The 64,078-nt window shown below is 48.3% G+C and overlaps 1 protein-coding gene and 1 pseudogene across 2 annotated transcripts; both read right to left on the bottom strand.

Moving 5' to 3' along the window:
• Window positions 1-4,453: 4,453 nt before the first annotated feature.
• ABCA3 (ATP binding cassette subfamily A member 3) lies at window positions 4,454-51,350 on the bottom strand. 2 transcript variants are annotated; one of them, XM_087815706.1, is made up of 32 exons: window positions 51,173-51,350; window positions 43,546-43,733; window positions 42,301-42,380; window positions 41,853-42,117; window positions 40,356-40,483; window positions 39,462-39,627; window positions 36,532-36,791; window positions 34,671-34,787; window positions 34,267-34,387; window positions 31,365-31,538; window positions 28,698-28,879; window positions 26,733-26,876; window positions 26,085-26,214; window positions 25,755-25,909; window positions 25,319-25,474; window positions 24,822-25,032; window positions 23,468-23,618; window positions 20,152-20,250; window positions 19,048-19,234; window positions 17,953-18,256; window positions 16,171-16,444; window positions 13,067-13,271; window positions 12,472-12,691; window positions 11,959-12,117; window positions 10,595-10,767; window positions 9,869-9,997; window positions 9,572-9,766; window positions 7,643-7,830; window positions 7,048-7,218; window positions 6,599-6,789; window positions 6,370-6,443; window positions 4,454-5,889 (listed from the first exon to the last, which is right to left on the bottom strand). In XM_087815706.1, the coding sequence occupies exons 3-32, from the start codon at window positions 42,352-42,354 to the stop codon at window positions 5,758-5,760; spliced, it is 5,115 nt and encodes a 1,704-aa protein (XP_087671832.1). In that variant the 5' UTR covers window positions 42,355-42,380; window positions 43,546-43,733; window positions 51,173-51,350; the 3' UTR covers window positions 4,454-5,757. The 2 variants fall into 2 exon arrangements, with proteins under 2 accessions (XP_087671832.1, XP_087671833.1); XM_087815707.1 differs by lacking the exons at window positions 43,546-43,733; window positions 51,173-51,350 and having other exon boundaries at window positions 42,301-43,337.
• A 5,877-nt stretch (window positions 51,351-57,227) lies between these two features.
• Window positions 57,228-57,832, bottom strand: LOC107533351 (rRNA-processing protein FCF1 homolog pseudogene; annotated as a pseudogene).
• Window positions 57,833-64,078: the final 6,246 nt, after the last annotated feature.

Genomic DNA, 64,078 nt, shown 5'->3' with positions numbered 1-64,078 from the left:
ATACATTTTATATAAAATCTAAAAGCATGATTTATTAACATGAATTTAATCAAATTTGTTTCTAAATATTACTGATTTTTGTTTCATCTGGTGAACTTTTAATATTTAAGCAACTTGGCTTTTGCAGTTTTGGGGGTCAGCAGAATGTTTGGAAAAACATGAGAAAATAAAACTCTGGAGGCTCCTGGCCTTCGCCCCTCCCAGTCCCCAGTGCCAACCTATTGAGGTTGGCTGAGGTGGCTGAGGGCTGGGAGCAGGGGCCTTTGGAGGCTTTAGGAGGTCTTTGGTCCAGATTTGATAGAGAGGGTGGGGCAGGGCTCCTGTGGATAGGGCATTTGGCAGCAAGCCACAGGTATCCTGCAGGCTCTGGCCAGGGTCCTGAGTCCCCCTCCCTTTCCTCCCAGTGCTGAGGGCCACCTGTTGGTGATGTGGGGATGCTCTCAACTTTGAGAGCGTACTCACATCAAAGTAGAATATTCCCTCTGCCTTCATCCTCTGTGGGCCTGATAACCTCTGCAGTGCCTGTCATTGGAGGCTGATGATCCTGGATAATGAGAAGGTCAGAGATAGCTAGGGTTGTGCTGGAGGTCATGGTGGGCCACCCAGGAGCTTCGAGCAGGCATTGTGACCCCTTGTAAGCCATGTCAGAAAGCACTTCTACCCATTGCTAGCAGATGTTGCCAAGGGCAGATGTTGCCCAGCCAGGTGGAAGAGGGCTTGGGTGGGGTCAGGGAGGTTGTGATGGCTCAGTGACCTTTGGGGAGGCCTGGCTCCTCTCTGTGGGGATGGGTACCTGCAGCCCATGAAGGAGCCCAGTTGGTGCTGGCTGGTCCTTTTGGGTGGCCAGGCTGGGTCTGAAAGGGCCATCCAGCGAATGAGGGTCTGGAGTTGTGGTGAGGCCATTCCAGTTAGTGTCTCCAAGGTGTGGGGCATCAGGTCCTGAGCACCCCCCAAACCTGCCCCCCCCCCCCCCCCCCCCCCGCAGGCACTCTCCCAGGCGGTGCTGCAGGCTGCCCTCTGGAGGGACTGCAGGCCCCTGTGCTGCAGGGAACCTGTGCTGGTTTTAATGCCCAAAGCCCCATGTTTGTTTCTGCCCCAAGGAAGTCAAAGATAGTAACACCTGAGCTGCACACCCTGGGGAGGTCACAGGGAACAGAATGGGGCCTGGCCAGAGCTGGATGCAGAGCAGGTGATAGTGTGCTGCAGCACTGGGTAAGCCTCAGGTCACACAGTGGTGACTGTTGTTGCCTGGCTCCCAGCCCTCTCCCTTTCCCTTGTGCCTTATACAGGTAGTCAACTTGGAGCTTCTCTGACCTCGGAGGCATATGAAGCCAGCACCTGTGGGGTGTGGGCCAGGCCTGACCCCACAGCTTCAGCCCCTCCCTCTGCCTGCTTGAAGCCCAGATCACATGAGCCCATCAGGTGGGGATGGGACTCTAGGGCCTACCACTGTCCTGCCTCCTGGCTGTCTCTCCTGGGGGGCCTGGGTCTCCACCTTGTTTCCCCTTCTCTGTCAGCCTCCAGGTCTACCTGCCCTGAGCCTCCCCTCATACAGGGTCCCCAGAGTGCCCTCTGTCAAGGAAAGGAGCCTTGTGTCTGGAGGGTGGGATATTGTACACTTGGCCTGCTGGCCTCAGCTGTAGGGTGGGGTAAGCAGCCTAACCCTAACTTTGGTGTTGGGAGTACCTCTCAGAATCTTTGGATCATCTCTGTAATGCAGGAGTGGATGGAGCTTAGCCCCTCTGGGTCCACATGGGGCCCAGGTGATCTACCCAGGCACCTCAGCCCCTTTGTAGGTGAAGCTTTGTCCCTCAGCGCAGCGGGCAGGCTCTGGATGAATGTAGGCTGCACTCACCTTCACACTGACCCATCTGTGTGGGAGTGGGGGTCCCAGAGGGCCTGGCCAGCTTATGCCAGAGGTGAGCTGGGGAGTAGCTGGCACGGGGTGTCATGCGGATGGAGTAGCAGGAATCAGCTGCCCTGGTTGGCGGTCTAGCCTTTTGGAACCTTCTTCTACTCCTCCCAAGACAACTTGTGCCCACCCTTGGACCTGCCTTCCAGCCTCCCCCCCGCCTCCAGGTGCTGGTCTTGGCTCCTTGGTCTTGTCTGCTGCTTTGAGAGACCAGGCCAGGGGTCCCTGGGACTTGGGTGACCTTGGCTTCCTGGACTAGAGATCTGGGATTGGAATTTGGTTAGCAAGAAACTTGTCCAGTTTGTTTGCTTTTCTGAGTACCTGCAACCAAAGGGCCAGGGCGCTTGGTGGGGGATGAGAATGGAGGTCAGGCCTTAGGGTATGGTCACTTCTGCTGGTCTGTGGGAGGTCTCTGGGGCTTCCTGAATGAGGTGAGGTCTCACCAGCTTGGACAACAAGGGGATCACCTTGAGGACACCAGCTTGCCTGCTACAATTGTGGCAAAAACTGCAGTTGTCTGGGTTTTATCTGCATGTCCCAGCTCCTTGTACCTGGTGTAGCCATGTGCCTACATTCTGGGCAGTGACGTGGCCCAAGTGTCTGACAGCCCCCAGGAGCTCTGCTCTCTTGTTCCGTTTTCTGATAATGCCATCTGGAAGCCTCAGCAGCCCTTGAACCCTGAGAGGTAACCTTGAGGAGGGAGGCCTACACCTGGATGGAGCAGGCAGATAGAATCTGACTCCCTATGACCTTGATGGTGACAGAATGCCTAGACTGCCATCTCTGGACTTTGTTGGCAGAGAAATAAACTCCTGTCTTTTTTAAACCACTGTAGTCTTGGGTTTTCTGATGTGCTCAGCAAGCCTGCAGGAGCTGTTCTTGTGGTCTGGGGGGTGGTGTCCCCTTGACTTGTGACCTACTGCCTGGCAGCTCTTCCCCACAGTGAAGGCAGTGGAGAGGCTTGGCCTCAGCCCTGCCCCTCAGTAGGGTCTCCTCACCTTCCCCACACGGCTGCCCTCCTTCCTTGTCGGAGCCCTCTCTGGGTGCAGCTGTCAGGCTGAAGGTCAGTCCCTAGGTCCACTGTGTCAGTTGAGCACATCATTGGACTAGGTAGGACTTTTCTGGGCCTTGCTCTCAGCCCTGACATGGGTGCCTGTCCCTCAGGAGCCATGGGACGGCATGACCTTGTCTCCTGGGTCTCTCTACTGCTGGGGGCAGGGCAGGGGTAGAGTCCCCCCACTGGAGGGCTATGCCTGCCAGATGTGACAGCTGTTTGGGGCCAGGATCTCTAGGGACTGTCTGGGCCTGAAGGTCTAGAGGAGAGTGAGATAGGAATGGTAGGATGGATGACACAGGCCAGCTCTTCTGCTGGGGGCAGGGGCCTGGTCTCTGGCTCCTTTCCACACCCATCCCCTAGGCTTAGAGCTGCCACAACTCAAATCAACCAGGGCAGGGTGTGTGTTTAGTTTCTTAGGCCCTACTCCACTCCTGCTCCTTGAGGACACTCAGCTTCACACCAGATTTCCAGCAGCTTTGTAGATAACTCGGGGACACACTGGACCCTAACAGTGGTGTCTCTTCCTGCTGCTCCTGGGGTCTCTTCAGCTGTCCCTCCTGCAGTTGCCCAAGCTCCATGCTTGGGTGCAACCATGGGCTCCTTTCACAGACATAGTCTTCTGGGCTCTCCCTAACTGTGCTGTGTGCCTGCCCCTCTGGTCCCCACTGCTGCAGCTTCGGCTGTGCCAGCATCAACCTTTCCACAGCTGCCAGGTCATCTTCCTAAGGAGGATCTCCTCTGATCATGACTGTCCCCATTTTCATCCTGCCAGTCTCCTTTGCACTGGTCTCTCCACCTCATCTATCAGTGAATCCACTTCTTGAACTGTTGCAGTCTTGATTTCACATATGTGCCTCACATACGTATGAATTGTTCCTTCAGTCCTAAACACCTTTCCTCATACCCTTTCTTGTGGCATCAAAGGAGATAAATGGCAAATTTCTAACAGGTGGGCTGAAAAACAGCCCAGGAGCCCTAGACGGTGTGGCTCAGTTGGTTGAGCATCATCTGTGCACCAAGAGGTCACTGGTTTGATTCCTGGTCAGGGCACATGCTCGGGTTGGGGGCTCAATCCCCAGTAGGGGCATGCAGGAGGCAGCCAATAGATGTTTCTCTTTCTCATCAATGTTTCTCCCCCTCTCCCTTTCTAAAAGTCAATAAAAACATCACACACATACACACACACACACACACACACCCCCCACACACACACAGCCCAGGAAGCCCTGCAGTAGGTTTGTCAAGTATGGACATGTGGCCAAGCTGTGCTGGCTTCTGCCCTCCTCCCATGACCCAGCAAACCCAACATGGGTGCAGCAACCACAGCTTTTGCCAACAAATCTGAGGCCCATCTCTCAGATGTTTTCTGTTGGGCAATGTTTAGGACCACAGCCACCCCTAAGTTTATTTTTTATAACATGGAACTAAATGATGATAATTTGAAGAATTTTAAAGGGAATAAAAGAGCTACTGGAAACTAGTGTTTCCAAACTTTGAGAGACTGATAAAAATGCAAATTTGAAACTGATCCAAATGAACCAGTGATGGAAACAAGCCTTTTCTAAAACTACTAAGGAAATGCAAAAAGGCACAGAGATTCAAATCACGGAAATTTAGAAACCTAAGACATAAATAGTACATAAATAAAAAGGGAGCTAATGCTGAAGAAGAACCTTCTGGAAGACAGCTAAAAGCCCATGAGTGGCCCTGGAGCTAGAGGCCTCCTGTCCACCCAGGTCTGCACCCTCCTACATCAACCCTATACCTGTCTTTCCTCACTATAGACAAATATCTGTCAGCTGGCTGTTTAGATAACCTGCTTTTGCACTTGTGTTGGCTTAATGCCTTCACCTCATGACTGAGTTCTGTAAGGTTACTACATACTGGGGAAAAATGAGCTCTTGCTTTTGTTTGTCTGAAGTTGACGCAGAAGGCTTGTTTTAGGACTAGAGGTGAGTTACTGGGCCCGCGACCCCCATCTTGTGTGTGGCTCACAGACTATGGTCATGTTCCCTTCCAGCCTTTATTTTCTGGACACTGAGTCACCATGTGTTCGATGCACCCTCCATAGATGGCTGCTCAGTCCCTGGCTGGTCTCCTGGCTGGTGTCTTCTCAGAAGGCCAGGGTCTGGAATGGAGGATTGCCTTCCCTCCCTGCATTGGCTGACTCTGGAAGATGCTGGTGGGATGGTGCCAAAGGGTCAGCTCTGCCCAGCGTAGTATCCACACTCTCAGGAACATGGACTCTCAAGATGCCCCTGGCTATACTGGATGCCAAGATCTCAGTGCCTAATCACAGCTGGCATCTCCCTCATGGATAGTGACAGACGACCTTTCTGTCCATTCTGGGCAGCCTGGCGAGCCCTGCTGCCAACTGTCCAGTCGGTTTCCCATTTCACACCCAGAGAAGCTCTGTGCCATGTGTGAACATGGAGATGTCACTGAGTGCTCTCCTGAGCTCATAGGGAAATTCACCCCCAGGGTCAGCTGTGGCCCCTTCCTGACAAGCTCTCTCCAAAGGCCCTGCAGCTTGCCTACACAAACTGCTGGACCCGCTCTTGGCTGGGATCTTGACTTCTGGGAGTGGGGTTCGGCAACCACCTTAGATGCGGATGTTCGCATGCTGATTCCTGGCGTGAAGGCACCGATACACCCAGTCCATATTGTGCCTTGATTTTCATGTCCATCATAGAAAACAGTGATTAGAAATAAAGGTGCAGGATAAGATGAACTCGGAGGGAGAGGATGTCCACCTGTGCTCCCCCTCATCCCACCTCTACCAGGCTCCTCATGGCCCCTCATCGTCGGCGGGTGGCTGCAGGTGGGCAAAGCTCAGGAAGACTTGCTCCAGTGAGATCTGGCTCACAGAGTAGTCGTCCACTCCATACTTCTCCTTGGCCTTCTCCAGGATACCAAAGACCTTTGGGAAGCAGAAGCTGCTGTTAACAAGCCCAGGGCCTGGCTTTTTGTCTGGTCTGGGAGTCCTTGGCCGTAAGGGTGGTATGGCCCAGAAGATCCTACACCTGCCCAGTCCAGTCCCTAGAGCACCCATAAGGAGTTGGCCTTATAGGGTGAGCTGAGATCCCAGAGGGAAGACATGGGTTGTGCTCAGTGAGCAGGCCTGGGGACCAGGTTTCCTCCTGACTCTTAGCTCAGAGTCGGGCAAGGGTAGGCAAGCTTTGTTCCCTCTCTGAGCCAGTTTCCTTTTTTGAACCAATTTCTTTTCCAACTCAAATATTTCAGGCATAAACCCCCAAACCTAGTAGATATTAGGATGAGTGTTAGAAAAGAAACTACAAGTGATTCCTCCTTAGGAAGAGCCTGGAATCACCACAGAAGGGGTGACTGCTGGAGGGAACTTCCCCAGCCCCAGATGAGGCCCTGTGGGGCCCATGCTCACCTTTGCCCAACTGAGGTCATTGCCAGGCAGGTGGTAATGGACCATCCCTTGGTGCTCATCTTCCAGGACACTGCCTGCACAAAGGAGAGACTGTGTCCCCATGACGGCTGGGCTGGAGGGTCAGGGGAAGGTGGCCTGGGCCCACAGATTCTTAGGTCTCATCCCAGGGGTCAGGGATGTGGAACTTGGTAGGGGCAAGGCTCAGATGCCCTCTGTGAAGCTCACACACCTGGGAAGGTCAGGTCCACAAATGCCTTGAACTCCTGCAGCGCCTCCTGCTGCCCGTCGCTCCTGACCTTGGCCCGCAGGGAGTAGCCGCTGCCAAACTTGCTCTTGAGGTGCTGTGGGCTGCCCAGGCACTTAAACTGACCCTGCACCATGATGGCCAGCCGGGTGCACAAGGCCTCACATTCCTCCATGCTAGAGAGAGGGGATGGAGGCCTGACACAGGGCTGGGGTATGCTGACACCCACCCTCGATGTGCAGATGGGAAGGTGTCAACACCCAGATCAGGCTCTTCCTGATTCCCATGCTCAGAGTGTGGCCCACATGCTAGAGCCTGGGGATTCTCCTCACAGATTCTTTACCAACAGATGTCAGGTTTCTCTCCACCCAGCCCCTCCCTCCCACAACCCCCATCACAGCTGATCCATTGGCCCACAGAGACCCTGGCTCTACCTATGGGAGGTGATGACAATGGCCTTGCCAGATTCACGTGCTCTCGCCACAGTGTCCCAGAGCAGGCGCCGGGCCACGGGGTCCATGCCAGTGGATGGTTCATCCAGGAAGATGACCACAGGCTCTCCAAGGAGGGCAATGCCAGTGCTCAGTTTCCGCTTGTTGCCACCGCTGGGGGCAGAGGGGATGCACAAGGGGGCAAGGCTGATTATTAGCATAGCATCCCCAGGTCCCAACAGATGACAGGGCCCAATGACCGCAAAGTGCCCCAGGTGAAGAGGAATGAGGGAGTGTGCCTGGAAAGCTTCTACCTAAGGGTGCTAGAGGCCCCAGAGAAAGCTGTGCCCAGGGGATCAGCCCCCACCCCTACATGGAGCAGTACACCATCTATCTGCACCTAAGGGGGGTCCTGACCTCACCTGAGATTGGCTTTACCTCTAGGAGATGGGAACCAATAGGGCAGCCCCTCTCACTTGGGAAGTCCAGCTCCTGACCTGCGTGGCTGTCTATGTTAAGGGAGACCCTAACTCCATCCTGGGAAGACCCATGGGTCATGGAGTCATGGGGCGGGGGAGGGGTTGAGGCACAGGTGCACCTGTAAGTCCTGACCAGCTTGTTGGCATGCGGTTCCAGGAGCAGGCCCCGAAGTGTGTTCTCCACACAGGCACTGATGTGACGCTCGGGGATGCCCCGAAGCCGGGCGTACATGACCAGCGTCTCCCGACCTGTCATGTGGTCCAGCAGGGCATCAAACTGGGGGCAGTAGCCAATCCGCTGTCGCACCTTGGGTTGGAACACAGCCGGGGAGGTAACAGGTCAGAGGGAGTCTCCTCCAGGTTTCTCTCAGCCAATCTGTCCAGAGTGGTCCATCAGCCAGTGCACAGACCCTGGCCTTGGCCACAGCCAAAGTTTGCCAAGCAGCACTTTAGTGGGGACATGGGAGGGGCTTGGCCGGCTCAAGGAGGCCATGAGCAGCCACACTGCCCCATAACAAGTAGTCAGAGGGGGGCTAACAAGTAGGTAGTGTGGGGGCTGGTTGGTACAAGAATATTGATTATACAAAGTGATCACATGCAAATATCTGCTGGTGTATCATCTGCTCATTCCTTCATCAGATGTTTAACAAATATCTAATGTGTGCTAGGACTTTTCTTTCTTCTTCTAATGAAAGAGAGGTTTGGTGGCAACACCTTTGGGGTGGGGCATCCCCTGGTCAGACGGCCACCTTCATCAGAGCCAAGGTACCCCACAGCTGCTGCCATCTCCCCCTACCTTCAGCAGCTGGCTGGGGACAGGTGAGCCTGAAGTCTGTGGATTCCAAAGCTGGGGTTTCTTTTCTTTACCCTCCCTGGGGTTCCTATGCTTCCAGCATTTGTGTTTAATTGGTCTGGGAAAATTCTTAGCTAATTCCTTGTCAGTGATTATCTTTCCCTTACTTTCTTCTTTCCTGCTGCAACTCAGATTAAATGTATTTAGGACTTCTTACCCTTTCCTCCACTTCCTAGAAAACATCTATAGTTTTCTCTTTCCTATATTTTCAGTCTCGTTTATTTCTTTAAACACAGTAAACACAGCTGTTTTATAATCTGGGTCTGGCGATTGCAAATCTAAAATGGTGGGTTTCTCCTGGAGGACCCTGGTATCTGCAGGTTTCAGTAACAGGGACTGTCTTCTTTGGCCGTTTAGTTGTGCACTGCTCATAGGCCTTGAAATACTACTTGGAGTGTTCTTCATTGCCTAAGACAAAGGCCTTCCTCCAGAGAAGGTGTATATTGCGGTCTGGCCCCTGCTGCAAGTTCAGGTGATCAGGTCACTCCCGGACACAGGCTCTTCATTCCTTTTCTTGCTCTACTCAGCACACAGGTAATCTTCTAGGCAATCCCCAGGGGCAGGGGAGCAGGAGGTGGGCCTGGTTCATCCTCACCCTCAGGGGCAGCCTTTGTGGTTCAGCCCCACATGGGGAAAGTCTCCTAATACACCCCTACCATGGAGGCCCTGGGCCTTTGTTTCTGCCCTCTTCACTCAGCAAGGCCCCTAAACCCACGCCCATTGCCTAGAACACAGTGGCCCTCTGTGCCTCTCAGGGCTCCTGGATTTTGGTCTGAGTTCCTCACCATGCTATGTGCTCTTCCATGTTCTTACCAATATGGTTTGTCATTGATGTTTTATCTGGCTTTTGGTGCTTGGTGGGATGGCTGGTCTGAACAGCCCAGGGACCATTATTGTAAATCTATGTGCACAGATTGAAGAGAGCCTGTTTTTTTGAGCAGGGCAGTATGTCGTAAGCACCATGCCACACCAGGTCCAGAGAAACGGCTTCTTTGGGAGGGGCCCAGTCTTTACCTCCCCAGCCAGGCCTGGGCTTTTCCAGTCAAGGGGGCCCTTGTCTTCCTGTCCTTTTTCTCTACCCCATCACTGGCTTAGCTCTGCCCACCGTCACTGCCTCATCCTGCTATCCACTTCCTGAGCCAGAGACGAGCTGCATCTCTGCCTCCAGGGTGCCCCCTCTTCCCGCAGCACCCACCTTCCTGATGTCTGAACTGATGCTGTAGCCCCCAACAAAGGCGTCCCCAGAAGTGATGGTCTCCTCCCCAGTCAGCATTTTGAAAGTGGTGGTTTTCCCAGCTCCGTTGAAACCCAGCAGCCCAAAGCACTCCCCTTTCTGGACGGCAAGGGAGATCTTGTCCACGGCAAAGAGGGGAGTCCGCTGCTCATATACCTGTGAGGTTCCGGGGAGAAATCAAAATGAGGCAGGAAGCCAGCTTCTGGGCAGCCAGGCATTGGGGACAGACCTGGGGCCTGTGGGGTGTAGCCGGCTTACCTTGCAGAGCTCCTTGATGACCAGAGGTGTGTCCAGTGGGGAGTCCAGGCTGGGGGCCAGGATTCGGTTTCTCTCATCTGCCACATCCTGGTCCTCAGGAAGTGCTGATGGCCGGGTATACACTTCCATCTAATTGTTCCGGAAAAAGACCACAAGGGGTGAGCTCCATCCCGAGGCGTCCTTTTCTATAGAAGGGCTGAGGTCTCTGAGACAGCTCACCCAGTCCAGCCCACATGTGCAGACTCAGGCCTTTCAGAGGGAGAGCTGAGAGGGCCGTAAGGGCGGAAAGTAACATGGAGCAGACACAAACTGCCTGAGGAACAAGGACAGTGCAAGACTCACGGAGAGTACCAGGAAGGAAACTCCACTGAACGGTGTGAGACCTTAATACGTGGATCGAAACTCCTCTTCTCAGAGAAGTCCTAATATTTTAGAGAAGCCAATTTGCCCTGGGTTAATCTGTGCATCCGATGTGGTCTCAGTAGATTTTCTTAATGGGATGGAGGTACGTGACAAACATAACAGTGCCTGACAGCACTGCCTCTGCTGAGACCAAGAAACACCAAGGCCCCAGGAGGACTGTGACCCCTCTCCCAGGCTGCAAGCCCTGTGGTGCACGTACACCCTGGCCCTTGCTGGGTGCTGAGGCCCTCCCTGTGTGCTGGCCAGAGGAAGCCTGGCCTCGGTGGGAGACCTGCTGGATGCAGAGCTGCAGGAGCCACTCACCAGCTCCCGCCTCCTCCGGAAGGCACAGATGCAGGTTTTCAGCCTCCACAGCAGGTCGGTCTCAATGAGGAAGAGCAGGGTGAGGTAGGCAAACCCTGAGGCAGCCATGGAGGTCACGAACCTGCCGACCCCCGGGGCACTCCATGCATAGAAGTTCTCCTGGTACTGGATGTCTGTGTGGGCAAGGGAGAGGGTGCTGCACCCGCGTCCCCTATTGCCCTCACTTCTCCACAGGAGTGCCAGCCAGCGTCCTTCTCTGTAGGCCCACCAGGCATGTGCACCCCAGCCTTCTACATGGAGGCTGTGAAGGACATGGTCCATTCATCTTCCGAGGGTGCATACCATGTTTGTCACTGCCACACAAGAGCCCCCAACACTTCCTGCATTTTGGGCAGTTTCACCTTGCAAGGGGCACTTATGACAAGTGGCCAAGTCATGCCCTCACTCACTCACACATACATTCACTTCCTTGCCTGGGGACTGCTCTGAGACATAAGGACAGGTAAGATGTGCCTCCCTTCCGCCAAGTTGGTCTGTGAAGTAAGAAAGTGGTAGGAACAGAGCAGAAAATGAGCCTGCCAGGGGGATGCACGGGGCTCTGCAAATGTGACAACTACGCTGCCTGCTAAACTGTTCCAGGCACAGAAAGGGTACATGGTGGGATGAATCATGGCCCCCAGAAAGACATCCACGTCTTAATCCCCCTAACCTGTGAATATTCTTACTTAGAAATAGGGTTTTTACAGGTGTAATTAGTTAAGGGTCTCAAGGTAAGATCCTGGATTTAGGGTGGTCCCTAAATCCAACAACAAATGTCTTTACAAAACGAAGAAGAGGGAGGTTTGAGATACAAAGACACAAGAAGACCATGTAAAGACAGAGATGGAGAGTGGAGTGACTGCTCCATGAGCCAAGGAATGCCCAGGAGCTAGTGAAAGCTGGAAGGGTGGTGGGAATGGGTGGGATCAGGTGGGAGCTGGTCAAGGAAGCAGAGGAGTGCCATGTGTGTCTGAGTGCTGCAGAAGCAATGAAGGGTGCCCACCCCCAGTGATGGTGGGGCTGGGAGAGTCCCCCCAGGAGCAGGACCCACCTAAGCTGATCATACAGAGATTTAGGGGTCAGCCAGGCAGGAAGGAGGAAGCGCACATCACTAGGGGTGGGGGTGAGCGCATGTCTTCTGAAGACCCTTTTCATGCTTATACCTGGGGTGTCTCAGTCCTGGGACCAGGAACCTCCCCTGACATACCATGGCCTGAGCCTCCCCGGAGAAGCCCCTTCACAGGAACAAGGCTCCTGGGGATGTCCTGGCTGGTCTTGAGGAGAGAGCTGGGTAAAGGGCCTGCTGGTAGGAGCCTGACACTCACTGTATTTCCTGCAGTAGTGGGCGGCCATCTCCGAGGAGGTACAGTACCTCCTGGTCTCATAGTTCTCATAGAAGCTGCTGACCGCCATCCCCAGACAGTGATTGGGCAGCACCAGGAATATGCGGTCCAGAGTTCTAGAAAGTTCTTCTAATTTTACCGCTGTGGGGAGAAGGCACAGACCAGTGAACGCAGGAGGACACACCATACTTGCCCCCAAGGACAGATCGTATCAGGGAAAGCAGGTTCCTGACGTTCCCTGTGAAGTGTGCATAAGCCAGGGCATCCAGCTAGGTGTCCTCCACAGACCATGCCCAGGCCTTCCTGGGACACCACCTCCCAGGGCATGGCCCCACCGGTTCTGCTACAAATGCAAGGAGAGGTGCTGCCGGCGTCTGGTCTGGCCCAGAGTCTGCACTGGTAGCACCCCGTACCCCCCCGCACCTCCACACTGGGGCCGAGAGGTTCCATGGGTATCCAGGTTGTGGGGAGTAGGGGCAGTTTCCAGGCTCCCACCTGGGATGCGCATGATGGTGACCATGAGGAAGGTGGCGATGCCTGACAGGATGTTGAATATGGTCAGCCTTGTGTAGGCAGTGGCTGCCCCCGAGAAAAAGAAGTTCATCAGATACATGAGGGGTATGATCGCCCAGCCGTAGAGCATGAGCAGCAGCAGGGTGTCGGCCACATGGCCGTCCCGTGTGAAGGCATGCACGTCAAAGGCTCTGAACACCACCTGCAGCAGCACAGAGAGGGTGGCTTGGTATGCCTGCAGAGCAACGCAGGTGCCCAGGCCCAGGACCCACAGGCTGAGTCATCTCCTGTGGTGGTTTTCAGCCCTGGGATCTGCCCTGATGAGGTTCCCCCTCCTCCCCTTTGCTGACAGAACTGTCACCAGGGCACCTGGCTCTAGGGCCCTGCCTACCAAAGGGGGGCAGAAGCTGAGGGCATGGAGACCAACGAGGGGGCTCCCTGGCATTCCCAACTGTCCTCCTGGAATCAGAGCTGACTGTCAGGACGGACCCTGGGCTAGTTCTGGTCTGCACAGGGGCCCCAGGGCAAGCTCCCTGGACATGCAGGGAAGGGTCCCAGTACCAGCTGTGGCCCTTACCAGCAGCAGCAGAGTGGGGATGAGGAAGGAGATGAGGTCCCACAGCAGAGCTGAGAGCCAGAAAGTGGCCACGTGGACTCCACTCACAAACTGGACATGCTTGGCCTGGACAGCCCTCTCACTGACTGCCAGGATGGAAAACGTGCTGGCCAAGAATGCCATGGCGAAGAGTAAGTTGAGGGCGATATGAAATCCCTTCCGGCCCCTGCAGGGGTTGGGGGGGACAGGGCAGGTCAGGGATAGAACACAGCACTTCTGGGTAGCTGGGGGATTGGGTCCTTGGTCACTACCATTCAAAGCATGCGATGCAGGACCCAGCCACTAAAGGGGGTTAAGAGAAAATGCCAGAGTTGCGGGAGGGTCTCAGTACTCAGGAACATACCCTTCACCCCCACCAAGAACAGCTCCTCCTCTGCATTTCCTGTCTCCAATAATGGTAGTTCCACTTTCCCAGTCACCTTCAATATGTCCTCTGTGCCACCCACTCCCCATAGACACTCAGGTGTCGCTCTGCCTTTCCCACATCTGAGAACCCTCTGCCTGGTTCTCTCTGTCCTGCCTTCGTTAGACACCGCTTACTGAGTGCCTATATTGCTGCAGCAGCTCATCTCCCCCCACCCTGTCAAGTGCATTCTACATTCTACACTCAGGTGCCAACAACACCTTCTACAAACTGGCTTTGATGGCATTATTCTGTTGCTTAAACACATCCTGACCATTTCAATACATGGTAATGGGACAAATGGATACTAATTGGCCTCAAAAAGGAGTACTGACACATGCTACAACATAAATGAACCTTGAAAGTGAAAGAAACCAGTCACAAAAGGCTACATATTACATGATTCCATTTACATGAAATGTCTAAAACAGGCAAATCCATGGAAACAGAAAGTAGACTAGTAGCTGCTAGGAGATGGAGAGAGGAATGGAGAATGACTGCCAGTGGTCACAGGGTGTCTTTTTGGGATGATGAATCGTTACATGAAATTATATTGTGGTCCGACAGGCACACGAAAAGATGCTCAACATCCCTAATCATCAGGGAAATGCAAATCAAAGCCACAATGAGATATAACCTAACACCTGTTAGAATGCCTGTTATAAAAAAGACAAATAACAAGTATTGGTGAGAATGTGGGTTAAAGGGAACCCCTTGTGCACCATTGATGGGAATGTAACTTGGTACAGCCACTATGGAAAACAGTGTGACATTTCCTTGGAAAATTAAAAATAGAACTGCCATATGATCCAGCAATTCCTCTGGGTATTTACATGAAGGACATAAAAATACTAACTTGAAAAGACAGCTGCATCCCCATGTTCACAGCAGCATTATTCACAATAGCCAAGCCATGGAAACAACATGTGTCCATCAATGGATGAACAGCTAAGGGAAATGTAATATGCATCTCAACATTATACGACCATAAGAAAGAAAGAAATCCTGCCATTTGTGACAACATGAATAGACCTTGAGGAATTATGCTAAGTGAAACATGTCATACAGAGAAAGACAAACACTGTATGATCTCACATGTGGAATCTGAAAAAAAACACAAAAAATCAAAAAACCAAAACCAACCCCCCCCCCCCCCAAATTTAACAAAACTCATAGATACAGAGAACAGCTTGGTGATTACCAGACGTGGGGCATGGGCAAAATAGGCGAAGGGGGTCAAAAGGTATAAACTTCCAGTTATTAAATATATGTAATGGGAATGTAATGTACAGCATGGTGACCACAGTTAATAATATTGTATTACATATTTTAAAGCTGTAAGACAATAAATCTTAAAAGTTCTTATCACAAGAAAAAATATTTGTAACTATGTATGGTGATGGGTGTTAACTAGACTTATTGTACATGTATCAAACCATGATGTTGTATACCTGAAACTAACAATGTTATATGTCAATTATCTTAAAAAATTACATTGTGATGATGGCTCCATGACTCTGTGAATATACTAATAACCATATAATTGTATAACAAACAGGGATACTGTATGATAGGTGAATTATGTCTCCTAAGCTGTTAAAACAAAAATTCCTGCTACCTGGTCCACTCTTAACATACTACACTTGAATCTGCTCAGCCTCGCCTCTGGGTCTCCTAGTTTGGCGCCTATCAGGAGGCAGCTGCCACCTCTAGATGCCCCCATCACAGCCCCTGCCTGTAGCTGCTGATGACCCTGCCCAGGTCTGAAGGCTCCCCAGCTTCCTGATGTCTCAATTAAGAGGAAGCCCCTTCCCAGCATTTTATGAATCATTTCAAAGCCCTGCCATCTGCTCTATCACGAATATTTATCTTTGGCTTCTCTGTTTCCGATATAACAGGGAGAGCAAATGACTGCCACTGGGTCTCTTCTTTTGGGGTAGAAATGGGAGCAGCAGAGGGAGAAGATGATGTGGTGAGGCTCAGGGCAGTCTAGAATGGGGGGTGGAGATGAACCAACCTCCCCCATTAATAAGCTGCCCTGAAATGGAGTGATTGTTCTGAAATTAACTGGTATTCTTGGCTTCCTCTGGATGGTCCCAGAGTTTTGGGGGCTCCGTGACAGGGATGAGGTCGAGAGTCTGACACACATGATGCCATGACAAGGCCTGAGAGAAATGCCTCCTGGGCTCCCTGACTCGAGGCCATCAAGAAGCAAGAGCACTTGATATTGCTGTGTTCTGCTGTCCTCGCTCACACACACACACAGCCAGGCACTGCCGTGAGCATGAGTGTGTGCTGGGGACAGTGGCTCGCAGGAGCGGGGCGCAGATTTGGGAAGAGGACATGGCCACCCTCTAAATCTTCAGGAGCTCCCTGCAGGGACCTCAGGGTATGTGGGATGGAGTCTCAATAGCTTATTTGCTATCCAACACAAGGGCGAAAACGGAGGACTGAGAGAGACGGGTGAGGATTCCCCAGCCAAGAACTGGAAGTTTCCTGAGGACAGAAACCATGCTCTATCCACCTCCATGGCCCTTGGTGGCCCCTGGCAGTGCCAAGGTGGTCAGTTCTGATGACCTGTCCTGAAAGGAGGGGGCAGGGGTCTGATCTAATGGGGATGGAGTCCTGCTGGGGGACAGGGATGGGGGGGCAGTGCACATACTCATTGAACTGGTCCTTGGCGGCCTGCAGAGCGCTCCGGGGCTGGGGGTAGTTGGAGACTGTAATGGAGGCCCGAGGGCCACACAGCAGCTTGAACAGGAGGTTGTCCACAATGGCTAGCGCAGTGGCTGGGGAGTGGTATGCCTGGTTGTTGAAAAGGGCGGTGATGACTGTCTGCTCGCCGACATCTCTGAAGGATGCTGCGACCAGGCACCGCTCATTGAAGCCTCCTCCCTCCACTGAGGCCCTGAAAATCAGGAACTCCTCCAGGTCACCTGGGGGGCAATGGCAGAGTCAGCAATGTGGATGACTAGCCCCCAAGGCCCACACTCAGGGGAGCTCTGAAGGCCTGGAGGAACCATGGGAAGGACACACAACCTTCCATGCTCACAGAAACTGTCCACGGGCCGTTACACCCCGCACACAGGCTCACTACTCTAGCCTTGCCTCTCACTCAGCTGTAAAATGGAACAGCAATGACACCCACACTGTAGGACCCAAGGGTCAGGGAGGAGATAGGGACAGATCAGTGAATCCTAGTACTGATATTTACACTGGCTTCCATCAAGGCCTGTTGCCATTACCTAAGTATAGGGTAATAAAACCATGCAGTGTGGTGGTCAGAAACAAAAGGCCCCACACTTGACAAGTGAACAGGTAATTCAACCTTCCAGATGGACTCAGGCTGGGGCATCTATGGCAGAGTCCTGAATCCCCCAGAGCCACTGTGCACCACGAGAGCCCCACAATCTTTGGGTCAGGCTAGGTGACAGCCAGAAAACAGGCAGGGGGGCACATGGGGGACAAAGAGGGGCATCCATATTGTTTCAATAGGGCTAGTCAGGGTCACAATCACTAGCAGGGCCACATGGGGACTCTGGGCTGCAGGAGCTCCTGCCTAGTGCAGTGCCCATCACAGTGCCAGCCCATTCTAGGCTGCCTGTAAGTTCAGTTAAAGAAGAACCTGCCCGGCCGGGTATGGCTCAGTGGTTGAGCGTCGACCTAGGATCAAGGAGATTGGAGTTCGATTCCCATGGGCACATGTCCGGGTTTTGGGCTCAGTCCCCAGTCGGGGGCATGCAGGAGGCAGCCGATCAATGACTCTCTCATCATGGATGTTTCTAGCTCTCTCTCTCCCTCTCCTTTCCTCTCTCTGAAATCAATAAAGATAGATTTAAAATAATAATAATAATAATAAAGAAGAACTTAATTCCTGCCAAGATTTTGTGACCACTCAGTATGCTGAATCTCAAAGTAGCTGGCCAAGAAGTGAGAAGGGAGCAGTAAAAGAAGAAAACCTTCAAGCACAGTCCATGTAACTAGAGTAATGCTGGCTCTAAACCCAGGGCAGTGTCCAACTCCCACCACTAGGGACATGGGATAGTGCTGGTTTTAGGATGATGGAAACAGACGCTGTGTCCCAATAACGCATACCTGTGACCAGCCTAGCAAACAAAGAAAAGGCAACATAAAGATCATCGAAGTTTCACATTTCCTCTGAATGCTCCTAAATATAAAACTTTAGGAAATGAGCACTTGGACAAAGTTTGGACTTGAGATGCTGTCTTGTGTCTTCTGACTCAACAATTTTCTCCCCCGAGGAGACCTGGCAATGTCTGGAGGCATTTTTGGTTGTCATGATGGTGTGGGGGTAGGGGAGCAGGAGTCCTACAGTGCACAGGGCAGTGAAGATCTAACTACCCCAAATATCTACAGTGCCCTGGTTGGAAAAACAGCCTCTAACAACACAGCTCAGGTCCTGAACCCCAGGGAAGCCCCTTACCCAACACTTCACGAGGCTCCTGGCCATCAGCCTGCAGCATGTCCTTCAAATGCTCAGACAGCTGCTGGTCCAGCTGAGAGGTCCCAGGAACTGAGAAGGGCACAACGGTTCTGCCATAATCGGCCAAGGTCAGCTTCAAGATGGGGTCGTCAAAGATCTCGGAGGAGTAGTTGATGGACAGGAGGGCCAGGGTAATGCACATCACAGGGACCAGGACCTGGGCCGCTACCATCTTCCATTCCCGCCAGCTGTACGCGGCCTTCTTCAGGAACATGGCCCAAAACTGCTGGCAGTAGAGGGTGAGCTGCAGTAGAGAGGATGAGGTGACATGGCTGCCACTCAGGAGCCAGCATCTGACCAGCAGCAGGTGTGGTTCCCATGTGAGCCTGGGGTTGGCTGACATTTGTGCCCTGGGGCCCCTGAACTTCTCGCAGGGCTCAGTCAATGACATGCAGAACACATGTGTACACGTCCCAGCAGGTCCCTATGTGAGCGTCAGGGGGTCTTGCAACAGCAACGGAGGCAGGGCAGGCACTGTTTCCTTGTGATAGGACATCAGGAGACTGGCTATGATCCCACAGCTCTCCTGCTGAGGCCTCTGCCTCCCCTTGCCCCTCGTATGAGGACCTCGGCTGCGTGTGCAGACAAAAAATGTCCCTCAGCTGCCCATATTCCCTAACTTCGCCCCTTCACTGTCTTCTTAAGTGTGGAGAGAGGCACAAGGATCAATCCCCAGGTCTGCCACATGCTGGCCATGTGACCTTGGCTCAGACCTCAGTTTCCTGTCTATAAAATGGGATTAGTGCTGTCTCTACCTCATCAAATGCTGGCACAAGCCAAGATCTTGGTGAAGGGAGCGCTGTTATAAGCAAAGATTTGCCCTTATTCGTTAGTGGCCAAGTTAGAACATTAAGAAATTACAACTGCTCAATAAAAATGCTCCGAGTTTTCCTTCTTCCTACCAACCCATGGGAGCACAAGCTGTAATCTACCCTCTTCCTCCCAAAGTCCACATTTGCCCTCATGAAGCCTTAACATGTGGGGCTTAGGGTTCTCTCAATCCTGCGCTGCCCCGCTCTGGACCCCAGCACTCACCCCTGTGTTGAGTTTGATGGCAGTGCACTCTTCCTCAATCAGGGCACCGATGCCATCAGTTGGGTCCATCACCCCGCACAGGTTGCCGTCCACTGCCCAGTCGCTTGCCCGCCTCTCATGCTGGTACTGCAGGGCAGGCAGCTGGATGGCCTGGATGTCCATGCTGGTGTCTACCAGCTTACCAACCCTGCACCAAAACACACGCGGCCTGGTCATAACTAGACTCTTCAGGGGGGGAGAAGCTATTGTTCCATAGAGAAGGGAGGCAGAGGGGGAAAGGGTGACTGTCAGAGACACTAAAGTAGAATGCCATCAGCTTCATTGGCTAGTTTGTTCATTCATTCATTCATCAGTAAATATCTCCAGAACACCAGCTACTGCAGCCAAGGAAAGTCCAGGAGAGAAAGACAAGCAGACAGGGACCCTGCTCACGGGAATCCCAGTCTCAAGGGGAGATTAACAAAGGTCCGCATTTATAACTAGGGCTTTCCAAGGGGATAGGAGGATGCTTGGGGCATGATACTACACTGTGTTTACTTTCACTTATTCTGTTGCCTGCTCTAGGCCATGGGTCCTCAAGGAAAAACACCTACCTCACATCCTATTTTTGCATTTCTAGCTCTTAGCATTATATCTGCCAAATAAGCATTCAACAAAATGCCTGATAGATGCATCACTTATATCGAGCTCACCCTGCAGTTCTGAGGGTCTGAATGCTAAGTTTCACATCTTCATTATGGACAGAGGCACGCTCTGGACTACCTTCTGAGCCTGAGAAGAGTTTGGTAAGCCTGTTGTTGCCATGGTGCTCCCAGGAGAGACACCAGGGGAAGCACACACACTCCCAACATGATCGGGGCACAGCTGCTCTCCTTTTCTAAATTGTTGCACATGTCAGAAACCTCACTGGGTTCGTGCAGGTCTTAATAACAGAGTCATGATTTGACCTCAGGCCGATAGCTGGCCCACTGCCCTGCTTCCACCCCAGGCATACATCTACCCTCAGATGGGTATAAGAAATTGTAATTGAGGGCACTGCTTTATCATTACACTTAAAAAAAAATCTTCTGAGCCCTAAACTAATGGAAACGCACATTTACTGACCGTAAGAAGACTTCCTCCATGGTGGTGACAGAGGCTCCAAAGCTGGCAATGCCCAGCTCCTTCTGCTTCTTCTCCAGTTTAGCAAAAAGACTTTCAAACCTGAAAAAAGACCCAGAGTGATGAGTCCCTTTTCAGTGACTTTCCAGGTAATTCATTCCTAAATAATCACTTCCATGTAGTATGGGGGAGGGTCAAAGAAGTGAGCCCCTTGAGATAAATGTCACTTCAAAAAAAATAAGTCAGGGTTTGTTCCCTGCCTTTTTAAAAAAAATTGATTTTAGAGAGAGAGGAAGAGAGAGGGGAAGAAAAGGCGGCGGGATGGGGAACAGATGGATTTGTTGTTCCACTTAAGTGCCCTGGCCAGGGATCAAACCCGAAACCTTGGCATATCTGGACAATGATCTAACCAACTGAACTATGGGCCAGGGTTCCCTACCCCCCCTTTTTTCTTCCATGTAACATCTTGTGAGTACACAGGCATTCTTTGATAGTATACACCTACATGAGATGATAAAACCAACCAAAAGCAACTGGTGAAGCCTGGCCAGGTGTAGCTCAGTGGTTGAGCATCAACCTAGGCTAGGACCTTGGAGATCATGGCTCGATTCCCGGTCAGGGCACATGCCCAGTTTGCAGGCTCGATCCCCAGTTGGGGGCCTGCAGGAGGCAGCCGATCAATGACAACTCCCTCATCACTGGTGTTTCTATTTCTCTCTCTCTCCCTTCTTCTCTCTGAAATCAATAAAGATGTATTAAAAAAGAAAAGAAAAGCAATTAGTGAATATTCATTTGACTGCAGGGCAGGGAAAAAAATTTCTACAAAGAAATCAGAAGGAAAAACATATAATCCATTAAATGTAAAGTATGTGCCCTGGCCAGTGTGGCTCCATTGGTTGGAGCTTCATCCTGTGCACTGAAGGGTCACTAGTTCAATTCTCAGCAGGGGCACAGTTCAATACCCAGTATGGGAGGCAACCAATCGATGTTTTCCTCTCTCTCTCTCTCCCTCTCCTTACCTCTCTCTAATATCAATAAAACAAAACATAAAACAAAAATAAATGTAGAGTATCTGCATGAAAAAAAATCCCACAAAATCAGGCAACTACAAATTGGAAAGTTGCAACAAAAATGGTTGATATTAATTAACAACATGGTTTGAACTACATGGGTCCAGTTACATGCAAATTTTTTCAAAGAATACACAGCCCTGGCTGGTGTGGCTCAGTTGGTTGGAGCGTCATCCTGTGCACCAAGAGATGGCAGGTTCACTGCTCAGGGCACATACCCAGGTGGCAGGTTTGGTCCCCAGTTGGGGCGCATACAGGAGGCAGCCCATCGATGTTCCTCTCACATCGATATTTCTTTCTCTCTCTCCCTTCCTCTCTCTTGAAAGAAAAATACAGTCTGGCCAGCGTGGCTCAGCAGTTGAGCATCGACCTATGATCTAGGATATCACAGTTCAATTCCCGGTCAGGGCATATGCCCAGGTTGCAGGCTCGATCCCCAGTAGGGGGCGTGTAGGAGACAGCCGATGAATGAAGACTCATCATTGATGTTTCTCGCTCTCTCTCCCTTTCCCTTCCTCTCTCTGAAATCAATAAAGACATATTTAGAAAAGAAAAAGAAAAATACAGTACTATAAATGTATTTTCTCTTCCTTCTGATTTTCTTAATAACAGTTTCTTTTATCCAGCTTGTTTTATTATACAAATACAGTATAATACATATAACATAAAAAACATGAGTTAATCGACTGTTTATGTTATCGGTAAGGCTTTTGGTAAACAGTAAGCTATTATTAGCAGTTAAGATTTTGGGGAGCCAAATTTATATGTGGATTTTGACTGTGCAAGGGTGGGGGGAATCGGTGCCACTAAGTCCCACATTGTTCAAGGGTCAACTACATATAAAACACTCTAACTGATAAATGAGCAAGAGATATGAACACATAATATACAAAAGAAACATGGCTTAAAGACCTGTAAGCACTGAATATGTTCAACTTCCCACCAGCAGGAGTGGAAGAAATACAAAATGCCAATTAAGCAAGTGTGTACCATTTTTCACCCATCAGATGCACAAATATTTTTTAAGAATTTACTCAAACCTGGCAACCATGGAGTAAAATTGACACTCTTCTATCACTCTGATAGGAAGCCAAACACCACCTTTCTTCCTTTTTTTTAAATCCTCACCTGAGGATATTTTTCCATTGCTTTTCAGAGAGAGTGGAAGAGAGATAGAGAAAACATCGACTGGTTGCCTCCCACACACGCTTGGGCCTGGGCTGGGGATGGAGCCTGCAATCCAGGTACATGCCCTTGGCTGGAATCAAACCTGGGACCCTTCAGTTGCAGGCCAACGCTCTAGCCACTGAGCCAAACCAGCTACGGCCACACCACCTTTCTAGAAGGTAATTTGGTCTTATTTACCCCACTTTCAGAAATCTATCCTAAGGGGATCACTGGAAATCTGGACAAAGAGTTTTCTAGAAGGATGTTCATTAGCATATTTTTTTGGAAAACCATGAGCACGTGGTAATAGAGTAGATATTACATACAAATTATGATATATCTGTGTCAGGGACCACTATGCGGCTATTAAAACCACATTACTCAATCAGGCTTGTAGCAAGATGAAATGTATTTTTAAGATTTATGTCCTGCCTGGCCAGCATGGCTCAGTGGTTGAGCATCGATGTATGATTGAGGAGAGGGTTCAATTTCCAGTCAGGGTACATGCCTGGGTTGTGGGCTTGATCCCCAGTAGGGGGCGTGCAGGAGGCAGCTGATCAATGACTCTCTCTCATCATTGATGATTCTTTCTCTCCCTCTCCCTCTCCCTTCCTCTCTGTGAAATCAATAAACGCATATATATAAAAAAAGATTTATGTCCCAAAGTTTCATAATGTGAATCGAGTTTGGTTTTTTACCTCCCCTCACTGGTAGTCTGCTGTATTTATGAGGCATGTGTCTGTGATTCAAATTCTAAGACCAAGAAGACATACAAATTTACAGTTCCACAGAGACCTCTGGATAGGTTGCTGTGCATGCTTCACCCAGTGTGACCAATGCACTGAGCTCCCCTTTGACGAGTAAGACATTTTTCTGCTTCTCAGGTACAACTGATGTTTCTCTCAGCTCCACTGGATAGGGAGCCCTGGCACCCTAGACCCAGCAAACAGATTCACCATATGCTGACTGTCACAGGCCCAGGACCTGAGAGATGCCCACTGGCCAGGCCTGACAGGTGCAGGGTAGGTGACCCTAAGCATGGAGCCCTTAAGGCCCACTGAGCCCCATTCTTGGATCTGTACCTGTGTGTGCTCTCCTTGGGAAGAATGAATGACAGCTCTGCTCCTGCACTGCTCTCCAGGGAGGCGTTGGGGACGTGGTGGTGGACCAGCCGGGAGATGCCCTCTGGGTTGCAGTGAGGCTCCTTCACTAGCGTCATGTGGTAGCCTGCACCTGGAACACAGTGAGCCCCACATATGAAGCTGTCTCCCACGTCTCCTGGCCTACCCAGGGCCTTTGGGCTCATGACCATAGCAGGCTCATGGGAAAGGGGCTGGAGAGCAAGGGGGCAACTGAACCAGAATGAATGCATCTCAGAACTCCTCAGACCTATCCTGAGGGTCTTGCCTCCTGCTCCCTAGCTGGGTAGAGATGATGGCGAACTTGAGCGCTGAGCATGATAAAGAGGTGGAACCCAAGGCAGACTTCAGACTTCAAGTCTCAGAGGCTGTGGTAGATGCTGTCCAGAAGACCTGTTCTTGCTTTCTCAGGAATGGAACCCCAGGATGGAGGCCACCCTGTCCAGTCTCCACCAGCCTGATGATGACTACACTGGGTCACCATCTACTTGACAGGGTAGTGTGCTGGCCAGAAGAAGCTGCAGAAGGAAGGTATGCAACGCTTGGGGTATCTTGTCTTCTGTCTTTGCTCCTTCCCACTGGTAGAACATGAATGGGACCTGGCATACTGGACCATGAGCTGCCCTCGAGAAAGGAAGTCCATGCCTATGTAGCAAAGAGGGTCCTGATTCCACATGCCACTCACCAGTCATGGACCATGTCGCAGGCCACTTGCTGGTTTGAAAGCTGCAACGTTGGCAAACATACTTGGCCTCTCCAAGGGCAATGCTAATCTTGTCAGCCCTGGCTCTCGACTGTTATTCCATTGATTGTGACTGATTGTTTTTCTAATCAAATCAAAACTATCTGCTCCACTTCCCTCCCTCTTCATTATTACAATCCCCTCTGCTTAGGGCCCTGGGTCTCCATCCAGAGGTAGCAGGAAGTCTAGGGAAGCTCTCTCCCTGCCTGATCTCACTTTTACTTTCATGAAAGTTAACAGTGGGCACTTTCTTCCCTTTTTTTTGTTAATCTTCACCTGAGGATATTTTTTTCCATTGATTTTTTAGGGAGAGTAGAAGCGAGGGAGGGAGGGAGAGAAAGAGAGAGAGAAACATTGATGTGAGAGAGACACACCGATTGGTTGCCTCCCGCATGTGCCCCAACTGGGGCTTGACTCTTCGGTGCATAGGCTGACACTCTAACCACTGGGAAACACTGGCCAGGGCAACACAGGGCACTTTGTTCAGCACACTGGGCCAGTGACACTGCCCCACATAGAATGGAGGATGGACTGTCCACCCCACTTCCCACTCACCATATTTCTGTTTGAGAAACAGTGAAGACCCACAGCACTGCAGCTCCCCCTTGGCCATGATGGCAATGCGGTCCCCAAGCAGGTCGGCCTCATCCATGAAATGGGTGGTCAGCAGGATGGTGCGGTCACTTTTCTGTTGCTGAAGAAGGTCCCAGATGGCCCTTCTGGAGACGGCATCCATGCCTGAGGTGGGCTCATCCAGCATCAGCACCTGGAGGGCAGAGGAACAGCCTGTGAACAGGCCTGGGCTCGCTGCATCGTCGGCCCTGTGCAGCTCAAGTTCCACAAAGATGCAGCAGTACCACCCTCACCAGACTGCCCATCGAGGGTGCCCAGGGCCAAGGTTCCTGAGCCACAGCTGCAGAGCCAGCAGCCAGCCCAGGCCGAGTGGGAGCTAGAGGGCAATGCCTTGGGAGCCCGCTACCACAGGTATTTGCCCACTGCATACGGGAGCCCTGACCTGTGCTCTTTGGGGGATCAGGCCCGCTGCCCTGTACCTTGGAGCCCGCTATGAGGGCGATGCCAATGGACAGCTTGCGCTTCATCCCCCCGCTCAGGAACCTGCTGCGGGAGTCCCGCTTGTCCTCCAGGCTCAGGATGTGCAACATCTGCTTGACCTCTTCAGGGCACTTCTGGCGGGACGAGCCTTTCAGCTGAAAGAGCAGGGGGCACAGAAATCTGGAAGGGGCTGCCGACGGGGGCCACCCAGGGAGCCACTTAGTCTTGGCATTGCCTCATCCTTTGTGTACGGGTACCCAAGTTCTGGCTTCCCTCCCGCCTCCCCTACTCCAAGTGTATGGGAGGCTCCTTGGAGCAGGTCTAGGTTTGCCCGGAGGCTGAGGGCTCAGCTGGCTGCCTGGGGCACCCAAGCATGCAGGCTAGGGAACAAACGGGACAAGGACAACCTCTGAAGCCCACGCCCTGCTGGCTCACCTGAGCATAAAAATACAGGTGCTCTGCAACTGTCAGGTTGTCAAACAGGACGTCGTGCTGTGGGCAAAGGCCCAGGCTCCTCCGGATTTGAACCATGTCTTGTGAAATTTCATACCCGTTGATATACGCCCGCCCGCTGGTCGGGGGGAAAAGACCTAAGGCCAAGGAGAAGACCAAAGGCTTAGGTTCAGTTGAACATCCTGCCAGTCAGCACGAGGTGCAATGGCCTCGTCACGTGATGCACTTTTACCTCGATTTACCTGAGCACCCGCCTGTGAGTGGGTTTGCTGGTCACCCGGCTCCTGCCATGGTGGCCATGTGGCCCCTCACCTGTGAGCATTGAGAGGGTGGTGGTCTTTCCTGCACCATTGTGGCCGAGTAGGACAGTGATCTGCCCCTCATACAGGTTCAGGTTCAGGTCTCTGACAGCTGCTTTGCCTTTGTTTCCCACTCTGAACACCTGCAGGAGGGGCAGAGGCGGCCCTGACTTCAGGGGCCCTCAGGAACTTACTCCATGGGTCCCTCCCACTCCCAGTGTCCCCAGTCAGCAGGCAGAGGTGGGAAGTTTCGGACAGAGTGCTGACTGGTGGCCATGCTGCCTCCCACTGGTCTCTGCCTCCCCGACCCCCAACAGGTTCCCAATATCCCTGGCATCTGGCATCAAACACCTGTGAGGCTAGGGCCTCACTGTGCAGCCAGCACAGCAAGCGTTCACTGCAAAGCTGCTGAGAGGTTAAGTCTGAGCAGGGGCACACATTACTGACTCAACCCGGAGTCTCCACATTGGGCCCTGTGGACACAGTCTGAGTGGTGGCCAGTGCCTGGGAGAGCTGGTCAGAGAGCAGCCCCAAGGATCCAGGAGGCAACAAGGCCCAGAGAAAGTCATCAGCTTGGAGAGAGCCATGGGCGAGGCAGCAGCTCTTAACACCTGTGACTCCGAAGTCCCCCTTCCGTGCCTGTCCCCACAGGGTGTGACACCTTGGATATGTGCTTGATCTTGATCCCAGCTACCAGGTTCTCTGGTTCAGCTTCAAAGTACTCTGTCTTGAGGGCTTTCTCAGGGTCATGGTCTTCTTCCTCTTTCCCCGAAACTGTTCTTGGGTGCCCGCACCAATATGAGGGCTAGATTGGAAATCAGATGGGTCTCAGATGGCTGATTCATATCAGGTCATTGTGTTTATGACAAACAGAGTAACAACTAACTGACATGCTAAACACCCAGAAGCTGGCCCTCAGTCTTCCTTCTCATAAGTTGCTGCAGAGGAGACACTGCTTAGAGCCCAGGGCTGGGTCAGGATCCAGCATAGCCCCCCACTCTCTACTCCTAGCTTCCTAATCTGCCATACGGCATGATGGCAACTCACAGGCTTCTTGTCCTATCATATCAACTCAGATGTGACACGGAGGGAAAGCAAACAATAGCATTTAAAACAGACAGGTTATTAAATGTTCCAGTCGAGTGATATCTGGGCAGAAAATGAAGGAGGCTGTGTCTCCATGCCCCCAACTGCTCCCTTACTCACCTACACAGAAGCTCGTGAACTAGGCAGGAGAAGCCAAAGGGCCAGGCTCCCTATTCTATGAAGAAGCCTCACCCCACCCTGTCTAGAGAATGACTCTCTACCCTTTGTCTAGACAAGGACAACCTCCTGCCCTGTCTAGAGGACAATGCCCTCCACCCTCTTTCTGGCCATCACAGGGACAGGCTGTGCAAGGGGCAAGAATATAATCACAAACTGTACATATGCCCCACCCTCAAGGGAGGCCAGCAGGCATAGGTAACAGGGACATGGGCAGGGCCACAGGTAAGGTGAGAACAGGGCCCTGGAAGAACTCTCAGCAGAGGTAAGCCTTTGAGGGGAGAATTTATCTCATAGCTATGTCCCCAGGGTATTTCCAGTGCCTGGAGTAGTTCTGGTACACCATAATCCACAGGTTTTAAGCCACACATTTTGACCATTTTAAGTGACTTTGAAATCAGACTGTATCTCAGAAATCATGGAATGCCACAGTATTAAAATACTAACTGTAATTTTCTTTCTTAGTAATAAAGTAACAGTGCCTCTAAGAATCAGTGGCATTTTAGATTTGATCGATTATGTAGTGGACACTTGATAAATACTTGTTGAATCAAAGAATAAACATTGAAGTGACACCTAACTAACCATCAGTAGGAAATTTGTTAAATACATGGTGGGACATCCATGAAATACTATGCAGTCATTAAAAAATGAAGTTGACTCATAAATATGCATATATTTAAATATGGATATATTTATAAATAAAACAAAATTTATAAATATGTAGAAACAAAAATCTAAAAATATGTTTATAAATAGACCTATATATATATATATATATATATATATATATATATGTACTTAAGATATGTAAGGTGTACTCATAGGTTAAAAAAAGCAAGTTTGAAGCATTTTTACAATATGATCCCTTTTTCTAAAAATAAATGTATACGTGATATATACACATCCATGTATGCTAGTGGGAAGTCTATGTATAGAAAAAAATTGGAAGAACTACACAGCAAAATGTCAGCAGTGTTCATCTCTGGATAGTGGGACTGTGCTGTATATTCCAGAAATGCTATCATTTTTACAAGAAGCTATATTACTTTGTGCACAGAAAACCCAACAAGTGACAAGAAAGAGAGGCTGAGGGTGAGGGTGTGCTGGTGCTGTGGGTGGTGGGCCAGTTCCAGCTCTGTCTCTCAGACCCTGGAGTGCAGGGATCACCTCCGGAGGTGGGGGTAGTCTCAGAGCCCTTAGGATATACTACTCACCAACTGAGCGCAGGGTAGGTCCTATATCCTGGCCCAGCTAGGCACTGACTGTCAGGGACTGGAGAGGGCCCCGAGTAAGTGCTGGGGAAACCTGCAACCCTCACCCCCAGGTGGCCAGCATGAGGAGCAGGGGCATCAGGACTCACCATGATGAAGAAGTACCAGGGCTGGGGCACACCAAACTGCCCTGGGAGGATGGCCTCCACGTACCAGGTCACCAGGCTGTAGAGGACAGAGTCCAACAGCAGCATACCCAGCACTTGCCCAAAGGAGAAGTCATCGTCCACATTGACAGGACTCAGGAGGTCTCGCCACTGGACACCAGTGCCTGGAAGATACATCAGGAAATGGGCCTAAAACAGACCTGCAGCCCCTTCCCCCTGCCAACAGCAAAGTCAGTATGGCTTCTTCCTTCCTGCTTTTATAACAAATCTGATGACTCTCTTCAAGTCTTGAAGGTAAGAGTTAAGTCACAAAATCAGTGTTACAGAACCAGCAAAAGCTCATTAACTGACTAGATGGGCTCATGTCGATTTATGACATACGTAAATATCCGTATATATAGTATGCATATACATACACATGTATGCACACACATACACATACATACATGTGATATTGGGTAAGGCCAATATTGGAAGAGTGTGTATTTCATGTCTTTTTAAAAAGGGAAAAATACTTCAGACACAGAAAGCTTTTAGTGGTGCTCATAGTGTTCTGTCTTCTCTGTTTTGCAACAGAACAGTCCAAACGATGCTTGGGGATTCTGTGTAGCCAGATGACCTTCTGTTGGCTCAAGAACCTCTGATGAAAATGGCTGCTCTCTGGACTTGGTCAATGTTCACTTTCAAACAACTATAAATTTGTCTGTATTAAAAAAATTTAGTACAGAACTTTGAAAAATGAGAGGTGTCATACAGTTAGATTCTTCTCTGTAAATGGCTTTTTTTTAAGTATTTGAATTCTGAAAGAGACTGTGCATTAAAAGCCCACATTGTATTTCACACTACTAAAAACATGGAAACATAGTTAAACAAAAGTGTTAGAAGACATTGCCAACTGAAGAAAAACAATTCTGAGTAAAGATAAAGCCACACTGAAGGTTCCTGCTACTATCCACCTGCTTCCTTCCATAGATCCCCCCCTCCCTCTAACCAGAGGCTACAACAACTAGGAACTGCATGGTTGGAAAAAACAAGAGCATTTAGCCTGAAAAGAGAACACCTGGATGGGGCAGGGCCCAGATGGTCTTAATTTGTACACAGGTCAGTCATGTAGAAGGGAGATTGCATTTCACTCCCTGCTAGTGAAACCAGAACAACAAGCAGAAGCTCCAGGGACATGATGCCAGCACAACACCAGCCTCGCAGAAACTCACCTGTACCCGAACCTCCTCTTGGAACCAGAGTAAGCGAGAGAGGTGGGCCAGCCTGAGTCCATCCACCTCTCCAAGGCCCTTCTGTGCGAGGGATTTAAGTGATCTGGAAATGAATGGGGCCTCCTAAGAGGTGAGCTCTGCATCCCCAGAGACTTCCCAGCAGGTGATGGGTAAAGGGTTACACTAGGTGCCCTTTAGTCACTTTAGAGGAGCAGGCCTGACTCCATCAATTGAAATCCGAGCTGCTACTGCAGGTTTGCAAAGTGGGAGCCCACAAGGCCAAAGTCAGCCCAAAGAAGTGTTTTATTTCATCCATATATTTTAAAAATCAGTAAATTTCATAAAAATCAAGAAAAGAGCCTGGCTGGTGTGGCTCAGTTGGCTGAATGTTGACCCAGGAATCAAGAGGTCACAGGTTCAATTCCCAGTCAGGGCACATGCCCAGGTTGTGGGATCCATCCCCAGTAAGGGGGTGTGCAGGAGGCAGCCAATCAGTGTGTCTCTCTCTCTATCCCTCTCCCTTCCTCTCTCTCTAAAATCAATAAAAACATTTTAAAAAAAGAAAACAGTGTTCTGGTCTGTCCCTTGTTTTTCTCTTGGGTCTCCTCAACCTCATTGCCAATCATTGCAGGTTTCAGGGGACCAGGAAGGGGAGCGATGCTAATTGTACCACTTTACAGAGGGCTAGGAGTGGGTCAAAACCCATGGACTTTGACAGACAGAGAAAGACAAACGCCATATGATTTCACTCATATGTGGAATCTAAAAACAAGCTAAACAAGCAGAACAGAAACAGACTCTTAGATACAGAGAACATTTTGACGGCTGCCAGATGGAAGGGGGATTTGGGAGTTGGGTGAAAAGGTGAAAGGATTAAGAAGCACAAATCGGTAGTTACAGAACAGTCAAGGGGATGTCAAGTGCAGCATAGCCAATAGTGTTGTAATAACTATACAGGGTGTTAGATGGGTACTAGATTTACTGGGGTGATCACTTCATAAGTTACATAAATGTCTAATCACTGGGTTGTACACCTGAAACTAACATAATATTGTACATTATCTGTAATTGGAAAATAAACTATTATTTAAAAACCCAAACATGGATTTTGAGACCTGGCATGTAATAATTCTGAATGCCTCCTGATGCAGGCAGAAACTCAGAGGTAATTGAATAGAATCCCATGTCGGCAGGTGCAGATGCTCACATCCAGTGTTTTCCTGCAGTAATAGCTGGTTCCAGGCAGAGCTTTGAGGGAACTCAAAGCCTGGACTACACCAGCCAAGTGGTGGATGCCAATGACCTGTCTTCCAAATGCATCACTCGCTTAGCTGTCCTGATGTGTCTATTACTGGAGCTGGAGGTGCCTCTGCTTAGACTCTCTCTAGGTATAACTGAATCAGCAAGGGAAGATTGTGAAAAGGAAAATACTCACCTTTTGCTTCAAATTTTCCAATGAGCTGGGCTCCCATTGCCATGGCGACATTGGACAGGAGACAGGAGAAGAGCTTCTGGCTAAGAGTCATCCAGTTGTATCGAGGAGCAACGAAGAAGTAGGGGATGTATGTAAAGAAGTATAGGCAGCCCCCGACCGCTGCTGCCATATTGGCTACAGATGGCGAGAGAAAGGTAAGTGCAATAAAATCATGGGCGAGAATTTGCATAAACGTGTCAGAAGGAAGCCCATGAGCCTCAGGACCTCCTCTCTGGGACACAGGTCCTGGTGCTGGGGAACTCGAAGCTCGGCCTGCAGTCTATTCTCCAGTCTGGGTGCCTGTGCCCTAGGGAACGTGACCCCGCCCAGGGCGGAGGGGTCCTCCTCACCCTGGGCCGCCGCATTGGTTTTCCGGCCCTCTCCTACAGACTTCACCTCCAGGTGCCTTGGCACTGCGCACCTGACATGACCAACACTGAGCCCCGCACCCCAGCCTCGCTCCTTGCCTGGTCTCCCCCTTTTCACTCACTCCTTCATCTCACAGATATTCGCTGAGCGCCTGTTCTGTGCTAGGCCCTGCTCCAGGCACCAGGGAGACGGCCGCAAACGAGACAGACAAAGCCTCAGCCCACCTGAGTTCATAATCCAGTGGGGATGCACACAGTCAACAAACGAGCAACAAGGCAAAGAATGAGGACAAGATGTTCCCTGGTCAGGGGCTGTGACTGTGACCAGGTGGCCAGGGAAGGCTGTGACGAGGTGATAGGTGGGAAAGACCTGAGAGAGGTGGGGACTGGGTCATGGAGGTGTGGGGAAAACAGCATGGCTTTAGTCCATACTGGCAGCCCTGAAATGCTTTGGTCTTAAGACTCCTTTAGTTCCCCTGGGTGGGCGTGGCTCAGCAGTTGAGCATCGACCTAGGATCCAGGAGATCACGGTTCGATTCCTGGTCATGCCCGGGTTGCAGGCTTGGTCCCCAGTGGGGGTCCTGCAGGAGGCAGCCGATCAATGACTCTCTCATCATTGATGTTTCTATCTCTCTCTCCCTCTCCCTTCCTTTCCCTGAAATCAATAAAGACATATTAAAAAAAAAAAAGGCTCCTTTACTCTCTTAAAAATTACTAAGGACATCAAAGAACTTTTGTTTATGTTGTACACACACACACACACACACACACACACCAGTGTTTACTGCATTGGGAATTAATACTAAGAAAATTTATAGATTTTTAAGAAAATAATAAACCCATTATAAGTTAACATAAATATTTTTATAGAAACAACTCCATTTCCCATTATTTAGTGAGACAAGTGCATTGTGTTACACTTTTGCAAGCCTCTGCATGTTTCACTTAGATTACAGACGAATTGTCACAACTGCTTCTGCATTCACTTAGTTGTGTCACATTTTTTGGGTGAAGTGAATGAAGAAATCAGCTTCACATGGATAAGTAGTTAGAAAAGGGCAGGCATTTATAGCCTTTCAGATATCTGTGGATTATTCTCTTTTGACACTACACCATTCAACAGGTGGTAGTTTCCTAAAGGTTAGGTGCCATGTGCAATAAAACTAACCAGTGAACTTTTCATACTGTTACACTGAAATCCATTGGTCTAACTTGCACTTTAAATGGATTAATCTTCTTGTATGATTTTGTAACATTGGTCATTTGAAAAGTATTGCTTTTTTTTTTTTTTTAAATATATCTTCATTGATTTCAGAGAAAGGAAGGGAGAGGGAGAGAAAGAGATAGAAACATCAATGATGAGAGAGTCATTGATCTGCTGTAGCCCACAACCAGGGCATGTGCCCTGACCGGGAATCGAACACCTGACCTCCTGGATCCTAGGTTGATGCTCAACCGCTGAGCAGCTGGGTGAAAAATACTGCTTCTTGAGTTATGCAGATCTAAATGTTGACACATTTTATTATAAAACAGAGGACCTAAATAGACATTTCTCCAAAAAAGGACATACAGACGGCCAACAGACACATGAAAAGATGCTCAACATCACTGATCTCCAGGGAAATGCAAATCAAAACCACAATGAGATCCCACCTCACATCTGTCAGAATGGCTGTCATCAAAAAGACAACAAATGTGTAGGTGAGGATATAGAGAAAAGGAAACCCCCATGTACTGTTGGTGAGAGTGTAAATTAGTGTAACCAACATGGAAAACAGTATGGAGAATCCTCAAAAAGTTAAAAATAGAACTACCACATGACCCAGCAATTACATTCCTAGGTATTTATCTGAAAAAAACAAAAACAATTATTCAAAAGGATATATACACCCCTATGTTCATTGCAGCCTTACTTACAATAGCAAAGATATGAAAGCAACCTAAGTGTTCATCAATAAATGAATGGATAAAGATGTGGTACACACACACACACACACACACACACACACACACACACACTCTGGAATATTACTCAGCCATAAAAAATGAAATCTTGCCATTTGCAACAACATGGATGAACCTAGAGAGTATTATATTATGTGAAGTTGGACAGAGAAAGACAAATACCATATGCGATTAAGAAGTACAAACTTCCCATTATAAACTAAGTCATGAGGACATAACATACAGCATAGGAAACATTATGTACGGTGACAGATAGTTACTAGACTTATTGCGGTGATCACTTCGTAAGGTACATAAGTGTTGTACATCTGAAACTAATATACTTACTGTATGTCAATTATAATTAAAAATAAAATAAAATAATTATTCAGGGATGTACTTCAACACCCAGAAAATTGGGTCCATAGGAAGGTGCAGAGTACAAAAACTCTTCACTCTCTGGGTTTCTTTTTATGCCAAATGAAACTGCCAGGTTTTCTGGGGCTTTATCACCCCTCTGTCCTCTGTTCCCAGGGGTCAGGAAGACTCACCTTTGCTGAAGAAGGTGCTGACCATGAAGCTGAAGGAGATGGAGGAGATGGCAAAGCAGACCAGGAAGACCAGCACCAGGGAGGGGTCGCTGTGTGCGAGCACTGCCACGTCCTGCTTCACCTGCGTGATGCGCCACCCCAGAGGTCAGCACGCACAGGTTACAGCAGCGAGGGTGGAGACAGTGAACGTTCTGGCCACAAGTGAAACAGGTGGGGGGCGGGGAAGGGGCTACGCTGACCGGGAAACCACTGCCCCTCTCTACTGAGCCCAGGCCGGCTCCCCTAAAATCTGCAAACGTGGAATCTTGGGGGCTCTGTGGTTGGTACTAAGGCTGCCTCTGGCTCTCCCATCAAGTTGAATGCCATGCTCTTGACATCAGACCCCATCTTGAAGCCCCGTTTACCTTGACACAGAAGAGCAGGGTCATGAAGGAGACGGCAACGAGGAGGAGGAGGAAGAAGAGCAGGAACCACGCAGCCCAGTGCAGCCAGCTGCTGAGCCCCATCATGCGCATGTACTCCTGGGGGAACAGCGGCACGCGCTCTAGCACAAGCCCTAATGCATACGCAGACACGCACGCCCCGACACCCCACCTGCCCGACGCCCCTGCCTGGGCACGTTCCCACTGCCATGCCAGGCCCCGGACCTTCCTCACATGGACTTTCCTCAGAACCTCTGTGTGTGTGAGTGTGACTGCAGATGTGCGGTGTCATACATAGGCCAAAAGAGGACATGGGACACCTGCACCACAGGCCAGGGGCAGGAGCAGTGACACTCACACTGGCCAGAGGCAGAAGACATGGGTCCTACTGGTGTGTCAGTCCTTGACCTTGGGGCATGAGGAATTTTGCCCTCTGATTCCCAGCTACTACTAGCCATCTTTCCCTTCACCCGAGTGTGCTCCCTTGCCCTCTACTCAGCCATTACAGCCCCCTTTCCCATAACCTCGTGCTTTGGTCAGGGCCTGAGGTGGGCATGCACTGTGTTGACTAAGCTAATGAACTCCCTCAGCAGTCCTTCATTCCTTGGAGCAATTCCAAACTCCTGGCCTGTGCTTCCCAGTCTTCTCTGGGTACCCCTGACTGACCCCCAAGAAGCTGTGTGGTGGGGCAGCTGGTGTTGGGGTTTTGAGTCAGGAGAGTGGAGCCCGGCCCCTCCACTGTCTAGTACCAACCACACTTATGCCCTTGCTGCAAAGTGTGGCTGCAGGGCTGTTCCAGGATCAACAGTGGCTGTGGGAATTCTTTAGAAGCCAGAGGCACTGCCTCTCCTCCTACTATTCTGAAATGAGGGGTACAGACTATTGTTGTGAGGGGCAGGGGCCCCTACAGGAAGGACAAGAGCATAGTGATGCTGGGGACAGGCCTTCCTCGAGGCCCCCAGTCAGTCTGTCAGGAGGTGTGGTGAGGAAACCCAGTTATTCCACTGACCAAACTGACCAGAGAGTCCCAGAACACATAAGGCTGTGATGCTCAACGGAGTGGCCAGTGGCCACATGAGGCTATTTCAATTGAAATTAATAAAAGTGCCCAGTGGTGACAGTACTGGACAACAGACACTGGACATATCCATCCATCATCATGGAATGTCCCATTGGATAGCGCTAGTCTGGAGGAGGGAACCAGCACTGACTGTCTCTTGTAAGCCAGGCTGTTGATTTTCCAGCTTCTTCTTATCTCTAGAGTGGCTCTGTTCAACAGAAACAGACTGCGAGCCACATACGTAATTTAGAATTTTACAGTAGTCACAAAGAAAAAGTTAAAAGAAACAAGTAAAATTAATTTCAACAATGTATTTTACTTAACCCAGTATGTCTAAAATATTGTTTTTTCGACATATAGTGAATATAGAAAGTACTAATGGAACAGTTTACATTCTTTTTTTCATACTAAGTATTCAAAAATCTGGTGTACATTTTACACTGTCAGCATGACTCAGTTCAGACCAGATACACCGCAAGTGCTGAAAGCCCCAGAGCTGTAGCTCCCGCGTTGGACAAAGCAGCGCCAGGGCCACGTTCAGTTCTTAGTATACTGCACACAAAATATGGTGCTTTCTTATGGTTTTTAAAATCTGGGCATATCAGGACTTGTTTCAAAGAATCCCCAAAATGACGCCTGCCTCACTCCAAACTGCTCTGTGGCTCCAGCACCCACAAGCTGCGCCTGCCCAACAACAGGGCCCAGGACACAACCACCCCACAGTGGCACTGTGCCTAGAATCAACTTGCCAAATGTTTTAAGGCCAAATGCAAATCAGGTTACCTTCAGTTTCCTCTCCTTTTCCTGCACAACAGCCCTGATGATGGTGAGTGAGGTGTAAATAAAACTCAGCATGAGCAGCAGGGGGAGCTGGTACTGGATGGCCACGAGGAAGGGGTCCGAAATGAAAGGCGGGTATGGGAACCTCTTTGCGATCACGGTGAGCTTCTCAAACAGCTGGTGCGTGGAGGCGTTTGTGTGGTACCGCATGATGGCTCTGTCCACGGCGTGCTGCACAGCCAGGAAGCCTTCTCGGATGTACCCTGAGGGTGGGAGCACAGGACATGCTAACACATGCGGTCAACATGTGTTGGAAGAGCTGCAGCATGGGGTGCTCCCACCTCAGTCATGAGCACTGAGCTATACCAGGGTCTCCCTGTTGAATGGGGCCACAGAGTGACATCGCCTAATGCCCTAAGGTCTCCCTCACTCTTCTAGTTTGTAGGGACCTCCAGAATTCCCAGGCGTGTGGCCCCTCCTTCTCCCTTCAAAGCCATCCAGGCAGCATCTCTTTGACCCTGCTGCTGCCATCACATCTTTCTCTTACCCTCTCTTCTGCCTTCCTTGTCCACTTTTAAGGACCTAGTGATTACGAAGGCCCACTGGGATAACCGACAATAATCTGGCTGTCTTAAGGCTAGCTGATTAGCAACTTTAATTCCACCTGCCACCTTAATTCCCCTTTGCCATGTGTCTTGACATATTCACAGGTTATGAGGACTATGATGTGACATCTTTGGAGGGCTATAATTCTGCTGACTAGAGAGCTCTACCCTTGAGTTACCATCTCAAAAGGAGGCAGGCACCACAGCCCAAAGACCACTCCTTAAGACCTTTGTGTACCTGTGGTTTCTCTGTGCTGGCCCTTTTAGACTCCCCAGAATGGTTTGTAATAAAATTCTTAAAGTGAAAAGGGCGTGGGAGGAAGTGATAAACTGGGGATATGGTACTCCAGTCCAGAGCTAAGCTTGGGAGGGACTGAGCCTAAGGAAGGAGTGGCACGGCCACAGGAGAGAAAAAGGCAGCCTGAGCTTCTGAGGCCTGAGCCCAAGAAACAGAGGAGGAACAAGGGGTGCAGGTCTGGGTGGTGTGGGTACCCTCACTTATAAAATACAGTGACATTTAGAAATCTGATGTCCTCTAACACAGAACTGCCTGTGTTCCAGCCTCTAGGAAAGAGAAAAGCAATATGCCAACCATACCTCCACACAGGTACTGTGTGTTTCTTCTGTTGCCCTTAGGTTTAAGTCTTTTTATGGTTGTGGTAATAGTAGGTGCTCAATTAAGGTCACCCATTGTTGTGTTGGGTGGGGGTTTGATTCACATATTTACAACATACCTGCAGGGGAGCTAATGATATCCCCACTGAACAGAAGGGATCGTTGAGACCCAGGCAGTTGAGCCACACAACCAGTGGCACGGCAAAGGTGAGATGGGACTCTGGCGAGATGGGCTTCAAAGCCAATGTCTTTCATAACATCACACCAACTCCCCCATGAAATATCCTGCCTGCCTGTTCACATACAGCTCTCTCACGAGGCTTTGCCATGTTACTACATGGTCTTCATCTTCACGACTTGCGTGCTGCTCAACACTCTGAGGGATGATGCCATCACTCTGTAATCAGTCGTTTCCCATTGCTGAAATTTTTGTGACCACAAGTAAAGCTATGGTGAACATATGTGTGCATATGGGTTTTCTCCTTCTGTTAGACTATTCCAGGGTTAAATTCTTATCAGGGGAATCAGTGGGTCTAAGGAATGGACCTTTAGGGGTGGGCTGGGGGACGACATTGCTGAGTCTTCATGCTTTTCTAACTGCTTTGTACACATCCTTTATATAACAAAAGATATTTACCCTTTGTCACTTGCTGAAAATGTTTTCCCTTGTCCCCTGCTTTTATGTCAATATCATGTCCTTGAAATCTGTCAGTCTTTTCCTGAGAACTTTTTTCTGTTGCTTCTAAGCCTAGGGATTTGTCCAGACAAGCAGGAGCTCTAGCCCAGCCCCCTGGGTCTCAGCAGCCAGTCTCTCCTGCTACTGATGTGGTTTTTCCTTAGCTCCAGGTTTGGTGACCTGTCCAGAACCTCATTCTGGGGCCTCTTGCACCTCACCTTGCCTTGTTCCTCTTAGTTCCTCTTCTGGGTTTAAAATCTTGTCCTGGAACAGGCCTTGACACCAGACCATCCATAAACCCTGGCTGCACACATTCTGCCTCCTACCTCCCTCCTGCCTGTCTGGTTCTCCATTTAGGGACATCCCTGGGTCATTCCATCAAATCCTCTAACAAGCTCTGCCTCCTGCAGACCCTCTGGAATCCTGTGTTCTTTGCAACACTTTGAATGCTATGGAACCTACACTTGGGTCTCAGCTGAGGGCAATGTCTAGTCCTGTTACTTCTTGGCTATCCAGCATATTCCAAGATATGACCATGCTTCAGAGGAGACAAACATGCCAACTACCTGCTAAAGTCACATGGGACAGATAAAGCACTGACAGGATATAGCTACCTAAGATTCAACTTCTATAAATATTCCACTGACTCAATTAAACCACAGACCAATTAAACAACCACAGAGTTTTTTTAAAGAGCCTATAAAACTGTATACAAAGGTGGCAAGGAGAAGGAAAACATAAAACCAAGCCCAAAAGATTCAATGCAAACCGAAGCTCCCTAAAAACTGAAATATAAATGTTTCATTCAAGAGCAGTGTCTTCTGAGAAACAGGATGAGAGCCTTTGCTATTTTCAAAGATTATTTTAGTCTTACAGAAGACAGTTTTCCAGGATGTTCTCTTCCTTCTCTTACAAAGAAGATCAAATATTCCTAAAAAGTATTTCTGCAGAGAAATGCAAGGTGGCTTTCCCCCATGTGATTATCACCAGTCACCACCCTGGGGTAGGGGTAGCATGACTCGAAAGGTGCTTCTCACCAGGTTCTCCACCATCGGGGGATGCAGGTTCCCTCGGTCCCGGGTTTGGGAAAAGTGGGAAAAGAGAAGTGGTGTGCCATCCCTCTGTCTCTTTCAGGAAAAAGGAGCCTGTTTGGGTCCACATATAATTTCTTCGCGTGTAACTGAACCGTAAGTGGTATTTCACCTGTGGAAACAAAGAGAAAACCAACTGCTCTGAGGCATCCAGAGAGAGGAACAAACTTCTCTATCAAATGAGAGAGGTTAGGGAACTCTGTTATTCTGTGAACTCACCACTCCCAGTGCCCTGCCCGCCCTCCGTCAATGTCCACGCGGTCTCTGAATGTCCAAGTGAGTGGTCCTGCCCCGGGGGGGAACAGGGAGCCCCACAGGGGCACCTGGGGTGTTCCTGGGTCCCTCTTTTGCCATCTACCCACATGAACTCTACACAAGTGGAGGGCCTTCAAAATAATGCTAGAAGGATTTGATGGTTTCCCAGTCTTAATGCCAAAAAAGCAAAAAGCTTTTTTGGGGGTTTGTTTTAAATACGTAATAGAAATGCTAATGCCACATCATATTTCAGTCCCAAGTATCTGCTACTTTCTTATCCTATATGACTTTATCCAAAGAAGCCTGGAGACCAGTAACATCTTTTATGAAATGAGAGGACATAAACGGGCCTACGGTGATGGCTTATAGGCTGCTGTCTTCAAGCAGGTAAGGTTTCTAAGTTGCTCAGGCCTGATGGGCTAAACATCCCCAGGGCTCCCTCAAGTAGGGACCAAGATGGCAATACTGGCCCCAAGGGGAAAGTCAGATATTTCCTCCTAGGCCGGCAAAGCACTTTTTTAGGCTGAATTAGTTTGGGGTGGGGTAGTGGGGGAAGGACTCGGCTTTGTGGGGCTGAGTCCTCACCGCCAGGGGCAGGGGGTCCTTGCTGTGGTTGAAGGTGTGCTCGAACACCACGGCGGCCAGCACGTTGGAGGAGCGGTTGTCATACTTGATGTAGTCCTCGAAGCTCTTCTCCGAGGGAAAGCCGCGAACTGTGAAGAGCATTGAAGCTGAGTTGCCCAATCTTCTGCACCACTTGAAAAATCTGGACGGTTTGGTCATTTGCAGATAAAAGACCGAAAACTTACAAGTTTCTCTAGGGTTGTGTAAACCTTTCCTAAGACCTCAGAAGGCTTTTGTTTTTGGCAGAGAGGTAGGCTGCTGTGAAGACGGGCAGAACCTCGCAATCACAGCCGGCCCTGGGTTCTGGTGAGACTGGAGGCAGGGCTGGCAGTAATGCCAAGTCCATATCCCTCTTCCATGAGGGCGGTCACCCTGCACTGGATTCCAATGCCAGGGATAGCCCTCTTATCGCCATGATGGTGTACTTTAAAAATGTGAGTAGACACTAACATATAGCTTGTTAAATGATTCTCTATCACCCAGATGCCATTTCACATAAAGGGTTTTACTGTAATCACGCAGTGAGGGACCACGGATCTGCTCCTAAGTGTTTGCTATGCTGAATTTAACAAGCCACAGGAGGTATATACCAAAATTAAGAGGGGGGGAAAAAAGGGATAAGACTTTTTATCCTGCAAGCAAAGAGCTGGAAAAGGTGACTAGCATATATTTACCAGCAGTGTCCCTCTACAAGCTTCCTCATGACACATTTTAAAAAAATTCTTTACCTGAGGATATGCTTTTATTGATCTCAGAGAGAGAGGCAGGGAGGGAGGGAGAGGGAGAGAGAGGGGAGAGAAAGAAACATCATTTGGCTGCCTCCCATACACGTCCCAACCTGTGATCAAACCCACAACCTAGGTATGTGCCCTGACTGGGAATCAAATCCGCAACCCTTTGGTGTACGAGACGATGCTCCAACCAACTGAGCCACCCAGCCTAGTGACTCTTTTTTTGAGCTGTTCTCCCAAAACCACATCCCTGAAAAGGTCCTTGGCACGTGCTCTCGAACTGCATCTTGCCCCTGTAATTAAAGAGCTTTCTTTGGGTACGTGGCCACCTATTTTCCCTGTGGGTAATCAGGTGCTGCTCAAGCTGTCACATGTCACTTCATTTGGCCCTCACAACTCTGGTGCCTACTTTATAATAAGACATGACACAAGTCCTGGCTGGAGAGCTCAGTTGGTTAGAATGTCATCTCAATATGCCAAGGTTGTGGGTTTGATCCCTGGTCAGGGCACATATAAGAATCAACCAAAGAATGTGTAAATAAGTGGAATAACAAGTGATGCTTCTCTCTCTCTCTAAAAAAAGAAAATTTTTTTTAAATCAATTTAAAAAAAAGACCTAACACAGAGTTGGGGGATTCGCCCTGGCTACACGGCCAACAAAGGAGATGCTACGTCTGGAGAATGGCCTTGAACCCCACAGAGGGAAGGATCCCACAGGACATCTCACCTCTCATGTTGATCACCAATGCCCTTTTGGCTGTCTCTGTGATGGTCTTCACGGCGTCGCTCTGGGACGGGATGTAGACAAGCTCCCAGGTATCTCCTGGAGGAGGGAAGCTGAAGAACAGGGGCAGCTCTTGGATTGACTGGCTGGGGTATATGGTGGCCTTGGGCACGTTCTCTGACTGGATCTTCAAGCGAAGCCAAATCAGAATCCCAGAAAACAGCAATGGTAGGAGGAGTTCCAAGGCCGTCACCAGGACCTTCCGCTTCTGGAAGAGGAATGAAATCACATGCTAATGGATCGAGAGGCACAGGAGTGGGCTCACAGAGTCCCCTCCCCTGGGGAGACCCCCTCCTCCAAACTTCACTCACGCCCTGAGCCCCTGCCTCGCAAGGAACCCACATAGTGGGCATGCACTTCTTTCTGCCATGTCCCCAAGAGTGAGACATACCTGCAAAGTGTAGTTCTTCCAGAGCAGGAGTGACAGCTGCCTGAGTGCTGCCATCCTCTCACCTGCAGGGACCCTCAGCACTAGTTACAGACCAAAGACAAAAAGTTAGGGTGTGCCACGAAAATAGGTTTTGTGTTTGGGGGAGCACAGGGGAAAGTGGGGAAGATTGAATCCTGCGATACATAACCTCTCCATGTTTCTCACTTTTTTTTGTATCATCTTAACTCAAAATAGCACACATGAGAGAGAAACAATAGTTCTATTCCTTATGTTTAAAAAAGCACACTGTTTTAGGAAACTGACCTTCCTTCTTCCTGAAACTTAAGATCAACAACAGGCTTTTATATGCAATGTAACTGTTAGAGTGGCATTTATCATTTGATAAAAGCTATTCAGATGTTCTCTGTAGTTCATCTGAATGTGCTATTTCTTAGCAAAATATTCAGGCTGATGGAATTCCTCTCCATGACTGGCTTTACTCTCACCCAACACAGAGCCGGTAAAAGGAAACTCAGCTTAGTGTGCTTGCTTTGGGGGGCGATTTCTAAGCTTGGAGAGGGCTGTGGAGGGAGGGAGAGGAGAGGCCTGGGATGGGGGCCCTCACTGGCTTTGTTGACCGAGGATCAGGAACACAGGAAGGCAGACATGTGGGTGGGATGATGGAATGTAGCTTCCCACCATGAATCCTAAGGATCAGTATCTCCTGCTTTAGCTGGGCATTGGTATGTGAGCCTCCCTCAAGAGTGGTCATTTTCCTCCAAAGAAAATCTTGTCACCATGAATGTTATATTTAAATCTGGTACATAAACTGGGAAAGTCTGCTGAGAGATTATCAAGCATAAGACATAGCAGAAACAAGAGTGGAGGTTTAGAAAGGCCTCTCTCAGCCCTGGCCGGGTAGCTCAGTTGATTAGAGCATGGTCCTGATACACCAAGGTTGTGGGTTCGATCCCTGGTCAGGGCACATACAAGAATCAACCAATGAATGTATAAATAAGTGAAACAACAAATTGATGTTTCTCTCTCTTTCTCTCCCCCTCTCTTTGTCTCTCTAAAAATCAATCAATAAATACAAATATATATATATATATATATACACACATACATATATACACATATACCCGCACACACACACACAAATATATATATAAAAGAAAGGCCTCTCTCAATTTAGGGAAATCCATTTGACTAGATTTCAGGTGTGAGAAGCAGAGACACTGAGCCCAGAGGTCATCAGACGCTTACCTGCTAGAGAAGGAGGTAGTCACGTTCTGGAAGCTGCGGGCATGGAGGCTGAAGTGTGGACTAGGCTGCTCAGACCTAAGGTGGGCAGCAAGATTGGTAGAGGAGGGGAGGCCCCAGGAAGCTCCTGGTCACTGTCCACACACCGAGGATGCAGGTTGAGCGAGAGGAACCCTTCACAGCTCACAGTCCTTTAAGTGGGAAGAAACCTCCATGACTCACTGGGGAAGAGTTCTGAGTTCAATGAATTGGCTCCACGATCAGGCTCATATTAACCCAACACCATCCATTAAGCACGTTACAATCACACGGAAGACAGACAAACGGCTAGTCAATCATTCATTAGAGAACACAAGCTAACAGTACTACCCGAAGGACCTGCTTTGAAACCCAGTGTGCGTGGAGTGAGAGCTTGTTTTTTTAAAATGGCTAGTTTCACTTTTCGCTCCAGTCAGTTGAAAATAATTTCCATTAAAGCCCTTTTTTCAAAGTAAGCTCATGCTTTTTTTTCTTTTAAGGAAAGATGTGTCCATATCTGTCTAATAATAGTTACTCAAAATTTATGCTTTAAAATGTAGTCAATAAATATTTGTGTATGTGGAGACAACACAACTGTAAGAAGTTACTTATTAATTTAAAATATGGCTTTCAGTTAACCACATGGTTAAAATGTGAAAAAATTAAAGCTAAAATAGTATAAAGTGCTATTAAGCTGCAAAGTAATAAATTATGCCAATTCTTTTAAAATTAACAAGGTGGAATACTGTCTTAAAAATTGATTGTAGACAGGTAATAGGAGAGCAGTGATTTAATGATATCCATGGAGGCCTGTGTTTTATGAAAGGTTTCTACAAGCGGGTTAGACTAAGAGGGGCCAGTCATCCCAGGGTCATCTGTCCTGGCCAAGATAGAGGAAGATCTTTCTTCCTCTGTCTCAAGAGGGGAATGTTAAAAAAGGTCACAGTTCACAGAAGTCTTCTGGTCTGTCCAAGGAAGGACACATCAAGCTTAACCCTATCTCTCTAGGTCTGGAAGGAAGTAGGGTGGTGGTGGGGGGGGCAGAAAGACAGACCCTCCACCTTCCTACGAGGCTGTACAGCAGTATCTGGAAACTGACCTGAGTCCTGGGAGAGGCTCCTGGCTGCAGGTTTCCTCCGGGGCTACGGGAGGACTGGCAGAAAGGAGGCAGCCCTGCACAGAGGGCTCTGGGGTGGGGCTGGCAGGGTGACCTTGGAGATCAGGAGCACTGACGCCTCTTGGGACATCAGGAGGGGCCTAGGGTTCCCTGGCATGACTCTCTGCCACCTTTGGGCAAATGGAGGGCGCTAGAGAATAATTTGAAAAATAAACATAAAACATCCCTCACCAACTTAGAAAATCAAAGAGCAAAACAGATCGCAAGTATGTTACTTAAAACAGAACAGATCCAATAACAAAGAAATACGGATTTAGGAAAACAGAGACCAGACTGCAGGGGTGGCTCTTTGTTCTCTCCTGCTACATTAAAAGATAAGAAGCTTTTATAGTATATACTTCTGTGTTTACACAGCCTCCTAACCCAGCTCTGGCTTCTTGTATCATTATCCCTTTATAGACAAAGAAACCAGGAGGAAAAGCCTGGCCTAGGATCACACAGCAAGAAAGCCACAGAGCCAGGATCTGAACCTCCCTGGCTGTGTTTGTAACCACTATACTACTACATCGCTATGTATACTAAAAGCAGTAAACATCTTTATAAAATTTGCATATATACTGCCTCTAGAACATAATAGTAGAAAAAAAATTTAAAAATGCCCCTTGAGCCCCACCACTTTAGTAAGTATTTTATGTATTTCCATCTCCCCATAGCACTCAGCTTGTGCTTTGCACATGCCAGGCTTTATCCAAAGTCTCATGAAATGCTATACTTGCTTCTGTTCTGTTTGAGTAAAAAAGAATTTAAAGGAGGAGATTCCCGGAATTACAAAACCAAGAAAGCTTTCTGGTTACAAAAGCAAATGTACACGAGGAAGGGAAGCTACAGTTCCTTAAAACACTTGACCCTGGTGGCACAGAAAGTCCCCAGAAGTGGAAATGGCCTTGATCCAGAACCAGCCCAGGCAGGTTCTACTCTAAGGCAAACACTTGGCCACTTGCAAAGCCGCCACCTCCGCCCCACAAGAGCATGTCTGAAAACTTTCCCTGCAGAGACTCACTTAAATCCTCCAGGGACAGAGCCAGGAAGGGAAGGGAAAGCTTTTTTTTTTCCCTACTAAAAGGCTTGTTTGCTTACTGTTAAGATATTAAACATTACACAAGCTGTTGAGTATTTCAATATTTGCTTGTTAGGTGAGCAATTGAACCGGTCCAGAGTGAGTGCATACCGTGGGCTGCTAATTTCTGAGAAGTCTCTTGATGGCACATAGAATTCCTCTAAAAATGGTTTTTCCAGTAGCTTTTGTTAAAGAGCTATGGGTTGTGCCAGTTCATGCGCACCCACAGTTGTTCAGGGGCCCCTTGTGCGTCCCCACTCTTTAGTGTATATTGAGGAGTCCAGACACTTCCACTTTATAAATTTGTGGGGTTTTTTTCTCATTAGGGGCTTAAATATGTCTCCCAATTTCTATATGCCCATGCAAAAAAGTTTTATTTCTGCATATATGGAATAGAATGGTGTTAAGGCTTCAAGAGAGGTCACTGCTGAGTGAGCCTCAAGACCAGCAAGCAGAAGTGGACAAGGCACATACCCTGTTATGTCACATGTGCCTGTCATGTCCCAGGCTCAGTACATCTGCTTCCATGGAAGCCTAAGTCTGCAAAGGTCTGGAGGGAGGAATGGGTGGGAAGGAGGGTTCTCAATAAAGCCACAGGCATACCTCCTGATGTCAGGCAGAGAACAGACAACCATGGTTCTGCCCTCTTTACCACAGGTGTGGAAGAGAGAAATGGCCTGGCTGGTGGTGCTGGCCAGGACTCGGCCCTTTTCCTGAGGACCAAGGTAGGTAAGGATCCATCTCAGCTAGGAAAGCGCTTCCTTATTAACACGGGAGTCAGTAACAGTCAGCAGTATTAAAGGTCTGTGTGTATACACTGAAGAAGGCATGACAGGTACTTAATTAACGTTTGCTGGTAGAACTTGTGGCCTTTTAGGATACACAAGACAAAAAAGCATTTATTAATCCAACAAACATTTGCCAAGTGCCCACTGTGCGATGGGCACTTGTACCAGGTACTAAGGATTTGGGAATGAAAATCCCAGGAGTTCACAGTCTGAATGTTTGCATGTATTGTAATTGCTAAAACTGAAGCCAAATAAAAGCATCATGAGATTCTGGAGACCGAATTTGGGGTGTGTGTGTGTGTGTGTGTGTGTGTGTGTGTGTGTGTGTGTAAGAGAACTTCCTCTGGGAAGGCTCTCAGGAGGAGGCTGCATGGGAGACTGGTTTCAAGTTTCTTATTAGTTGGAAAGGGAGGGCATTACTAGATCACAGAGAAATGAAAGCGTGTGTGGGGGAGACAGCAAGAAGTTCGGAGTGGTGGGGACAGAACAGCAGGGAATAAGCTAGAAGGGGAAACCAATGAGGGCTTGGATGCTACGTCAAGAAGGGAGCTGGGGTGGGGCATGGAGGGAGAGGGTGTCTAAATGTGCAGTAATGCTGCTCAAGGGTGTTTTGTTTTGCTTAATCTTTTACCTAGTACATGATTTTTTTTCTGGGGATGGGGTACACAGTAAATATGTGAAAATGTCTAATTCAATGGATTCTACAGATGAAATGTCCAAATATCAATAAACACTGTCAAAAATAGGCTGAAACTAGCAGGCACATTTATAGAGTATGGTCCCTGCCAGTGAACCCCACTATTGGTCTCCAAGTGGGGAGAGCAAGATGATCTGCTTAAGTAATGGAATGGTGAGAAATTTTACTTATAAGTATTTTTCTTTAAAAATGAGAAAAAGTGGCTTTTCTAATATTTAATACCTGGGGGGACCCTTGTTGGCCTGTGTGTCAGCAGCCACGGGCACCCTGATAGAGGAGAGATTCTGTGACACGGGGATGATGGCTGGCCCTTGACCACTAGTTTACTTTAAGCCTCTCAGACATGTTGGAGTTTACATGCTTCAAGGTATCACGGTTGTAGTCAATTAAAAACAAAAACCAGACTCTTAAATAGCCAAAGTACTACCATATTTTGTAGTGACTCAGGAATACCTGTGAAGATCTTTTATGAGACAGAGGTTCACTGGTTATCTTGTGATTTAGAATGTAAGGAGGAAATTTACATTTTCTTTCACAAAAAGTTCCAAATCTGGAGACCTTCTTCAAGGGCAGCAGTGTATCACCTGGCTTATTTCTTTCAAGCCAACATACTCAAATCAGTCCCTTCAAGGGAAAGGTGACAATGCATGAGAGTTACGTCCTTTCAAAATAAATAATCTGTGCCAAGAACAGAGCTTTTATGGAAAATGGATGTTTGAAGATGTTGTGATTGTGTTGACAACGATGCTCCAAGAGCACCATTTCACAAACACCTACACCTGCACACCAAAAGCTTTGGGAACCAGATTTCCAGCTTCCCTGACAGATAGCCCATGAACATTTATCAGCCCAAATTCAAGAGCCCTTGCATGATCGGTAAGTGGGACTGAAAAACATATACTGGACTCATAGCACAGTCTCTGTGTCTCCGTGAGGTGTGTTATGTTTACCTGTGAACACCACAAGAAGCAGGAACTGAAATAAACAGGACACAGAACCAGACCTTCACATGCTGGGGCATATATTTTACCATTTTATAAATGAGATGTAAACTTGATTATATGGTTTTATCTCAAAAACAGTGTATGTTGGTGCAATAGATTTTGTACCATTAGTACACTGACAAAACTTTATCATGTTTACTTTGCCTCTCATCCCTTTAAAAGTTCTATATTTGCATATATTTCTATGTCCATAATACTCAGGACAGTAGTGTATGGCTATAATTTATAAATAAATATAATATATGGGGGTACATGCTTAAATCTTTCACACAAGAAAGTGCACACAAAAAATAGTTTTTAGACGACTTATTTACACAAGTGGTCCTGGCATGGATGAGGTGGGAAGAAATCCATAAGGCTCAGTCATTATCTGAGAACAGCCCCCTCCACGCCTTACCAGGCTGGGCTAGAGGCTGTGGTCATTTGCACTGGGAGGCTCAGGTAGAGACCTAGTGTGCTGGGCTCACACTCAACACCACCACCAGCTCTGTTCAGGTTTGGGGGCAGCCATCTCCCCGGTATCACATGGCTCTGGGTTTACACTAAAGCTCCTGGTGGGAGTTGGTAGGGTATATTTTTCCCAAAGATGTGGGCCAAGGGAGGTTACTGGGAGAGAGTTCTAAAAAATCTGTGCCACTGCCTGCTTTTCTAACCCCTGCTGTGGCCTCAGCCCCATTCCCAGTCCTGCTAGTCCATCTGCCTCTCTAGGTGTAAGAAATGAAGTAATCGGGCAACTGAGAATTCCCCCAGGAGAGGTAACCATGGATCTTCTGTAAGGAGCAAGGCAGCAAACTCGTTACTCAGCTCCTGCAAAGGCTCCTACCTGCCTGTTGACTCCAAATCTCTTCAAATGTGCAAATAACTCTGAGCCATTCCTACACTGAACGAGTCCCCCAGGACAGGGACTACTGACACACCTTGCACTTTCCCATGTGTGTCTGGGCCTTCTGTGGTTTTGTCTGCTTGGAATATCACCCACCATATCTGTGTCCACCTTCTGAAATCCTACCTATTATTTCTCAGCCCAGTCCTAGCACCTCTGTGAATCAGCCATTGATAACCAGGGTTCAATGGTTCTTCATGTTGGCTGCACAACAGAATCTTCTGGGGGCTATTTAAGACAGAAACTGATGTCTGAGGCCCATCTCTGGAGATTCTGGACGCTGCTCTGGACATGGGATTCTTTCCCAAGTGATTCTAACATGCAGCCAGAGTTGAGACCTCTGCTCTTGCTGAAAGCCATCCCTTCACCTCTGGACACCTTCAGCAGCTTTTCTGGATGTCTCATGTGTCACTTATCTTGTTCTGTCTTATGTCACAGTCACTTGTGAATAAATCATCTCTTTAACTCCACCCTAAGGTCCCTAAGGTCCCCAGGAGCAGGGACCATGTCCAGTAAATCTTTCAGTCATTCACAGAGCCTTGTCCATATTCTCCCCCGAGTTCTAGAATGCTCTCCCCCTCAACAGACTCAATAGCAGAAGAGTCTACTGCTGTCTCAAGAAGCATGTCTGGAGAAGAAACTGTTAACTAGGGAGTATGATTACCTGGGTCTTCCCAGTTGAAACTAAGTCAAAACAGGGTCCTATGAGACAGACTGGCACATGCACCATGGAAGGCTAGCATCTTTTTAGAAAACAACTTGAGCTACCCTCTCTTGTTCCAAAAGGCTGTCTCATCAGAATGGTGGTAGATCACCTTAGAGACAGAACAATGTTTGTCAGATATAATCAGTGTTCAATTTTTTTTTTTTAAATTCTCTAAGAAGTTTAAAAAAGGGGAGGAGATTCTCAGGGCATCCATTTTTACCTATTTCCTCTTTTACATTTCCCATGATGCAAACTTCCTAAAGGAAAACAGCCTTTATCCTTTCAAGTTCACAAAAGGCAGCATCAAAACGTACCGAATCAAATGGTATAGATGCGCAGGAGAAAAGAGCATAACTCTTTCACTTGTACCTTGCCTGAGTCTCCAGGCCTCTCATGGGCCAGGCACTGGCTTGTGTGCTGCAAGTACAAGCCCCAACCAGATACAATCCAGTTTGGGAGGCAAAGGGGCAAACAGAAATAATCCTACAATGCAACAGCTTTAATTAAACCACATCCAGGGAAGTGAGGAGAGGGCATGCATTCACTACAGAATATACACCTGCCCTAAATCATCCAGCAGGAGACAGGCCCTGCCCTCATTAAGCTTATAGCCTACTGTGTGCAAGCAGATACCCGTGTAAAAACAAGTTATACCAAATCCACACTGACCATGGACCCCAAAAGGTTGTACTTAGGGTTGTTATAGGCCTCTCCACCTAGACCAGAGTTCCCTTCCTGCTGTCTCCCACCACTAACAGTGGACCCCTGGGTCCCCACTAGACCCCCGTTCTGCGACTGAGGGGCTGGGAGCAAGGCGACTCCAGCATGGGGAAGGATTCCCACCCACATTGGGACTCTGCACCGAGAGATGAGCCAGCAGCATCCTCGGAGGCCCTGCCTCGGCTCCCCAGCCTGGGGCGCAGCAGGGCTGTAGCAGGCGAGGGTTGGAGCGCCTGCTGGATGACTGCCGGCGGGCCTTATCTCCGCTGGGCACAGAGTGTTCCGCAGCGATTCTATCTCCAGGAAGGTTCAAGTTTCTCCGAGGGCTGGAGGCTTCAGCGACCTGCCTGCCGCGATGGGGACACGCCCAGGGAGGTTCGAGCCGCGAGGAAGCCTTAGTCAGGGCGGCCTGGCGCTGCGGGGAGATGCACCCGCGGGGCCCGCGCGGGTGGGCGCCGGCAGAGCGGGGGCGGGGCAGGGGGCGGGGGGCCGGGCAGCTTGGCTGGGGCTGGGGGCGGCGGGGGCGGGGAAGCGGCCCCGCAGCCGGCGCGCACAGGCGGCGGGTCCTGACGGCACTCACCGACCCTCGGCACCCGGGATGCGGCGGCCGGTGCGCTGCCCTCCCGCGGGGTCCACTCCTTCGGCCCCCAGCTCCACTCCAGACTCGCGGAGGCGGCCGGTACTGACAGATGCTAGGTCGCCACGGCGGGGTGGGGGCGCCTGCGACCCGCCACAGGCGGACCGACCAGGCTGCTCAGGATCCTGCAGGGGGCGCGCCGGCCGGCTCGCGCGTGCGCCTTGGGCCCCCCCTGCGGGTGCCCCGCCCCGCCCGGCTCGCGCCTGCGCAGTGCCCCGCTCGCTTGGCCTTGGCCCCAAGTGGTCCAGCGACGCCGCGGTCGGCGAGACATCCAAAGCTGAGCAGAACTGAGTTGTCCGTAGGTGCTGCGAAGCCGCTGAAGTAGTCATCGCCCGAACCTTGACCTTCGTTGGCCTCCTTCCATTGCCCCTCCAGCCGTCTTGTTGAGTGCGGTGCCCCGTCTCCTCACCGAGAGGGTGCGCACCTCTCGCTCAGCCTCGCCCCTGGTGGGCAGCTCGTCTTTTGTGTCGGGGACCCGGTCTGGCGGGGTGCTGACGGCTGCTGGGGCGGACGAGACCCTGGGATGGCCAGGAACTTTCTGGAAAACGGCCGTAGGGTTGGGCAGGAAGGCCGGGCATCCCGGGATGTGACCACGGTGACTGGGCGCAGTTCAAAAGGGCGGGGAGGCCAGGGGTTCCGGAGGTCGGGTCAGAATCACCTCAGGCAGGAAAGTCGCAGGTTAGGTTCGGAGCGACCCCGGGCCGGAGGGTCCTGAAGCTGGATTGGGGTCACTTTGGGCAAGAGGGTCATGGGTAGGGTTGGACCGAAGGGGAGCGAGGCCGAGTCCGAGTCACGTGGGAACGATAGGGTCCCAGGCAGGGCCAGAGGTCACCTGTGCAGGAGGGGTCTCTGGACAAGGGCAAGGTCACCTGGGGCTGGGAGGGTTCCGAGGCCTGGTTGGGGTCACTTGGTGCTGGAGGGTCTCGTGACAGGGGTGGGGCTGGGTGAGGGAGGCCTGGGCCCCACAGTCACCGCGGCCTGGCCCACTAGTGTCTCTGTCTCCAGCACCTGGAGGACTCTGAGGATCCTCCAGCGGCCCGAAGCACACCCGCCGGCGGGCTGCTCGGCTGGCCCCGCCCCGCCTCTGGCAGTCTGTCTGCGGTTGCGGGGCCTCCGCTGACAGACAAGCCTCTGGGGCGCCGCCTGCTGACCAGCCCAGCTCCTGTCTGCTCCCAGCTCGCCTCCGGGATCAGGATGCGACTGATTGAACCGCAATGACCCAAGTCGGGAGGTTTATTCTCCTGCCACCTGAAGACTCCTTATGGATTAGTGATTGAGCATCCGGGTGGCCTGTTTTTGTTTTGTTTTTTCATAGCACATTTCATTATCTGAAGTGGTATTCACTTATTTGCTTTTCTTCCCTCTCCCTCCCCAGAAGGTGGTCTTCATAAAGAAAGGCATTTTGTCTAGGTTATGGCTACATCCCAGAATGCCTGGCACATAGGAGGCACTTGGTAAATATTTGTTGAATGGAAAAGTCACAAAGACCTTAAGATTTAAGGTTTAAATTTTAATCTGACCCCTGAACTAGTAGGCATGTCATTTTACCTTCCTGAACCTCAACTTCCTATTCCTAAAATTAAAATAATAATAGCAATAATACCAAACTCAACGGTATTTTTAAAAAAAATTTTAAATCCTTCCCCAGGGATATTTCTTCCAATGCTTTTCAGAGAGAGTGGAAACAAGAGAGAGAGAGAGAAAAACATTGATGTTGATGTGAGAGAGACACATCCATTGGAGTATCCGTTGGTTGCCTCCCGCACACACCCTGACTGGGGCCCATGTGGAACTGAGCCCTGCACCCTTCAGTCTGAGGGCTGACGCTCTAACCACTTAGCCAAACCGTCTAGGGCTCAAAGGTGTGTTTTTAGGGTCAAGTGAGAAAAGGTATAAGTGCTTATTATAATACCTAGCACATAAATGCCAAATAAATGGTAGTACTGTATAATGTGAGTTCAACTTACATAGCCTGGTCTTTATAATGAGCCTACAGGAAAAACTCTACACAATTGAATGCAATTACAGGACGGGTAGGGGAGTGGATTATTATGGGGTTGTAAACATCTTAAAAACCATCTCTTCCCATCAGTCCTCGCAGACTACACTGCCTCTTCCCAACCGAAGTGCCTACCAGAAAACTATGGACCTGACTGACCGGTCCTTCTCTTCACTCTGCCTCTTCCTCACTCAGTTTTTTCTCTTTCAAGAACCAAACCTTGCCATTTCCAACTTAGATTTGTTACACCTTGCAGTTATTTTCCAGCCCTTTCTAAATCTGATCCTGCTTCTGCATAACCAAATCCAGAGCTGACTGACTCAGAATTTCCCCTAGATGGAAGGTGAGGGTAGGGGTACTGGAAGAATGACCACACAGATCAAGACAGACAATTGCAAAGAGTAGTAATTTTATATCTTTGTTCTTAATGATGTCAGGGTGCCTGCTATTGTAGTTAATATTAATTATCATAATCATGATAGGGAAGGTCACTGTCAAAGCAAGATTGTTATGTGCAAAGAGTTCACAGGCTCTGGACTCCTATTCAAAAACAACGGCCCACAGTAGGCTAGACACTTGATGTTCCACAACAATCACTGAAACTTTAGTCAAATTTCTGCTCATGGCCACTATTGAAAAAAGAAGCCAAATCTAGAAGCTCCATCTAGTTGTTTCCCTCCACATGGAGGTCCAAATAGGGTCATAATTTGTTCAAAGTCACGTGTTGGAGTTGAGACTGGAACCCAAGTGTTCAGGTTCCTGGGCTTTTTAACACTCTCTGGCATGTAAATTACATTCATATACCATGAATATATGCTGAGGAATTACATGACATACTCCTTGGGATTACCATGGCTAAGACATTTCTCAAGATTGATAGCGCCCGGCCGGGTGTGGCTCCTTGGTTGAGTGTTGACCTAGGAACCGAGCATTCGCGGTTTGATCCCCTGTCAGGGCACATGCCTGGGTTGCAGGCTCGATCGCCAGTGGGTGTGTGCAGGAGGCATCCGACGGTTGATGTTTCTCTCTGATGGATGTTTCTCTCTTTCTATCCCTCTCCCTTCTCTCTCTAAAAAAATCAATAAAAATAAAAAAAGATTGATAGCAAAAGTTAAAGTGGATGGTAGCACATAACAAATCTTATGGCTTTACAAAAGGGAATAAACCTGGTCATTACAATAGTTGGCTGACATTTATAGATATATAAATATCCACACTATATGCCTTTCTAAATGAAACCAATATGTCAGCTCCTATTTCTTTTGCAGGGACACAAATTCTATGATCTATCTATCTATCTATCTATCTATCTATCTATCTATCTATCTATCTATCTATCTATATCTATCTATCTATCTATCATCTATCTATATCTATCTACCTACCTACCTATCTATCATCTATTTATATATTCCAATATATGTGTGTGTTTGGTGTGTGTTTTTTTTTGTACAGAAGTGTCCAAGTTGCTGGTATTCAATGCAGAGTTTTAGAATAGGGCTGCTTTTCTGATTGTTTCCATAAGAACAGTGTTATAATTGGGGGATAAATTCTAGACCAATGGCTGTACTCCTTCATTCGGTGACTGGGAGGCGTATTGTAGTGGTTAAAGCCCGTTACTGAATCTGAATACAGAGCCTCAGATTGAGTCTCAAATGTCAAATTTTTAATGTCTTACTTAACCATTCTGTGCCTTGGTTTCCTTGAGAATATGGGGATCATATAGTGCCCACTTCATAAGATTGTGGTGAGGATTTGATACATCTTAAAAACATATAAAATACTTAGAAAAGTGTTTGGCACTTAGTAAGGGCCCGGTTTCCATTTTGGGGGAGATGATGAGTGAAGTCTTCTGTAATCATTTGTGTATAGGTTCTCATGTAAAAATAAAATGTCTTACATTTGAAAAGAAAAGTTTTCACTTTTCTTGGGTAAAAACTTAGGAATGGGATTGTTGGATGGTATGGAAGTATATGTTTAGCTTGATAAGAAACTGCCAAGATATTGCCCCAAGTGGCTGTACCATTTTGCATTGTCACTGGCAATATATAACAGTTCCAGTTGCTGTGTATCTTTATCAGTACTTAAAAAAAAAAAAAAAAAAAAAAAAAGCCATTCTAGTAGCTATGTAGTATTTTATTGTGGTTTAAATTTTCATTTTTTCTAATAACTAGTGACATCGAGCATCTTTTCATAGTCTTATTTGCCAATCATGTATTCTTTTTGGTGAAGCATCTTCAATTTTTTTTTTAATTTTTTTGTCCATTAACAAAAGTTGGGTTGTTTTCTTTTGAATTTTGAGAGTTTTATGTATCTGCATATAGCTTCTTTGTCAGATAGCAACTTGCAAATATTTTCTCCCAGTCTGTGGTTTGTCTTTTTATTCTATTAATAGTCTTTAGCAGAGAAGAAGTCTTTAATTTTGACGAAGTCCAAATTACAAATTTTTCTTTTATGCTTCTGATGGCATAGCTAAGAAATCTTTTTTTAATCCAAGGTCACAGAGATGTTCTGTTTTTTTCTAGAAATTTTATAGTTTACTTTTCCATTTAGGTCTATGCTCTGTTTTGAATTAATTTTATATAATGGATTGAGGTATAGATCAAAGTGGGTCTTTTTTTTTTTTTTACCATACATTCCAATTGTTCCACCACCATTTGTTAAAAAGATTATTCTTTTTCCATTCAATTGTACCTTTGTCAAAAATTGACTATATTTGCCCTGGCCAGTTTGACTCTGGTCAAAATGGTCAGAGTGTCAGCCTATAGACCATAGGGCCAAAGGTTCGATTCCCAGTCAAGGGCATATACCTCGGTTGCAGGTTCAATCCCCAGCCCCAGTTGGGGCACGTGCTGGAGGCAACCAATCGATGTGTCTCTCTCACATCAATGTCTCTTTCTCCCTCTCTCTGAGAGAGAGCCAGGGATTGAAAATCTACTTGAAGAATTCATGATGGATAACTTCCCTAACCTGGCAAAGGAAATAGACATACAAGTCCAGGAAGCACAAAGTCCCAAACAAGATGAACCCAGAGAGGCCCATCTCAAGAAACATCATAATTAAAAAGCCAAAGGTTAAAGACAAAGAGAGACTCTTGAAAGCAGCAAGATAAAAGCAGTTAGTTATGTAAAAGGGAGCTCCCATAACACTATCAGTTGATTTTTCAGCAGAAACATTGCAGGTGAGAAGGAAGTGGCATGAAATATTCAAAGTGATGAAAAAATAAAGACCGGCAATCAATATTACTCTACCCAGCAAGACCATCATATAGAATCGGAATAGTTTCCCAGGCAAGAAAAAGCTGAAGGAGTTCATCACCACTAAACCAGTATTACAAGAAATGTTAAAGGGACTTCTTTAAGTAGAAAAGAAAAGATAAAAAATATGAATACAAAAATATAGGAAAGAAAAGTTCTCCCTGACAAAGACAAACAGTAAAAGCAATGGATGAACAAACTATAAAGCTAGTGTAAAGCTTAAAAGGCAAAAGTAGGTTGATCATGTATAATTACAACAATAAATTAAAGGATACACACACAAAAGAAGTAAAAAATAATGACAAAAACATAAATGTGGAAGGGGTGAGCAAAAACTGTAGTGATTTTAGATTGTGTTAAACTTAAGCAACCATCAACTTTAAATATACTGCTATAAACATAGCTTGACATATATGAAGTACATGGTAACCACAAACCAAAAGTCTTTAAGATATAGGCAAGAAATAGTCCGCTCTGGTTCTTGATTCCAGAAGGGTCTTTCTGAGACCCTGCGGGCTCGGTGTGGTCTTTTTTTTTTGAGAGCAGTCATGTGATTTATAAAAAGATGCAACAAATTTTTAAATGATACAAAATATCATTTTCAAAACATCAAAAAGTAAGTGTATTTAACCATACTCAGCTCATAACAGAGCAAGTGGGTGAGTGGAGCAATAACTCATGCTGTAGGGTGTTTAATAAACTGGCAGCAGAGGAAGTTGGCTGAAGGGAAGCAGAGGAACTTTGTCTCTTAAGTATTAGAACCGAGGGGCTCCATAATCACCTGGCATCCGCTCAATGTTGTACCTATGGTTAGATATGTACATGATGGGAACTCCAGGGATCTTCCTGATTCTTCGTCTAAGGTCTGTCTCAACTGTGGCCACAATGTAACACTTGTGCTGAGTTACTCTCTGTACCAAGCAGTCATCTGCATAGGTTTCTTTGTGTGTGCATGGTAATCGTTCAAATCTTGGATCCTTGGCAATCCTTAGAGCCACTCGATACTTCTGCCCCAATTTCTCAATTTCAGCCATTACACAGCTATATAATGAATACACTTGGCATAGAGACAGTCCATCATTGACTGCACCAAGTCCAGTTTGGCCTTAATGGGAAAGTTGATAAAATTGGTCTCAACCAGGATGTGGTAAGGTGGGCCCAGCTGTGTGTTATATTGGAAGAATAAGCAGGAGGGGTGTTGGGGGTCGTCTCTTTCTGTGAGTGCACCGGGATCTTTCTTTTCTTTCTTTTTAGGCTTTAATCTATCCTTTCTTTAGGCCTCTGACCTCTGAGACTAAGCATTCGCTTCATGGTGACATACTTCCTTGTTTTCTTTTGCTTTCCCATGTTCACACTGCACCCTTGTTTCTTCCAGAACCACCCTCGGTGTGGCCTTTGTTAGCGTCCACCATGCGGACCGCGGCCAGGGCCAAAGGTGCAGGAGGTGATGGCGCAGCCCATCAACCTCATCTTCAGATACTTATACCTGCTCTATGACACGTAGTAGTGACTGCTTTCTCAGAGCTGTTTTTAATGATGTTATTCTAGAATGTTTTCTTTCCAGATATAAATGGAGAAGCTAATAAAAAAAATGGTTCCAGGTACTACAACAGTAACAGAGCTTTGCTGTTTTCTGGATAATTGTTTTTTACCTTCTTTTTTTTAGTGGGTGTGCTGGATGTCTCTATAATTTTGTTCAGATGACTGTAGAACCTGAAAAGCTGTTGCTGCTATTGATACATAACATACTGCTATTGATCATTTATATAAACAAATATATATATACATACATATATATGTGTGTGTGTGTGTGTGTATATATATGTATAATTTGAATTTTTGGAAACTTTAGCTGTGCTGTCAACTTTGGAAAAACTATCCCAGTTGTACCGTGTTGGGTTGGCATTGTACAGAAATTAACAGTCATATTGGTCTAGAAATGTTCAACATAATTTTTTCCATTTGTACAGGGGTAATGCACTGTGTGAAATATGTAAGGTCTTAATCTACATGGGTTTGATTACAGAAACTAATACAGTATTCTCTAAATTTAAAAAATTAGCTATGAAAAAAGCTCTTAGATTTATTGAATTTTGAGTCTCGCCTGTGGTTGCCTTGGCAGAGCCAGAGCAAATGATTTCACAGGTCTTATATGGCCGGCGGGCTTGATGTTCCCCACCCCTGACCTAAAGTAACAAAAAACATCTCAAATGAACAATCTAACCTTACACCTAAAGGAATTATAAAAAGAACAAACAGAGCCCAATATGAATAGAAGGCAGGAAATAATAAAGATCAGAGCAGAAATGAATTAAATGTAATCTACAAAAAAGAAAAAAAGCCTTAGCTGGTTTGGCTCACTGGTTAGAGCATTGGCTCACAGACTGAAGGGTCTTGGGTTCGATTCCCGATCAAGGGCACATACCTCGGTTGTAGGCTCGATCCCTGGCCCCCAGTTGGGGCCTGTATGGGAGGCAACCAATTGATGTGTCTCGCTCACATTGATGTTTCTTTCTGTCTCTCCCCCTCCCTTCCACTCTCTCTAAAAAATCAAGGAAAAAATATCCTCTGGTGAGGATTAACAAAAAATTAGAAAAATAGAAAAGAGCAATGAAACCAAGAGTTGGTTCTTTGAAAGAATAAAATTGATAAACCTTTAGCCAGACTCATCAAGAAAAAAAAGAGGGACCAAGTAAATAAAATCAGAAATGAAAGAGGAGTGACAACAGACTCCACAGAAATACAAAGGATCATAAGAAAATACTATGATCAATTATATGCCAACAAACTGAACAACCTAGAAGAAATGGATAAATGCCTAGAATCGTACACCCTGCCTCCTGCACGCCCCCTACTGGGGACCGAGCCTGCAACCAGGGCATATGCCCTGACCAGGAATCAAACCGGCCACCTCTTGGTGTGTGGATAACACTCAATCCACTGAGCTGCACCTTACTTTTTAAAAAATTTTATATATGCAAGCCTTATATTTTCAGTCCTTACTCTCTTAACTTCCTGGAAATCAAACCTTTGCATTTAATTTGAGTTTATCTCCCAGACTTCAGTTAGGTAGGCCTTATTTCCAAATCTGAAGCAACTATGCTTAGAGCCTGGGAAACCTTGAATCCTTGACCCATAATTTACCAGCTCCATGACACTGAGAAAGTTTATTTAATGTGGCTAAGCCTTGGTTTCCTCCCCTGTAAAACAGGGAGGTCATGAAGATGAAATAAGATGCAGTATATCTAGCAAGCGCTTGCCACGGTGCCAGGCAATGCTTAACAGATGCTATACCATCTACCACTCATCTCTGAAGAAAACTTTCTTGTAGGAGATGTTAATGCAGTTTTAGACAGAGGAAGCTTCAGGCAGTTAGATATTTGTGCCTTTATATAAGGATTGATTCATTTTTTTCTTCCTTTTTTTTTTTTCAGTCTCATCTGGGGATATTTTTTCCATTGCTTTTCAGAGAGAGAGGAAGGCAGGGAGAGAGAGAGAAACATCGATGTGAGAGAGACACATCGATTGGTTGCCTCCTGCAGGTGCCCCAACCGGGGCCAGGGATTGAGCCTGCAACCGAGGTACGTGCCCTTGGCAGGGATCGAACCCAGGACCCTTCAGTCCGTGGCAGACGCTCTAACCACTGAGCCAAGCTGGCTGGGGTGGCACTGTTCATGTGTGATACCAGGAAACCTGAGTGGGCATGGAGAACCCCGAGGGAAGAAGCTCTGGAAAGCAAGTTCATTCAGGAAGAGCCTGCCGATTTGATGAAAGGAATTGAAATTCACCATCTACACAAAGCATCAGCTCACAAACCTCCTTCCAAGAGCTTAAGAAATAGTACACAGAGGCTTCTGTGTTTGTGTTTCTTAAATTGATATTTAGAGAGAGGAAGGGAGAGAGAGACATCAATTGGCTGCCTCCTGCACGTGCCCCAACCGGAGATGAAACCCATAACCTGGGCATGTGCCCTGACTGGGAAGCGAGCCCGTTACTTTTGGTGTCCGGGAAGATGCTCCAACCAACTGAGCCACACCAGCCAGAGCCAGAGGCTTCTGTTTTATGGACAGTGGTCCATTTCGTGATAGAGTTCTAAGTCCCTTCTGTAAAGTTATCTTCAAAATTAGGAACATAACATAAAATATCCTTGTAATGACAAACACCCTTGTTGGGAACACACTGGAGCTCAGCCATCTGATGGCCAACTTTGTTCCACCAGCATTTTTACATAACCAAATCAAATCGCAAACCAGATCTCACTGCTGGCTTTGAAATGGGGGTGTTTGTTCTCTCACAAGTGTTTGCTGAGCATTTACTACACGCAGAGCCCTGCGTTGACTAAGGGCGCCCCTGACGGCAAGCCTGGGCGTAAGCTCCGAGCCTTGGAGTGTCCTCCAGAGCTTTATTTTTAGTTTGGAATCTTCCATTCTTTAAATGTAATGAGCCAAGGCAGAGGCAGTGTCCTCTGTACCTTGTGTCGTCTTCCTCTGCCTGGGGGGCCAAGTAAATCATTTCACAGCCCAGAGGATTTATGACGTAGGTGATTGTTCAGACTCTTTCGTGTATTGTGGTAGCTGCTCGGAGCGCTCAAGTCCTCACCCATTTTACTTATTTTCAATGAGCAGGGATTGCATTTCCCCGGCACTCGTAACAAGCAGCCTGCAGGCACATGGCTCTGGCAAGATCAGCTGCTCAGCAGAGCCGTCCCAGGCCACGGCTCTCCGCTGCCTTGTTTGCGTTCATGAATTTCCCCTGGGCCATCAGAAGCATATTAGCTTCGCTCTGCACGTGTATCGTTTCATGGTTGCAATACGGCTGCTGCGGCTCATTTATAGAGAAAGATAAGAGCAAAGGGCTTTCTTTCGGCAAGGCTTTTTCCTTCCTTCCTTCTTTCCTTTCTTTCTGCCCTTCAGAAGGTCACCGCTTATTCCTACTGCCTAGAATTCTGTCACGTGTTCACCTCTACTGCAAAAGGGAGACTGAAATCAGGGAACAGGACTGTCATATTTGATTTTAAACAATCATGATCAAATAAATGAGGGGGAAGGAGAAGTTTGCCAAATCCTTTTGCTAACGCCCTGCTCCCAAACATACTTAGATACATGGTGGGAAGAAGTGACATCTAAATCCCACTCAACTCGAGTGTCTGCACTGCAGACCCAAGTCTAGTGCAAATACCGTTAGGACAGAAATTGTCTATGACATATACTGAAATGTGTGTTATCTCTTAGGGTAGCATTATGGGTGATTTTATTTTCTTCCTTATACTCTTATGTATGAATTACTTGTATAATAAGATACAATAAATGGCATTTCAAATGCTGGAGGCATTTGATTCAGAAAACAAGCTGCACTGTCGGGGATCCTCTCCCTAGATCAGGGGTGGGGAACGTCCGGCAGGTGGGCCTGCAAAATCATTTCGTCTGGCCCTGCCAAGGCAACCGCAGGTGGGACTTGAAATTTAGCAAATCTAGGACCTTTTTTCATAGCTAATTTTTAAGTTGATGCTTTTGTATGGCCTGCAAACGATGTTATAAATGTCCAAATGGCCCTTGGCAGAAAGAAGTTTCCCCACCCCTGTCCTAGATCAATACCTCTCACAAAAGAGGCAGGGTGCCTTATCTTAGGGGCTTAGCCAGGTAATGCAGAGCAAGGTGTGGCTCTAGAAGCAGGGAGAAAACTCCCTGTTCCAGCTCTGAGCCCTTCACCGTCTGGCCTCTGTGGTTCAGGGTCTCTACTACCAGGTTCCAGGGATCTGGGAAAACCCTTGGGATTGCTCCCTGTCAGGCTTCTCAGTAGCTCCAAACAGCGACTGAGGTAAACTCTGAAAGAGGGTGTCCCTTCTAGATTTCCACCTGGATTCCCATAGATGAACTTTCCAGATGCTCGACCTGTCAGAGGTTCTTCAGAAATGCCACATGTGTGTACATGTTACACTGTCAGTTACACTTTGGTTTTTCCACAGGTGTTTTATAAGGGACCACATGGCAGTCAAAGGTCTGATCATGAATCTGTACCAGGCACAGATCACTGTCCTCCTGGGACTCAGCGGAGCAGGCAAAGCCACCATCTGCTCCATGCTCATAGATGAACTTTCCAGATGCTCCACCTGTCAGACATGCATGGGGCCAGCCCTCCTGAGGAAGCTCTGAAGAACTCATAGGTCTGGATTTTTGGCTCCATTTCCCCTCATTAGATTTCACTGACATTTTAATATTAAGCATTTTTGGGGGTTTGTTGTTTGTGTTTTACCATCTGTGTAGTATGTCTGGTTGTTCCCATTACCATGTGTCAGGAGAAGGAAATCTTTGGCTCTGTCAGTCTGAGGAACTTAGTCTCATACAGAGTCATACAGAGAAAGAAACTGCTTAGCATGTTTCTTCCCAGATGAAACTTCCCGGTACGGTGAGGCACTGCTCATCTCTCAACACACTTTCTCCCTCCCTGTCTCCACTACGGAAAGAGATGAACAGTGCAAGATAGGAGCTGCTAAAAATTCTGAAGGAAGGTGGTTATTGCCAGACGGGAGAGAAATGCTCTCTAAGCCGATTATGAGGGAACTGATGGCCCAGTTACATAGAGGGAGCCATGGGGGTCCACAAGCCATGTGTGACGCAGTCTTGAGAAACTACGGGAGTAGAGGAATATATGCTCCCTAACAGGTAAGCAGGTAACAGCAAGCTGTCTCACTTGTTGAAGGGTAAGCAAGCAGGCCCTCAGGAAACAACCTCGAGGGGGACGGGATCCAGGCGTAAGACCCTTCCAGAGTACTCCAGGAGATTACACTGCCATGCCTAAGGCGGGACGCCTCAAATATCTCTTGGTCATAGTAGATCATCTGACCAGTTGGGTGGAAGCTATTCCACTATCAAGTGCCACTGCTAACAACGGAACCAAGGTACTGTTAGGCGTTATCATTCCCCGATTCAGAATAGTTGAGAACAGACTCAGACAATGGAAACCATTTTACCGCAAACATTATTAGGGAACTAGGAAGGATCCTAGGGGTGAAACGGGAATATCACACTCTGTGGCACCCTCCCTCCTCTGGTAAGGTAGAGAGAATGAACTGGACATTAAAAGGACATTTGACTAAGTTAATACTAGAAACCAGGTTGCCCTGGACTAAACGCCTTCCGCTTGCACTCCTTAGGATTCGAACAGCGCCTCGTAAAGATATTGGGCTGTCCCCATATGAGGCACTATATAGGTTGCCATACTTGGGTCAGACTACGGACCTACCCACCTTTGAAACCAAAGACCAATTTCTTTCTTTTTTCCTTAAAATAATATCTTTATTGATTTCAGAGAGAAGAAGAGAGAGAGATAGAAACATCAATGATGAGAGAGTCATTGATCAGTTGCCTCCTGCACGCCCCCGACTGGGGATCGAGCCTGCAACCCGGGCATGGGCCCTGACCGGGAATTGAACCCCGATCACCTGGATCCTAGGTCGATGCTCAGCCGCTGAGCCATGCCCTGCTGGGCTCTGTCACACTGATGTTTCTCTTTCTCTCTCTCTCTCCCTCCCCCCTTCCACTCTCTGAAAGCAATGGAAAAAAATATACTTGGGTGAGGATTGAAAAATAATTT

The sequence above is a fragment of the Miniopterus natalensis genome, chromosome 3, assembly GCF_054644295.1.
Source record: "Miniopterus natalensis isolate mMinNat1 chromosome 3, mMinNat1.hap1, whole genome shotgun sequence".
NCBI lineage: Eukaryota > Metazoa > Chordata > Mammalia > Chiroptera > Miniopteridae > Miniopterus > Miniopterus natalensis.
Note: the sequence above shows the minus strand (reverse complement) of the source record. Positions and strands in the feature narration are given on the sequence as shown.

Bases quoted from the DNA above. Each gene is read 5' to 3' on its own strand.
- ABCA3 (XM_087815706.1), bottom strand. From the start codon at position 42,354: ATGGCAGCACTCAGGCAGCTGTCACTCCTGCTCTGGAAGAACTACACT. The intron at 34,788-36,531 runs GTAACCTGATTT...CTGTTCCCCCAG, and splicing joins AAAAGGAGAGGAAACTGAAG to GAGTACATGCGCATGATGGG. The intron at 25,475-25,754 runs GTGAGCCAGCAG...CTGCTCTTTCAG, and splicing joins ACCTGTATTTTTATGCTCAG to CTGAAAGGCTCGTCCCGCCA.